General features: G+C 40.2%; 1 protein-coding gene across 1 annotated transcript; it reads right to left on the bottom strand.

The window, feature by feature from the left end:
- Positions 1 to 17,453: 17,453 nt before the first annotated feature.
- APOB (apolipoprotein B) lies at positions 17,454 to 65,589 on the bottom strand. Its single transcript, XM_045011811.1, has 29 exons — positions 65,466 to 65,589; positions 63,734 to 63,769; positions 57,962 to 58,077; positions 55,375 to 55,520; positions 52,951 to 53,104; positions 52,634 to 52,789; positions 51,288 to 51,412; positions 51,040 to 51,125; positions 48,913 to 49,132; positions 47,213 to 47,440; positions 46,910 to 47,027; positions 46,647 to 46,793; positions 44,973 to 45,184; positions 44,419 to 44,656; positions 43,666 to 43,842; positions 43,121 to 43,312; positions 41,915 to 42,082; positions 40,821 to 41,032; positions 39,994 to 40,176; positions 39,644 to 39,765; positions 38,748 to 38,958; positions 37,105 to 37,280; positions 36,750 to 36,934; positions 36,351 to 36,496; positions 33,678 to 34,051; positions 24,942 to 32,525; positions 23,823 to 23,937; positions 22,781 to 22,967; positions 17,454 to 19,456 (listed from the first exon to the last, which is right to left on the bottom strand). Exons 1-29 carry the CDS (start codon positions 65,530 to 65,532, stop codon positions 17,639 to 17,641), a joined length of 13,899 nt encoding a protein of 4,632 aa, XP_044867746.1. The 5' UTR covers positions 65,533 to 65,589; the 3' UTR covers positions 17,454 to 17,638.
- Between the last annotated feature and the right edge of the window lie 6,500 nt (positions 65,590 to 72,089).

The raw sequence follows: 72,089 nt of genomic DNA, 5'->3' as shown, positions 1-72,089 counted from the left end.
TGTAACATGGAATGGTGATTTTTTGACGTACACGTTGAAAAGATTTTTTTAGCTCTAAGAATAGTTGTGCTCCAATTTCCTTGAAAATAACTCACTGGGCCAAATCCTAGGCTTTTTGAAGTCATTGTCAAAACTCCCATTGACTTTGGCGGGGGGTGGTAGTGGAGGGGGAATGGTACCAGGATTTGGCCTGCTCAGTTCATTAGTGATGGTGTGAACCCCAAACAGCATTATGCTTCCTTTAAAGAAAGAGTTGCTCTCACTTACTGTTTATATACTAACATAATTTCTCACACGTTTATTGTGTTACTCTCCTTAATTTGGTGCCATGCTGTGTCTCTGTGGGATGCCACTCAAACACTATGTCAATGATCTCAAAATTGAACTCCAGTGCTTTATTTTACAAATGGCTCCTAGCAGATGTGTGGCACACTTTATTAACTTAAGTACCCATTAGTTGAAAATTTCATTAGTTTGGGGGAAAGGGATCAGTTTTGTCAATAGACCTGGTATGGGTGGATTCTTTGTGTCAACCTGACCCATATCAAAATGGATTATTGTTGTAAGTGAGACAAGTGACCTAATGTTCTGCCTATTATCCACACATGATCTATAACCTTTTAAAATACTAGTGTGGGAAAAGAGCACACTTCAGTGCATCCCCAAACCATGGATTCTTAACAGGTGGCAGTCCTTCTCTTAGCAACATTTGTTATAGGCTGTCTGTGTGAGTGTATGAATTATCAGGGGGTACAGTTTCCAACCAGGTAACCAGGGGAAAATCAGTACAGAGAATGAAACCAGAATAATGAACAGCATAACACACATTTTAATGAGTGTGGAGTGTTGCTGGTGGAACTTTGTCTATAGTGCCATCATCTGACTGAGTGGCAATGTTTCGGCTGAGGCTTTTTAAACTTTGCCAGGATCCTTCACACTAATAAAGTCATAGATGTTAAGATGGATATCATTATATCAATAACGTAGGGTACATTTTATTCCACTGTTTCAATGTTCTGATACCATGTGCTTCTTGAATGATGGCAGCAGCAGTATTTTCAATCACATTCAATTGACTGTGCTTTGCAAACTGTTTCAGGGCTAACTCGAAGGCTCTGTGCAAAGCTATTTGGTTGGGCCACCCATTTAAAGACCCAAGATGTAACATGCAATCTGGTTATTTTATACATGCTTACACACCTGTCCCAAACTCCTTTCTCTGTTTGGAGGGGGAACAGGGAATCTACCTAGAATTGGTAAGTGCAGGTGGAAGGAGTTAGTGGAATAATAGATGGATTCCTATTAAACACGAGTAGGGGGAACATGCAAGATACTACTCCCAGGGTTACTGTAAAGGCCCTAGGTGCTCAAGTTATTACACCAATCGTCCCAGTCAGCTTGTTCACCATAATATATGGGACTGGAACATAAGCAGTAAACACAGTAATATTAACTTGTTCCTGAGCAGGTGAAGCTTTCATAGCCCAGCAATTCACGGCAGTTTCAGGCTTTTTAGCATTTTATGAACTGGTCCTGATCTTTCCCAAAGGTTGCTATTTTCACGGGATTATATGCTGTCTTCTGCTATGCGCTGCATCTTGCGCTACAGCACTTTGATGCTACAGCAATAAGCACAAATCTAGGACAGACAGATAACTAGACAGGTACAGAACGATGCTGAAAAAGGTGGGAGAAGAGGAGACGCTCTACTGCATGCTCCCCTAGACAGCGCAATAGCCCGCCCCTGCATGCTGCCATGCATTTGACTGGAAACCTGTCTGCACATCAGTGCTGGCTGAACCAGTCATAACTCCTGCTGTATCCAGTACAACAAACCTACAAGGTTTGGTGGGGCTGCCAATGGGGACCACATATTTCCCCATGAAGCTGGGCTGCCATGAGGTAGTGAAGAACCTCCCCATGAAGGGGTTGACTCACCGCTAGTATTTCCTTGTGACCGAGCATGGTGTAGCAGTTCTCTTCCCATCAGGTACATTAATCCTGGCCTACAGTGGTCTGCCTCTTCCTGTGACTGGGCCCTTTGGCCAGGTCACTTTAATGTCTCTCTCCTTCCAGGGGAGTCAAGAAACAAAACCAAGGGGCATTAACACACACACACAAAACAGCCTGAGTTCACCGGTAGTAGAGGGGAATGGTTCCCCCTCAAGATGCATCTGTATCTGGACCTCCCTTTCCTCAGGGAGAGGTCATCAGGCAGCAGTTGGCTGGGGAGCTCCTGCCATCAGTCAGCCCTCTCCTAAGGAGCTGAGCACTGAAGGTCTGCTCTCTTCCCTGGCCTGCCATTAACGGAGCTGGGGCTCTCCCTCTTCATCTCTTCACTCTAATCCTGACATGTCTCACAAGTGCAACGTGGCCTAGACACCTGAGCCCACATTAGCTCATTAACTCCATGTGTCCAGTGTGGAATTTCTAAACCCCATCACAGGCTTAGTATGGAGACAATTGGCTTCAGCTCAGATGTCACTGACCTTTGTGGGGGTTCTGAGAGCTATGAACGTCTTGAGACAACCTCAAATTTAGGGGGTAAAACACATTTCCTGTTTACTGGAGGGTGGGGGGCAGAGGCAGAAGTTTCCCCTCTGCCCCAGAATGAATCAGAGGAAACTCAACAGGTTTCCAGAATTAGGTTTTTCCATGTAGAGGAAAATGTGGGCTATAGTTTGCACCTACTCCCTCTTATTTCCAGGTGCCATGTTTCATGACAGTGTAGTGGAGCCTGGTGGGTGCCTCACACAGTTAAGTCCTTGACATTAGACAGCATGTTGGTCTGATTGAGATGAAAAATATTGCAGCAATGGACAAACTGGTGAAAGGAATCATGAAAACATATTGGTTTCTCCAATTTTTTCTGTTTCCTCAGTTTGATGAAACACGGTTCCCCAATTTGGCAGGTGAAAATTGTACTCATATTCAATAAGAGAGGTGTACATTTGGGAAATGAACACACATTTCTCTTGGAATTATGGAAATTAAAGACAGTTCTTTATTGGACCAAATCAATGGAATTATAACAACCAAAATGTTGTGATGGACAAACTTTGGATTACCACACAGCTCTAGTCAATCAGCTTTCCTCCACTTCATCAGCCTCACAGTTCATACTCCTCCATTAGTCTAACTCATTCTTCTGCGCAGAGGCCTGAGAATAGGGAGAGTTTCATTGTTCTGGTATGAACCGATGGCTAAAAGCTGATGGAGACTGTCTGAGGGCTAGTCTACACTTACCGCGCGGGTCGACGCGGTGAGTTCGACTTTCCGGAGTTCGAACTATCGCGTCTGATCTAGACGCGATAGTTCGAACTCCGGAAGTGCTAGTTCGAACTCCGGTACTCCACCTCGGCAGCTGGAGTTAGCAGAGTCGACCTTGGAGCCGCGGAGTTCGGTTCCGCGGCGTCTGGACGGGTACGTAGTTCGAACTAGGGTAGTTCGAATTCAGCTACGCTATTCACGTAGCTGAATTTGCGTACCCTAGTTCGACCCCCATTCTTAGTGTAGACCTGCCCTGAGAGATTTATTTTGGACACTGAAAAATCAGGTCAACGTAAGTGTATTATGTGGTAATAACTAGTACTAACAGCGGAGCACCAGACAAGCTCTGATATCACTCTTACTCTACTGTCTTGCTCCTGATATCCAAACATTTTACTAAGATTTAATCCTAGTAATTACTTATGCCAACAAGTTGAGGTTCTCACTTCCAAATCATTGACTAAAGCATGCCATTCTGCTTAGTACTTCAATGTGGATTAACTCCTTCACTGCAACAGCTTCAATATCTTTTGCTGGGAGGTGCCTCCTCACAATCTGCTCTATCAGGGATGCCAAATGGCATCCTTTCTCTTTTCCATGCAAAGCCTAATATGGGCTTTGTAGCACTGCCAGCCCCAGATGACTGAAAGTCCTAAGGGTACTAGTAACATGAACCAGCGTACAATAGGTTATAGGGCCATCTCCTTATTAATGTTGAAGATGGTATGATGGAAGTCATGCTGTTTTCTGAAAGATATATTGGGAAAAAATTGTACTTGGATTTTCTCCCCTTTAATTTGAGTCAGCATAGCTTCATTCAGATTTGGAGCAATCTTAACCGCATTAACATTAAACCTAAACCAGGTTGCTGGTAAGCAAAAGTTTGAAGGTAGTGGACTCTTCCTGCCCTTGGCAGATTGGATGCAAACATGAACAGTAGGAAAACAGCCTGTGGCTTGTGGCTTTCCTTTGAAAGTTACAAGTTTTTGACACAGTTCAGTGCTGCTTGTGGAAATGTAATAAAAATGTAATAAAAATGAACTATACTGACTGTAAATTCAGAGGACAATTTGTCGTGTTTGGAAAGAAGAATATTTAAGGAAAAGAGAAAGCTGATGGTCAACTTTCACGTTGCTGTGCTGCTTTCATGTTTGTTTCATGGATTCTCAGATTGTTTTCACACCACTCCTCTAAAGAGAATGAGGGGAAAGGAACAGCAAGACATAATATCACTAGCGATATAGGAATGCACCTGTGCTCTGTCTATTCATGGCAAGAAGGGGCAGTGCTCCCGAGAGTAAGCCCTGGCTATTTGGACAAAATGATTCTTTTCTTCTGTTTAGATTCTTTACACCACACGAGGATCAGCCCTTTGCTCCGTGCTTCCCCAGACATAACTGTGGTAGTGTAATGCATTCAGGCCTCAATCCTTCCTCATGTTTCTACAAAGCAACACATCTGAGATCACAAATGGGGCAAATTCCAGACAGAGGGCCAAATCCTGGCCACAGACAGCAAATTGCAGTACATGGTAAGTATTGTATTTGAAAAGCTCATTTTATTGTTCTTCCAAGTATTCTGTCTATCCTAGGACCACCACCTATTCCACATGTGCAGTCCAGATCCCTGACAGTGGGCCTGGTTTGACCGAAAGTGGGAGTTTTCATTCCAGCTCAGACATTCCAGCAGTCATCTGAAAAATGTAGATCTAGACTTGTGGAAGAGATTTCGTGACTATCAGTTACTGCCAAGTACTGTACAGTGTTTGAATATGTTTTATATAAAAGTTTGTATATCTTTGTGGCCAATAGGAAACTGTCAAGCTACATGAGCTTTTACACACTTAAAATCAAAATACTAAACCTAATGGTTGAGCACTGGAGTGAAATTTTCAGACAAACAGTTTATTTGCTGAAAAATGCAGTTTCACTTGACCCAAGAATTTACCAAATAGTTTTGGCCAGTGTCACGGGGCACACTGCTCACCACCAGACTGGCACCTCCTTCTGGTACAGTGGTGATTAGCTCAAGGCTGACGCCTCCCTGTCTGCAGTTTGCATACTGTCTCTGCCTGCCCACAGCCTCAGGAACCACAGAATCCTCTTCGTGGCTCAGCCCTCTGACTGTGTCACTGACCGTGTATCCCCCTCAAGGGAAGGTTTAGCCCACAATAGTCCTAGGCAGTCCTCTCACTCACTGCCTTGAGGCCACTCACCCAGTGGCTGGTAGAGGAACCTGGGCCCACCCTCTACTCCGAGTTCCAGCCCAGGGACCCTCAGCTCAGCAGTCTGGGCCTTCTCTCTCTGGCCTCACTGTTCTGTCCCTGAATTGCTTCTACTACTGGTTTCTCTTTTCTTCCTAGGCCTACCAGTTCCCCAAAGCCTCCTTTCTCTTCCCAGTGAGTGACTGCAATCTCCACTCACTTCTCTCTTTCTCCTGGGAGTGTCTGCTTTTTCCAAGCAGCCTCTTCTCCTTTCAGCTCTTGGGCTTTTTAGGCCCCACTGATTCCTGACCAGCTGAACTTCGTTAATCAGCTGCCTAATGGCTTAATTGGACCAGGTGGCCTACATTAAATCCTGCAGGGTGAGTGTGGGGTAGATACCCAATCACAGCAAGAATGAAAAATGTCAGGTTAGGTTCACAAAATGGCTGGAGGAGGAAGTGGTCCCCACCTCTTAGTTTTGCCTACTGGTTAGGGCACTCACCTAAGATGTGGGTGAGCCAAGCCAAGTTCTGTTCCCCCATCTGCCTGATGTGGAGAAGGGGTTTGAATGTGGGTCTCCCACACTGCAGGAGAGTGCACTAGCTACTGGGAGATGAGATATCTGGAGGAGAATTTTCTCAGTCTCTCCCACTGCAGCTATTCCACTTTGCATAAAATACTTGAACATTCACTGGGCTAGAGAGAGAGTTAAGTTAGAAAGACTTTATAGCATGGTCATTCAGGCACTCACCTGACATGGGAGACCCAACGTTGTGTTCTTGCTCCAATTAGTATTTAACTTAATCCTTCTCCCTCCTACCTCCTCCTGATGCTAGGCCTGCATTTTGGACTGAACGAGATGTTTTGTTTAACCCAAACTGGACTTTTTGTTCCAGGTCAAAAATACTTTTTTTTGATGGTATGGAATTGCCAGTGAACTAAAAAAAAATATTTTTTTCTTCCTCCCCCCCCCGCTCTACAGGGGGTATCATGTGAATTTGTGAGACACACAGGAAGACATGGGTTCTATACAGTTATCCATTTAGATATCCATCCTTGCTATTCATAACTGAGTCCAAATGTTTCAAATTACTGAGGACTAAACCATGCCTTACACTGCCTAGGTATGGGGAGAAGATAGGGGAAGAAGACTCTTCTTCTCCCTGGTACACCCATACAGTAACAAGACCAGAGAACTTTGGTTGGAGTCCTGTCTATCACATCCCTCAGTGCACCATGCCCTTGAAGACATATAGCCTTCCAGAAAGATCCTTAGTTGTCTAGTGTGCAGACTGAAGTCTTTTCAAGTAAGAAGGTTCTCACAGTGGTAAGTTCCACCTTGACTTGCTATGAATCATATTGCTCTGCCTTAGTGACTATGATTTCATGATTCCTCTATGTTACCTAAGATGTTTGCCTTCTACAGTTTTAGGTGAAAACAGTGTAGGTTCCTCAGAAAATGGTGATCACATTTGCTATTAGAGACAGTCCAACTTCAAGTGATTCAGCATTTGGATTCAGTTATGTTAAGTGAGTCAAATTTTCAAAGATGCCTAAGACGTTCAATGGACTTCAAAGTCACTTATGAGTGTTAGAACATTTTTACTCAGCATCACTGGTTTTGGCTGCTTGTCCAAAGCTTATCTGGACTTATCCAAACCTCTTTGCTCTAGAAACCAACCTGGAAATTTCAAAATACTCTTATACTCTCATGATTTGCTTTTATGATTTTCCAGTTAAAATACCACAAGAATAGAGTCTCCTGCAATACTTCAAGACCTTCTCTCATAGCCCAACCAAGACCTGGAAGTGGAGAACTGCAGCAAGATTCAGATGCTAGGGCATAGGGGAGCCCATGGATTGGCTGTGCAAATTTGTGTACGTCATTTTACCCCTCTTTATTCCTGCCTTTTGTCTTGTCTATTTAAAACTTTGTGGCAACGACTGTCTCTCACTTTTTGTTTGATATGTAGCCTAATAAAGGCCCATCACAGATTGAGCTGGCCCTTTGGGTTCAGCTTCACTTGTGGCTGGTGTAGCTCATCTCGCTGGGTGAGGGGAATTAAAGGGTAGACACATGACAAGAATCAGGTGCTTAAACCAGGCCTGCTGGGAGATAAGAGAAAACCGAGTTCAGCAAGGGAGGGTAGATCTGAAAGCAATTTTAGTGAGAGTTAGGGAAGACTCTAAGTAGGGTGATCTGATGTCCTGATTTTATAGGGACTCTCCCAATATTCAGATCTTTTTCTTATATAGGCACCTATTACACCCCACCCCGTCCCAATTTTTCACATTTGCTATCTGGTCATCCTAAGTCTAAGGAAAGTAGACTTGGGAGTCATTATTTAATTGAGAGCAAAAGGATAGTTGAGAAAGGGCTGGTGAGGAGCCCTGGATGGACAGTGTATAGAAAAATGCCCTGGGAAGAAGAAGGCAGGGCAGTTTTGTATTTTGGGCAAACAGACCAGTTATTTATGGAACCCATAGTAGAGGGTGAGCATGGGCATGGGTTCCCCCATATGGACACCCTCTGAGGGAATAGAGTGACCCTTGCATATGAGGGGAAGAAGAGACTGATTAAAGCCCAGGAGAATGGCCAAAGACAAGGTGACAGAGGACAGACCTTCAGAGGAAGGGCTGTGCCCAGTGGAAGAGTCTAGGGGGTGAGATTTGTTTTTGGGCTTATGTTAGACTTTGAGTTAAACTCCAGAAGGCAAGGACTTTGGGATTTAGGCAGAGGGCTACATTGCTTCTGAGATCTGACAGTGCTGGAAGCCAATGAACGACTAGTACTAATAGGAAACTGAGGTAAGGGCAATTTCTGATACCAGATTCAGAGAGATCTTGCTATTGGACCTGATCTTGTTTGGAGCCTTTAGATGTCACTGGAATACATATAAAATAATAATAATATGGAGACTTCCACCCCATCCACATCCAAAAAAAAAAGTTAGCTAAGGGTTGGAATGATATTTTGCAAAACATATTTTGGGTTCAGTTCAAATGTTGGGAAAGGGTAAGGTCAATTCTTATTATATCAGTTCACCCTTCATTAGATATATGATATTACTCTCTGTTATACTGAGTAAAGAATTGATTAGCTTTGTGACAGCCAGAGCAAAGCACATGTTAAGCACAAAAATGTGCAAGGAGAAGCTAATTGATGGATGTAGAAATGGTCCGAAAGCCAGTTATGTTGAGAAGAAATATGCATCTGATATCTCCTATCGCAGCTGTATCAATGGCGTAGTCAAAGAGTAGAATTTTGGGAAACTCCCACTGCTGTTATGTCAGACAGACCGTTTGCTTTAAGGGCAGAATTTGAAGTGATGTTTGCAGCCAACCACCAATGTAAGAAAAGACACAGCTAGCTCAGAGCTCTTTGTGAGATAAGAGGAATAGAGCCCTTAGAATATATGTTCAACGATCAGATTAACTGGCAAATGCTGAGTGCTTTTGAAAATTTCCCTCAGTTTCCTTGCTTTCTTAATGTACCTGTTTGCATTTGTTGAGTTGCAAAATTCATTGCAGTAAAGGCAATTAAAAAGTCCACCTACTTAACACACCGTTAACACACATACCATACCACAGGTACCTGTTCTAAGTAGACAAGAAAACTGTGGTTGATTCTGCTAGCCCTTTGTGGTAACTGTAAGTAAATGATGACTTATAAATGGTGTCCATAATGGCTTTTAGACGTTAATGCATTTAGGTGAAGACCTACTCTAATTCTTCTAATAATGGAAATAAATTCTAACAACTCTCATTTGGAGCCAAGTTTATGTGTTTATTTTCAAAACAAAGGCACAATTTCATAAAGTAGAGATACTGCTTTAGCCAAATAATTGTAGACATTCACCCTCTCCTTCTTCCAAAGATGCCTTATCTGGTTGACTGCAAGAGCAACATTCTTAGGTTAATCATTCAAAAGCATCTAGTTGAAAGTAGGAATGTATAATGTCAAAACAAAAGATCACATTTATGAAGCATTCCTTTTCCAAAAGCAGTTTACGACATGTGTTGAAGATAAATTACAGTGATGTGGGAGCCAATCTGTACCCATAAAAATAATTTTACAGTGGTCACTTTTTCATGCTTTTTAATTAGAGTGGGGGTCTAGGATCTTTTGAAAACATGTCAAGCTGAAAAAAGAGATGCAGTTAGATGTGAACAATAATTAAATAGATCCAGTGATACATGGCATATATATGTCAAGGATCACCAATGATCATGCTTCAGGGCTGATTACCGGCATGCATCAGGAAGGAATGTATGAGAAACGTATCAGCTATAGGCCTCTCTCTGACACAGGGAGTTCAATCCTTAGCTGTGCTGAGATTGTCTTTGGCATAGTTGAGGAAGTGTTGGGGGCAAGGTGCATCTACACCACATTTCTACTTCCCTGATACTGGGCTAGCCAGAGCTAAAACTGCCCCTGGTATAACTTAGAGCAATCTTAGGGCTCCTCTAAATTATGCTACCTGCATCCAGGGACTGTGGTGGGTCAGAATCTGGCAGAACACAACAAACTCCTCCACCTCCCATATCAAAGAGCAGAGGTGCCTACACCAGCTTTGTGGCACCCAGTGATTACCCTATCACAGGGGATTCCTGGGATTTTTTTTAGATTGGCATACTGGCTGCTTTGTGCTCCTTCAAAACAACTAAAGCCAAGGTTTGAGCCCAGGCTCTTGAAGCAGGTGGGTGGTTTTTCTGTAGCAGAGTGGCAATTTATCACAAAGAGCTTAATAAAAGGAAGAGAAAAACTCTTCCAGCTACATAGGATTTTCCTGCCTGTATATGTATGAGGCAAGATTTAGCTCCGCCACCCCCAAACAAACAAAATCTGCATGCCAAATAGCCTTGTGAAACCATTAATTCCAAAACTCCAGCTAATTAACACCAGCAGCAAATACCTTCTTTCTTACTAAAATGCATTGAATTCTTTCAGCTTTGTCAATCCCCACACTATTCAACATGCCAGGCCCTGTTACATAATAACAACCCGGAAATGTTCCCGAACAATGCTGAGCATCCTCAGCTTGTAGGGTTGGGCCCCAAACTACTAACACTCCGTACTTGGAATCCCTTCAGTAGCTGAAAGATGGTGGCGGTTGTTGCTGCATAGGGTTAGGGAAAAGAGGATGGGGGGAAAAAAACCTGACCTCAGCCCGTGTGTGCAAAAATACTTCACGATCTATCTTTTTATAGCTACGTTCCAAGCCCTCATTGTCCCCTGTGAAAAACATTGTGGTCTGGATTAATAGAAATGCTGACATTAATTTAGCTACAGCATAACAAACTGTTCATCTCGTATATAATTATATTCCGTGGTGGACATCAGGGTTTGCTGTTTCTATATGGCTGTCCGAGATGGGAATTGTTCATTCCGAAGGCAGGGTGGCTGCAATGAACAATACTCCTAGAAGAGAGCTATGGAGAAGTGGGTCAAGACACAAAGTAATGGAGGAAAAGGAAGAGGAGGTGAAGCCGTTAAGCTTAGCATCAGGATTACCAATATATGCTGCAGGACTTTTTTGTGTCAATCATCGCAGGCTGTGCTTTTACATCGTACACAGCTTTTTTGCAATGACTTTGCTTTTTTTTTTAATGGAAAAAAACCTCTTCTTAAATAAATCATCTGCCCCCCTGTAATCTACTAGTTTGCATGCCATGCTAAACATTAAACCAGATGAAATGGGGCTTAGTTACACACAGTAAGTGGCCAGCATTTTGTGGAGGGTAAATGAGATAGCTGTTTGTTATTTCTAGGGGGGCAAAATCCCGGACTAAAAAGAAACATCTCTGTTAGACAGAATGGTGTCTTTACAAAGGTGCATTATGCTTCAGCCAAAAAGTGAAATGGGTGGCAGATTATTTGCAAAGTTAAAAGCGTATGGAGAAACTCCAATAGAAATTAACTCCTAGCAGCTGTTTAGGCCATTCCTTGGATCATTTGTCGGCATGAGTTTTTTATATGCTGTATGCTTGGTATGTGTGATGGGGGATGGGGTTAAATAGAGAGTTTCTGACTGATTTAGCACATGAAGTCCAATGCAAGTTTCTAGAACAACGAACATAATGATACTAGAGTTAAACCCAGTATAACTACTGATTTCTTGTTGTCATTGCATTGTCCTTACCTACTTATCTGGCCTTCAGCACGATCCTACCTGAGCATTTCATAGTTGTTATCCTCATGATAGCCCTTTGAGGAAGGGAAGCATTAGCTCCATTTTACAAGCAGAGTACTGAGTCACAGGCAAGGTTAAGTGACTTGTCCAAAGTTGTACAGAAAGTCTGTGGTTGAGCTAACGCTTGAGCCCACATCCCCTTGCACTTAGTCCAGAGCCTGATCTACTAGGCCGCCATTCCAGTTCCCACATATGTATTCTCCAACATTATCTACAGCGTAGATGTAAATAGGTACAAAGGGGAATAACACATGAGGAACAGGATTGGGATTAAGGTTTTTGGGAGAGGCAGAAAAATGGTTACGTTCTAAAAACTAGATTATGCAAAGTCAGACAGGAATACCACACAGGGCCAGACTATGCTCTATAGGTACATCCTTAGCACATCAGCTCGTGGAGCCATATGATGAAGGCAGAATCACAGCTTTCATTTAAAAAAAAAAAAGAAAAAAGATTCTAGCCTACACAGTTGTGATAAAAAGCTTGAAAATACATCCTGAGTCTGTCTGATGCAGGGACACCTGCCCAAAACAATAGCTCAGAGAAGTGGGAACTCTCTGTGCATCTCAATAGGATGTTGACTCCAAAACCCAATTCTCTTGGGCTCTGTCAACACTCCAGCAGCAACACTGTCTGTGGCAGATGAAGAACATAGCAGGCCTGGCTTATCCACCCCATCAGATAGTCCCTAGAAGCTGAGTTAAGTACTGAGGCACTCCCTGCTGCCACTCCTGCTTCCTGGGGCAGGAGGAAGTGGGTATGCCTGCCTCTCCAGGTCAGAGCAGGACATGGGGATGGAGCTGTGGGAGGCCCTATGTGGCATTCTAGGCATGCCACAAAACTGCTTTAATCCAGCCCTGTTTACATATGTGAGTAGTCCCGGTGAAAGGAATATTACTGTCATGAAGGAGTGCTTCTGCAGGAACTGGTCCCAGGTTAATATATAGCTTGACATGTGATGATTACAAACCCTGAGGAACACGGGGAATGGTGGGCCATGGGAGCCAAGAATAGTGTGTCATTTCTTTGTTTGGCAATGCATGCACCATGGAGGTTCTGAGAGTTGATTTTTCATGAGCGTGTACAGGGGTGATGTTTCTTTAAGGGATGGCTAGTATTTGTGTGCTTCACAGAAGTGTTTCTAACAGTATAATGCAATGTGGATGTTGCTAGGTGCCAGCATGGCATTTATCACACTGTTAAGAAATGTTCAGATCAACGGAATCAGGGCCTATATTGTCATAGGTTCAGCTAGAATGTCAGGGTATTTACTATGCAGTGATATGGTGTAAGTACTTTTTCATTATACAATGATAAATTGAGAAATGGGAGGGGGAGGGGATTGAATTCTCATAATTCCAGCATTCTTCACTCATTCGCCACAGGGTTCTGCCACATCATGTGCCTTTAATTACGTGAGCACATAGAGCACAGCGCCATTCAGTGTAGAGCCCTACAACCCAACCTGAACCCGATGGGTCCTGACTGCAAATGTCTGGTCCAGGGCAGGTTGGGAGGAAAAACAACCAGACCCTTTCAGGCTCGGGTTGGGTCAGCTTGCCTCCTCCCGCTCATGGGGTTGGAGGAGGCTGCATGCCCCACTCCTGCTGGCCCCAGGCACCTTGGTGCACTATGTGTGCTGTGGCTGTGGAGTGTGTGTGCCGAGGAGCAGCAGTGCCTCTCACTCTGCAGCACACACAGTGCCACCAGAGGGGACAGACAGCAGGAGCTGGGCATGCAGCTGCTGGTGTGCACAAACCTCACAGGTAGGGGGAGGATAGACTCCCACAGGCAGGAGGCAGCAGCGACTGTGGCGCTGACTCAGGTTCACAGGAAGGATTGAGGTCAGGTCAGAAAATGACTTAGCCTTCACAGGCTTGGGTCCGAGTCAGGTCTAAAAATTAGGCCCAAGCAGACTCTAATTCAGTGCACAAGGGGCAGAGAGTTGCAAGAAGAGTAAGGATATTTTCTTGCATTTAAGGCACTGGAGAAGAACCCAGGAGAGTTGGCTCTATTCCTGGATTTCCTATGTGATATTGGGCAAGACTGTACTGTGGCAGATACGGCAATTTCCTGCAATATCCTTGCAAGACCTTATAGTATTACGTTTCTGTGTTATTGTGCGCTGGGATTGTATGTAACTTCTCTATAGAAGAGAGGTGACAAATATTGCAACACCATGCAGGGGTCCATTGTTTGAAATGAATGGTTTATTGATGATGGTGTCCTACTCCACGGGAGGTGATGGCTGAGAAGCCTGAAGGCTAGAGTGAGTGCCATTGAAGTACTACTAGGGAATACAGGTACAGTTGCCCTGAACTGTGACATGTTTCATAATATGATTGCATAAGGGGGCCAAATTAACATTGCACAGGCAATCTTCATTCGTGCATTTCTCAACTTGTGAATGCATGACTTTTCAATCTGAATGTTCTTTCCTTAGATGTTTGTATGCAGTATAATAATATAACTTCTCTCAAACAGTGGGATTCCAAAGTGCTTCTCAAATTATACATGCACAACAGGCCAAATCCTACCTCCATTAAACTCAATAGAAGTTTTGCTATTGATTTTAAGTGAATCAGGATTTGGCTCGGTATCAGTGAAATGCAACCAACTCCGGGTGTCAGTAGGAGTCTCATGCCCAGAACAAACATAGAATTCCCCTTAATACATTGTATTTTCCTACCTGACTGATACAGTTTCAGGCAGCAGAGTAATATGGAGTTTGGTCTCTTTTACTGAGAAATTAAATGTCTCATCTTAAACCTTTTGTCTGCAGTCTAATAAAATATATTACCTCACCCACCTTCTCTCTCAACTTAAATCTTGTAAGGTGTTGATTAATCATAGTGATGAAACAAATTGCTGTATGCCAGCAACAGATACTATACTCTATGGGCTATTGGTCTATATAGCTGTATTCCTATATTCCTTATTTAAAGCTAGTTCTAGGTAACACTGCACAGCCTAAAGTTCTGGAGTACTTTTGCTGTCCTGCTTCTTGCAGTGATTTTTCATTTAGGCACACACACGTTTCCTGTCAATGTTATTTCTATGATGACTTGGTTGAGAGCGGGGCATATTGTTCTCTGAATTTCTTCATAAAATATTTTATTTAATTAAACTTTTACAACCAACTCTGCTCTATGTCTAATACTTGTTAATTATAAAGAAAAGCCCCTTCAGCATTTATGAGAATTCCGATAATAAAAAACTATAGGCAAAGAGAAACAATGTCGTCGAGTCCCAGATAGCTGATCATTCCTGATACGTATCTCCCACGTAATGTTATTTAATGAAATATCTAATTTCTCAGTGTAAAAACTAGGCTCAAAAAAAAAGGACAGGATGAGAGTACTGATATTTCAAGAGATTATATTGCTAAAGTTTCATAAATGGAGCAAATTGTACCATAATTTGAATAATTGTGGTTTAGTTCAAAATTCTGTAAAATATCACTCAGGAAATAAAAGTAAAGTTTGATACAATCTAAAACAAAACAAAACAAACAAACAAAAAAAAAGCCAGAGAATTTAAAGTTATCCTCAGCTGGTAACGTTATTGTATGGAAAAATTGGTTTGTTCTTCCTGTTGTGTGTACACACACACACACATAAAAAGTGTTTGAAATGATTTTTTTTTGGTGTGAAAATCTGATGCTCTTTATAGTTACAGTGAGAGCTCTTCTCCGAAAGCAGCATGCTGCTACCAGACACTCCCAAAACCAGCCATAGAATGACTGCAAAATGGCTACCACAGAGATTACATCATTGAGAATTTTAATCCATTGGCTGCAACGCTGTTATGAGACTTGGAAATCACCCTCTAATCTTTCAGCACAGTTTGGTGTGTAAACTATTGTCTTTGCTCTTGGGAAACTTTTGCCTTGCCAAATGCAGCCAGTATTTGTTAGTTGGCAAATGTATTGTTCGGTTTACCCATCCCTGACATACTGGGCCTTCTGTAGAATTGTTATCCCTCCCAAGAGCTATAGACGATAGACGGAAATAAATAGTCATGAGGAAGACAGAGGAAAGAAAACTAAAAGAAAAAGATACAAATGTTTACATCTCTCCCTCCCACCCCATGATGTTGATGGTGTTTTTCTATTGCCATTTGTCTTGTAGATCTTTGCTATGAGGGCGGCACAGTTCAGGATGTGTTTGGAAAATCTGGTTAGGCTCATACATTTTGGGAGTTGGTGTGATGAGTTAGGTAATCTGAAGTAAAATAAAGATCTGGTGACCCACAGGCTTGATATTCCTTATAAATGAATGTGGAAGGGCTTCTTGCAGCCAGGGTCATGAGACTGAATCAAAAGTCTGCTTGCACTCAGGCACTCAGTAGATGTCATGAAAAGGGCTTCTGATAGCAACGTTCTTCCCAACTCTCAGGAAGCGAGGGAGGCGAGAAGATGTCTAGATCCGATGTTAGACCTATCTGGAGCAAGAACTCCTTTTACAGTTCAAACCCAGCTCTTTCACTGAGCATTACTTGTCATGACTCAGATCCCTGGGAACACTGGACCTGTGGACACAGCTGTGGTAGTTTTACTTTCCAAGGGTCAGTCTTCCCTCCTAATGACTGGATAGATGTATGCATTTGATTGGATGTGGCTCACTCTTTGTTTCTCTGGGTTAGTCTTGCCCATCTGATTCCCATTATTAATGGTATAATTATTAATGGTATCTGATAATGGCATAGCTCACAATTACACCATGGAAGGAACCCTGCCTCCAAAAGCAGCCAGATCAGGGTGGTGTAGAGGCACACGAGAAACATGTGCTATACAAAACCTCATATAAAAGCACCCCTTTCCCATGAATAAACATAAAAAAAACCCAGGGTGAACCAACTACACCAAAATAAACATACTCACAAAATTTCTAGTGACATTTTTAAAGAGTTTATTTTGAATGAGGCAACAAAAGAGTAAAAAACCCATTATTTCAGCCTTTTCTGGGTCTTTTTGCAAGGAGTATCTACATAGAGTTCTAACTACTGTATATAAGCCTGAAAAAAATTATGTCCACACGTTTTCCTCTCAGAAATGGAAATATTTATATTTTGGCATTTCTTTCATATGACGCCTGACTCCAAGGCCATGGGAGACAGTAGTAAAATTCCCTTTGATTCCTGTGGTGATCAATGTTGGCAGTAAAACTTGTGAAGAATAAAATAATCACACAATTTGATGAAAAACCTAAAATTTTGCAGTGCAAAAAAATCAGAAAAATCCCTAAATTTCTGGGTCATAAAATTATCCCAGAACAATATTTTATTTTTTCCTGAAATTCATGGCCTATTTTTCTAAATAATACTGCTATATACAGGTATTGTTTATGATTTGTATTTAACAAAGCATTATTTATTTATTTATTATTTTTAATAATTTAATGGAGGAAACTATCTGACTTTTTTTTACAATGGGAGGAATTTTTCCTTCTTGATTTTATTCCCAGAATTTATTTACTTTCTTCTTTGGTTTGTTCACAGTGCATGTATTCATCTCCTTTTCTTTTTCTCCCAGAGATAACTATAAGAGTATTTTTGTGGTTAATTTCTATTCTTTGAAATAATTGCATTTGTATTTCCAAGTTGTTCTTTAACAGGATCACAAATCTGACCTTTATCTGAAACCCTAGCTTTTGAGACTATTTACAAAATTTACTGTACATTTACTTGGTCCAACACACAGTGAAGTCAATGTAAAGACTTCCATTGTTCCTAATGGATCAGGCTCATGGCCCAAGTAAAACTGGTTATAATGAATAACACAACAGTGTAATAAAGAATTCATTTATTGGCTTTTGAAGCACATTAAAATAACCCGCTGTAGATTATTCAGTTTCATTTACAAGTACAAACTCAGACAGTATCTTCCCGAAGTTCCAATATGTTGATTGCTGTCATCTTTTAAATACAGTGTGATACAAATTTGTGATTTTTAGCTCTTCTACATGTCCATTCAGGTTCTTATGCGCTGCTGTATATTTTCAATAATCTGCTGAATATTCAGTTGCTCATCAGCAAGCTGCTGGTCAATAAATGTTTGCAATTCTATCCATGTCTTGGAGTCTTGGTCCATGCCTTTCTGAATCAACATGCGTGTTATTTCCAATTTTTTTCTGAGTGCCTCCTCATATAATTGGGGCATTGATTGCCAGTCAAATGGTTTAGGCACATCTATTCTAAGCTCTCCTTGACGAACAGCTATGTACGGCCTTATGCTATCAGTTGTCATTTTCTCAAGATGATGGAGCAACTCCGTGATGTACTGGAGGAACGTAGAGTACTTTTCTATAGCCAGATCAATTAATTTTTGTGTTGCACTGATTAGCCTTTCATAGGCTTGGCTGAGTTGGTTATAGGCATCCTGTATTTTCACTTTGACTAGTTTGTTATATTCAGCAGAACTCTTTTTGGCAGTTTCAGACCAATATCGGATCTTTTCCTGCGCAGCAGAAGAGAGCTCAATGGCTTTCTGTCTTCCTTTTCCATCAGCATCAGTAACCAGATCATAATACCTCTGGCCATGGTTTTCCACAAATTCTTGTATTTGATCAGTCAGACGTGAAACCAAGTCAGCAGTATCTCCAATGTATTTGGCATGCCAGTCCACTAGAGCATCTATTAGACTCTTTAACCAATCTAGCACCTTGTCTTCTACTTCATAGTATTTGACTGACCACCCAACTAAACTTGGATCAAAATATTCCTCCCGCAGTGCTTTTACATATAGAAGAATCTGATGTAATTTCTCTGAAATCTCTTGAAATGTCTTCTGGCTAAAGTCTTTTAACTGAGAAAGTTGTGTTTTAATATTCTCTGTCGAGGATCTCAATTTTTCTGCATAGTCTGAGTTGATGGCATCACTGTACATCTGTTGTGCTTGAACTTTAATCTCTTCAAAGTTTTTCGATTGTAAGTTTCTAATAATTTCTTCTACATTTTGGAAAACTTGCTGCACTAATTGTTTCAGTTGCGTAAGCTTTTCTGCAAAGTCAGCCTCATGAAGAGTAGCAAATATCTGTCTGGCTTTGTTCTGCAAATGTTTTAGCATTTCTTTAATTTGATCAAGCACTTCACTGCCTTTGAGAATTCTGTCAGAAGCAGGAACTTTAACTTCCATCTCATTGACAAATGCAATCAAAACGTCGAAATACTCTTGCATTTTTGAAATGCATAGATCAGTAGCTTTTGCTGCCTCCTCTGTAGCCATTACATACAGTTCTTCACCAGTATACTTCTCAGCCAGCCCAGGGACCCGGAATTTTGTGATCTTCAGGAATTCGATGGTTGAGTCAATCAGGTGCTTTACCCTCTTGTGATATTCCCTTATTACATCCATTGTAGCATCAAAAATCTTTGTTCTTATTTGCTGGTAGTCAATCTGGACTGCTTGATCTGATGATCCTTGATATAACTGTTTAGCTTTGGCTGTCATCTCTTGGTATTTCCCAGTGGCATCGTAGGCAGCTGTGCGGAGGTCAAGATCCATTTCAGCTATTTTTCTTGTGGCTAAGTGGTATGCTTCGTCAGCCTTGTTTTGCATGATGTTCTTCAGCTTTAGGGTGGCTGCACTGATTTCCATCCCTGTATGCTCACGGTGGTACTTGTTAATACTGTTATAGAGTGCCTCCGTAATTGTAGGTACCTTTTCTTTTAGACCACTCAGCATGTCTGTAGCAGCAGCATCGTTCCAGTTAGTTTTGATCTGAATCAGGTCAGGCTTCTTGAATGATATCTCACTTTTTAATAAGTCAATTTCTTTCCGAGAGGCAGACTGAAAATCCAAAAAGGATAAGTGAAAAAACAAATTCCGATTCAAACAATTAAAATATTATTACATGCTACTTCTGTTCTAAAAACATGACCCTAAATTATAGAGGGATTTTAGATAGGCATTTTCTTATCTTGCATTCAATTTTAATATAAACTCAGTTTTGTCTATCATGTGTCTGCATATTTTTAATTGCTGTATTGGATTAAATTCTGTCCTTACGCCTAAAAATAGTGGAATAAGAAAGTAAATCAGGGCAGAATTTGGTCTCGTTATTTTTTATAACATCTTTCTGATTCCTTTGTATTACCTGTTAATTGTATCAAAGCAAGATGCAAGAATTACTTGGAAAGGTATCAGTTCTGCTCTTTCACTAAGCTACCGTCATACTATTGTTAAAATTCTATTTAATTATTTTATATGATGAATTGAAAGAGATCCATTACCTTAATACAAAAGCATTAGAAGTATGCAATCCTCCAGTGCTTTAAATCAACAAGACTACTAGCATAAATGTTGTTCTAGTTTTGGTCCCCCCACTACAGAAAGGATGTGGACAAATTGAAGAGAGTCCAACAAGGGCAATGAAAATGATTAGGAGGCTGGGGCACATAATTTATGAGGAGAGGCTGAGGGAAATGGGGTTATTTAATCTGCAGAAGAGAAGAGTGAGGGGGGATTTGATAGCAGCCTTCAACTACCTGAAGGAGGGTTCCAAAGAAGATGGAGCTAGGCTGTTCTCAGTGGTGGCAGATGACAGAACAAGGAGCAATGGTCTCAAGTTGCAGTGTGGGAGGTGTAGGTTGGATATTAGGAAACACTATTTCACTAGGAGGGTGGTGAAGCACTGGAATGGGTTACCTAGGGAGGTGGTGGAACCTCCATCCTTAGAGGTTTTTAAGGTCCGTTTTGGGAAAGCCTTGGCTGGGATGATTTAGTTGGTGTTGGTCCTGCTTTGAGCAAGGGATTGGACTAGATCACCTCCTGAGGTCTCTTCCAACCCTAATATTCTATGATTCTATGATACTCAGTATGATTAAGGGTTGTTAAATCAGACCCTAAGAAAGTAAATACATTTCCCTGATTTCAATTTTACACAAGTTAAATTGTTAATTTTATGTGATACCTAAATTAACATATCGCAATCTTGGAATATTAAGTCTGTAATTGTGAAGTTATTGTGGTAGATTCTCAGGAATGGAATTTTTTGTTGCCAAACCCAATAAGTGGCTTTTAGCTCTGTGCCTCACAATATACCTGAGGTGTGTTAATGATTCCACACAAAACCCTTGACAGGGACCTAGAACTTAGGCTCAGTATCTCATTACTATCACTTCTAGGTTGCTGGTTCTAGTTTGGGCCATTTCTACAGTAATTATAAGTACAGTAGAACATCAATTTTTATGAACACTTATCTTACATATGACCAGTTATACTCATAGACTCATAGACTTTAAGGTCAGAAGGGACCATTATGATCATCTAGTCTGACCTCCTGCACAAAGCAGGCCACAGAATCTTACCCATCCACTTCTATAACAAACCCCTAACCTATGTCTGAGTTATTGAAGTCTTCAAATTGTGGTTTGAAGACCTCAAGCTGCAGAGACTCCTCCAGCAAGTGACCCATGCTGCAGAGGAAGGCGAAAAACCTCCAGGGCCTCTGCCAATCTGCCCCGGAGGAAAATTCCTTCCCGACCCCAAATATGGCGATCAGTTAAACCCTGAGCATGTGGACAAGACTCACCCGCCAGCACCCAGGAAAGAATTCTTTGCAGTAACTCAGATCCCACCCCATCTAACATCCCATCACAGACCACTGGGCATACTTACCTGCTGATAATCAAAGATCAATTGCCAAATTAATTGCCAAAATTAGGCTATCCCATCATACCATCCCTTCCATAAACTTATCAAGCTTAGTCTTAAAGCCAGATATGTCTTTTGCCCCCACTACTCCCCTTGGAAGACTGTTCCAGAACTTCACTCCTCTAATGGTTAGAAACCTTCGTCTAATTTCAAGTCTAAACTTCCTAGTGTCCAGTTTATATCCATTTGTTCTTGTGTCCACATTGGTACTAAGCTTAAATAATTCCTCTCCCTCCCTAATATTAATCCCTCTGATACATTTATAAAGAGCAAGCATATCCCCCCTCAACCTTCTTTTGGTTAGGCTAAACAAGCCAAGCTCTTTGAGTCTCCTTTCATGAGACAGGTTTTCCATTCCTCGGATCATCCTAGTAGCCCGTCTCTGAACCTGTTCCAGTTTGAATTCATCCTTCTTAAACATGGGAGATCAGAACTGCACACAGTATTCCAGATGAGGTCTCACCAGTGCCTTATATAATGGTACTAACACCTCCTTATCTTTGCTGGAAATACCTCGCCTGATGCATCCTAAAACTGCATTAGCTTTTTTAACGGCCATATCACATTGGCGGCTCATAGTCATCCTTTGATCAACCAATACTCCGAGGTCCTTCTCCTCCTCTGTTACTTCCATACAATCCATTTTCCCCAACAGAAGAAAAATCACATAACAAGAGATAACGAGGAGCCCGGTGGCACCTTAAAGACTAAGAGATTTATTTGGGCATAAGCTTTTGTGGGTGAAAAACCGAAGAAGTGGAGTCTTAGTCTTTAAGGTGGCAGAGGTGTTGTTTTTTTTTACCCACGAAAGCTTATGCTCAAATAAATCTGTTAGGCTTTACGGTGCCACTGGACTCCTTGTTTTTTTTGTGGATACAGTCTCACATGGCTATTGCTCTGATACATAACAAGAGATGTCATGAAGAACAAATCAACATCCCTTCACATTCCCATGCCTTCAATGCATTGTAAATTGCTTTGCAGTGATTTGAAGGACAAAGAGAAAGTAGTGCAGTGCATCATAGAGCAACTTTTGCACCATACCTACTGTAATTGCTCAGTCCTCAATTAGTTCATAAAATAGGGCTTCTACTGTAATCTGATGGCTGTAAGGCGGTTTATATGCAATTAGTTTGATGCCCTTTGTCCACTTCCTAATGGATGCATATTTTTGATCTCAAAGCTCTGCCAAGACTAAATAGGTAGGGAGCTTGAACTATTTTCTTACCTCTAAAAGTGTTTACAGAGATATTACTTCCAGACTGGGGTTAAGTCATATTGCTGAGATTGGATGGCGTAAAAGAAGGTCACATTGCAGGATTTATGTATGTTTTCCTTGGACAGAAGTCAGTTTTCAAAACTATCACTCTAGCCCCTTTAGTAAGCATTACAGTCACTTTAAAAGGTAAAACCCCAAGCCCCATGGTGTCTTTTTGCTTCATTTCAAGCCTTGCCTACCTGTTGAGTTTGGTAGTAAATTTTCCCCCGGAGAATATCTCTGTCCATCTCAACACGAAAACCCAGGGTGCCCGCAGAAGGTGAAGATACCGATGAGGAGATCCTGTGCCTATCTCCCCAATAACGCATCTGAACATCAGTAAAGGTTGGGCTGGTGATCTTTAGTAATGCAGTGTGAGCCAAGACTCTGATATAACCAAGAACAAACAGTGTTTAAGAAACAAATGAATGCTAAGCTACAGGGCAGCTCCTACAGAAATACATATTGCAGTATGATTTCTTACAGTATCTCTCGTGATTAATAAAAGTATAAAGAAAGCCAAAGCAAGCAAAAGAAAACTAAGAGTTTTACTATCCACATTTTATCTTGGGACTCTGACTAACACATATGCAAATGCAGGGTAATATCCGACACTGTTTTCTCAGGCAAAACTCCATACTGATATTGGTTAGGAGTTCTGGTTGAATTAGGACTGCAAAATAGGCCCTGAATGTTGTTAGCTGATTCTTACAGTCAGATTTTTACAAACGAGACTCCTCCTTTTTCCATCTGTGTACTGCAGGCACAAAGAAGTGTAGATAGAAAGTTTGTGCCCACAGTTATTGTTGCTTGCCGTCACTGTTACTAAGCCCCTGATCTGCAGATGAAATCAGGTAGTTGGACATCCAAGTCTCTGTAAATCTGAGCATAAATAATTGCAGGTGAAAATTAGGCTTCCAATGAATGGTGCTTGCAGAAAGAGAGCCTCGGTGGAGGCTGTGTTGGAAATCAGGATCTTTGATTATATGAAAACCTTAGTTACATCTCACCAGTTATGTGAAATGGCAGGCTCTTCAGAACAGTCATATTCGAGAAGAGTTATTTCCAGCTTCCCGGTTATCTAATGGGAGTGGAGTGGTGAGGGATAGCCCAGGGAGCAAAGAGAGCACATTTATTCTTTATAATTACCACGAACGCTTTGTAGGAGTTAGGTTTCTAAGTCATAGTCTGTTTCTTGTCATTTTGCCTATTCTAAACCATGTCACCTAAGCAAATCTTTACCTAAATCCTTGCATAGTCAGATCTTCCTTATAGTCCACACTCATGTCACGATGTGAAAAGCTGCCTGTTATCTTTCCCACAGACACATCACCTTCATGTCTGCTGGTTGATACAGCTGCAAAAGAGAGATTTTTGCATTGTGTGAATTTCTGGAATCACTGCAGAAAACAGATCACATGGTATCCTGTATTTCAGCTGGATACATCACTGTGGTTCCACAGTCACACACCACTGTGTGGTAAGAAGTTAGATGCCCACAATGCAAAATACAAAAGGACATGCATATATCTGTTTTGTCCCAGACATTTTAAAATGCAAGAAATGTACTGTAGCTAGAAAAGTAGGGGAAAATAGGGAAATAAAAATTGGGAATTTTACAATTCCTTCTTCATGTCTTTTATTGTAATTTGGATATAAAAGGCCCTTTTGCTTTGCTTTTTGCCCTTGATGCAGAATATAAATGGAGCTTTCTCTTCTACAGCATGTCATTTTACATTTACCTCATGTTTTTACTATAACTTTGAAGTTTGGTGGTGCTCATAAAAGTGGCTCTAAAAATGTTTTTGTGGTATTCTGAGTGTGTGTTTCAATAATTTTTAAATCAGATGTGCTCAGTTTCCAAGCAAAAAGATGGATATTTGTTTAACTGACAGCCTTACAAACTGATCCTGAGATCAGTCAAGCTGGCTTCTGCATTACCACCAGTGATAGAGCCTAACTAATCCAGATCCCATTCAAGTCAATGAAAAAATTGCTACAGAAGAAATTATTCCCTTAGTTAATCTGTGCAACCCTCTGAGCTTTCGGTTGATTTTTACAGGTGTAAAAGATTGAGCCTTTAATTGATACTTACTAAAAATAAATGGGTTGATGATGTGCAAAAAGAAATAGAAACTAGCTCTTTCTTTTAGCTGTACTGGCTATGCAGGGCTAACAGGAGTGAGAAGAAATAAAGTTATTTTGTCACTAAAATGAACACAGAGAAGGAAAAGGGATCCTCTTTTACATTCCTCTTTCACAGTACAACTGCACTTCAAACACAAAATAATTGTTGAGAAAAAATAATGTTAACATTTTCAACCCAAATTTTGGAGTATGAAATTCTAAAGTTCATCTTACCTTCCAGGTCATATTCCAGGAACTGTAGTGTTGAACTGGAGGTAGAATCAATGGAATATGTAAAAGAGTCCTTGTTGTTTTTTACGTCTGTTTTCCAGGTGACATTATACAATGGTGAAGCAACTCTGAAAGATCCAGTCAAAGCACCGAATGCAGGGAAATAAATTCCAGCAGGCAAGGATATTTTGAGAGGTGGGATCTCTATTTTCTGCTCAGGAATTGTAATTGTTGGCAAGTCAAAGTCTGCAATCTTATTAGCCACTTCACTCAGATCCACATACATATTACCAAGGGAAATGCTTTTTGGAAGAGTGAACTGAGATAGAGTTATTTGGTACTGAGGTACTGTCACCTCAAAGTATGGAATTTTATATTCTTCCAGTGTAATGTACTTGTTTCCTACATCTACTTTGGGGAATCTCATTCTTGGCAGAGAGGGTAAATTGATGTCAAAAGGCATTATGCTTAGCTTGTGTGGAACTTTTATATTGCGCAAGTCAATGGTATACGATGGAACTTGCAGGGTTGTAAAAGGAACTTGAAATTCTGGAGTTGTGAGAACTGGATCTGGAGCTTCTAGATGCATCTCAGGAACAGTGATTGTGAAGCCGTCAGCCAGTCTGTTCACATATATAGGTAAAAAGTAACCATCTTCACTTTTTGTATAAATTATGGATGCAGAAGTATTTAAGTACTGCTTTGTGTCAGCACTGGTAGTGAGGTCCAGTTTCAATATATCCCATAAACTCTTTTCATAAACTGGAAACACAATGTTCCTGAGGAAATCGACATGTCCTTCCAAAGACCCAGAAATGTCAAATTGTGCCTTTGATTTTTCATTTGATAACTGCATATTATGACTGAGAGATAATGACTGAATTTGGCCTTCACCCTTCCAGCCAAGTTTCTGGTTTTCAGTGTTGATGTTCATTAAAACTTCCTGATTAACTGAAGCTATGTCCAGGAAGGAATTTGGTTGAGTAGCTTGTAGCTGAAGAGATGCTGACATACTCCAAGGAACCAGTTCTAAGGTTACTCTGCAGCTCTGAGTCCCTTTAGTTCTCAGAAGAGGGGTACATTGTGCATAGTTTTCCCCATTGTGCTCCCAGACTGCATAAACACGACGTGTAGATGCTTCAATAGCAACTTTTTCTGTCATTTCCACATTCCAGATTCCATCTGCTTTAGAGTTAGCCTCCAGCTTGACCGAGGAGCGAGCTCCATTAGAGTTCAGGTAGGTATTTGCCTCATGGATTAGCATCCCAGAAAATGGATTTAAGGTGTATAACATTCCATTGATGTTTCCTTTTGTTGCTGTCTCTACAGAAATGTAAGATGTAAGACTTTCCAGAGTAAGTTTGTGATCAACTGCACCTTTAGCACTGGCACCATATCTAAGAGTATCAAAATCATAATTAAAATTAATGGCTGAGGAAACAGTAGGCTTGGACTTAGTGTTTCCTGTAAGCTCTTGCTTGAAATTCATTTTAAAAACTGGAATGTTGATCTTTGCATTTGTTGTCACTGAAGCTTCCATGTTCCTCTTTGTGAGGCTAACAGTGCTGTCATGCTTTCCTTCCACAAATTTATTATTACTCAGGGACAATGCTGTGGCCAGTTTCAAACCCCTTTTCCTCGTCAGGCTTGTTGTAGCATCTAAATTAAACTGCAGTGCATCAATGACGGAAGAAGATGAGGAACTGAAGCGAGCAACAACATCAGACTGGTTGAAAAGCCCAACATTTGTATTCAAGGTAATCACACTGGATTTAAATGAAAAGTCATAGGTAATGTTTCCCAAAGCAGGAATCAAGATATGGTTTGAAGGGCTGTGCACTGTGAATTTAGGAAGCTTAAGTGTGCGCAGATCTTTGGGAACATGAAGGACCGGCATCTCCAGTGACGGTAGGACTAATGTGTAAGACGGCACTGAAAACCCAATAAGTGGGATGGTGAAGCCTGTTGTGCTTATTTCTTTGGGGATCACATAACCAAATGCTGGCAGCTCTGCTGTAAAGGGAGACACCTCAATGTTCACAATGGGAATGGTATATCCAGGAATCCTGAAAGTCCGTGGTAGTTTGTTGAATGAAGTTTCTACTTTATATTTGTCAAACTCTATCTTGGCTTTGTTGTATGAACTGGTGAGAAAATCTAATGCATTGTCCCTTCCTTTCTCAAAATGTCTATTGAAGAAAATGATGTACTGATTAATTGCTTCATGCACTGCTTTTAAGGGAAGTGGGAGAGAATGCATGTCTTTATTCTTCTTATATTGGGCATTCAGATTTAAATCAAATGATTGCTTTGTAGTCTTCAATAAATCCTTCAGGCCTGTCTGTTCCCACAGTGAATACCCTTTCATCATCTGAGAAGTTTTGATTCCAACATAAGGAATGTGAAATTCAGGAATTGATAGAGGAATATTTAGGAAGTCCAGGTTGGCTTCACCATTCATCCCCACATGAGCTTCAATCTTGTCTTCAGTGTTCCCAGCAGACATGCTGTGGGAATATTTGTACTGATTGAATCTGCCACTAGCTTGCCAATGGACTTGTTGAGCAGAGGAACTGAGCACCAGACCATAGTTATTCAGAAATTCAATTTTGCCAGTCAGCTTCAATGGAAAACTAACTTTCACATTCCCATCATTGTTTGTTGATATGCTAACTTCAAAGGGCTTCACCAAAAAGGCAACATTATTATTTATGGTTCCAGCAACTCTCCCATTGAGCTTAGCCACATGATTTCCTTTTATTTCTACTTTCATTGTTGCAAGCTGCCCTGTGCCTTGTACACTTAAAGTGCTACGACCCACATATTGTGACTCAACTTCAGACTGAAGCTGAAGTGTTGCATAATTTAGGAGACCACATTCATAATTCACATTCTGGTTGATTTTCAAGTATTTGTCGTTTATCCTGTTTTCAGCAGCAAATGCAATAATGGGCCCCTCCATCGTAAAAGTGACACGGGAGTCATGGGTGCCTTCATCGGAGAAATCAGGAGAAGCCCATTTCCAGTTTCCTTTACCACTGGAAGTAAATGATATGTGTCCTGCTTCTAACTCTGTTAGCATGTCATTCATCAGATCAGCCTGGCTGGAGAGATCAGCTTGTGGGATGTTCAGTCTGTGAGAATATGTTGTCCTGCTCTGCATCAAAATTTTCCTCTCTAGCTTGACCAGTAAGTTGTTGTGTACTTCCATCAAATTCTTTGTAGTACGTAAGCTTGTAGTAGTTTCAGCTTTCCCCTGTACAGAAGTCCCCAAAAATATCACTTCACTGTTGTGATCAACTTTAAGAAGCGTATGGGTGACCTTCATGGTTTCTTTAAGGATCAGCTGCTGCATCTCAGGGGCTGAGAGGCGAGCATCCGCGTTCACAGTGAAAGCAAGGAAATCTAATCTGGATGTTGCTTGAGCTGAAACAGTGGCTACAAATTCTGGGCTGTTTACAGAAGCTGTAGTGTTCTGAATGCCAGCAAAAGTGGACAGTGTGAAGAATGGAGAAGCTATTCTGAAAGCACCAGACAGTTTGCCGAATGTAGGGACAGTGACTGTGTGTGGAATACGTGGCAGTTGGTACTCTGGTATCTGAATGTTAGGAAACTGGAACTCATTTAGATTTAGTTTAGGGATCAAGAATTCAGGTATTTGTGGCTCAGGTATATGAATTTCTGGGAAAGAAATGTCAGAAAAAAGCATATCTTTCATCTTTAGTTCTCTAAAATACATGTCAGGTACTGGCAATTGAAATTCACTGGACATCATTTGGTCTATTGTTTTCACAATCTTCAGTTTGATTTCATTCAGGTCAATTGTATAAGAAGGAACCTTATAGGTATTTAGAATAGTAAATTCTGGGGTAGTAAACCTGACTGGAATTTGTATGTCTTTAAGTTTTTTTATGTGGATTTGATAAGAAGGGATATGCAAGTCAGTTAATGGAACTACGAAATCTGGTGTTTGAAATGTCGCTTCCCGGAGAGCTCGGAGACTGACTTCAAAGGCAGGTATGTTGACTAGGCCAGTTCTGATTTCAGGAACACTGAAACCTGTTTCAACAAACACATTCACTTTTTCAGCCCATTTTTTTACATCATACTGCTCAGCTAAAAGAGCAATCTTCTTAGAAGCAATGTCCCATTGGTCAGAAATATATGCGACAATGGTATTGTAGAACTGGCTTGCCTTCTCAAGATATCTCTGGCATTCTTTTGGAATGTCCATTTGATAAATCCTGTCTCGTAGATCTTCCAGGTTTTCATTTAGCTTGACTTTCAGATCAGCAAATGCTGTTGAACTTAGGAGGTCCCTGAACCAATCAATGACTGCTATAAGCTTGGTGTCTTTTAATTGTTCCATGAATTTTGAAACTGCAACATTGACATCCTTCATATACTGTTTTAATGCTTCTGCTTTCTGTGAGAGTTCTAGGGTTCTGATTTCATCATTGATTTTCTGGGTAATTTCCCGGATTTTGTTGTTTGTTTGATCTACAAACTGGTTATAATCAAAATTCTTTAGCTGTTTTATAACCATGTCAAGGAATTTGTTGACTTCATCCATCAATTTTTGATAATCAAATGCTTGCACTTGCTTGACAGCATCATCAATAACACTTACAATTTTATCAAAGAATGATCTTATGTCAATTTTTTTCAGGGAAACGGTTAGCTTTTGGACAGTTTCTTTCACTTTATATTGGTCAGACAATTGTATCATCCTGTCCATTAGAAAATGAGCCTGCTTGTCAATCTCATACTTCATGATCATGTCATGCATTTTGCCTCGGAAAGCACTGATCTTCTCAGCAACTTCATAATCCTCCATCAAATTGAGGAGAATATCTTTAATTTGTTCAATAATTTCATTCATTTTTTGAACTGGTAACGAACTCCTGATTTTTTCTAGAAGCTTTTTAATGTCAACAGCCTGTACCTGTTGTTTCAAATTTTCTGCAACACGTTTGGCATCAATATTGTGAATCTGACTCTTGAGCTGTTCTAGTTTTCCTTGTACCTGAGCTAAGATTTTGTACTCAGCATCCATATTTTGAATCCAGGCTTTGGCACTGCTTTCTATTTTGCTTGGGTCATACTGAGCAATAATGGACTGTAAGTCTTGAATAGTGTTAATCATCGTTGCACTGATTTTATACTGTTGATCCAGAACTTTCATTTTTTCAACTATTTGGTCAATCAGTTTTTCAATAACTATTCTAATGTCATACTGATCATAATTATCTCTGATATGCTGCTCAAGTTGTATCAGGTAAATCTGCAGCTGAGACAGTGCTTCCTGCAAACTGATTCTGGCATTTTCCAGTGCACTTTGGATGTCATCAGTTGTTATTCTATAGTCCTTTGTGAAAGCAACCAATTTCTCTTTCATGCCGTTAACCTTGCTTTTGAAATCTAATTTGTTCATGTAGTCATTCACCTGCCGTGGGAGCTTATCCATAGTTGTCCTGTACTTCCTCATATATTGATCTATATTTATGCTTTTAAAGTACCTTTGTATAGACTGCAGTGTGGATAGAATCACACCCCTGATTTGTTCAAAGTAAGCAGGCAGGTATTCTAGGAATGGCAGGTTGATAACATGCTCGTTCTTGTTCTTATCATATTTCACAGAACCAGAGATGCTGAATTCTTGAGGCTGTTCCATGGCATCCCTCATACCTAGAACATCAATTAAATTAATTGGTTCGGACATTAATGGTACTTGAATTGGTGAGTCCATTATAGTGAGGTCTGCTAAAGCTTGTCCGCTAAGTTCCACACCAGTTTTTTCTGCATCATTGTAAGCACCAAGATCCTGTGTGTATACATTATTGTTCACTTGACTCTTCAATTTCCAGGCACTTGACTGCTCTGATGGAGTGAAAAGCATATGGATTTTGTTATCAAGTAATGTAGTGTATTTTTTTCCACTAGTTAGGCTGTGGCTGGTAGATCCTTTGTAATCATGGGAGAATGTGAAAGCTAAGGGCTCTGCTTTAAACAGGAATTTGCTGTACAGTTGTCCAGTATGTTCCCCCATAGCAAATAGTCTCCCATCACCAGTGGTGTGTACATCAGCAGTGACAGTAAATGGGGCCATAGCAGAACGTACTACATTGGTGAAATGCAGGGATTTTGCATCATAGTTTGTATTGATAGTAATTGAGGAAGCAAGCCCTGCAACATCCAGGTTCATTTTGTGGATGAGTGCTGTGCCTTGAAGTTTTGCAGCTGTGTCTGTTTTAAAATTTGCAGCCAGATCAGCATAAGTGATGGCATATGTATGCTTCACTTCATCTGTTCTGTATGCTCCTCTCACATTACCAGTCAGCGTCAGCTTCAGTGGCTCCAGTCGTAACTGTGCTTTGTTGGTTACATCAGTTTCACTGTATTTTAAGTCATTGTTCAATTTAGCTGTGAGTGAATAGGGCTGTAGCTGTAGCTCAAAATAATGCTTGTGGGACTTGTCAGAGCTGATGGTATTGTCTAATTTTGAAGTAAATGTTAAGGATAAGCCAGGAATGTTCAGCTCATTCACGTGCTCAAGATTCATTTCCTTGTATGATCCTATCAAGTTATTCGAAAACTTGAGTCCTTCTCTATTAACTCTAAAGTTTAAGACATTTTTGCTGTCCATGCCCAGAATTGTGCTCTGATATACACTTCCTAGCGCTATTTCCGTTAGGGCCATTCTTCCATCTACGCTGAATTGGGCATTGTGTTTACCATAGCGCCCCTTAGCAGTAACTGCCAAGGTGCCTCCAGAAGCATCAATTCTAGCATTCATTTCTTTCTGCAACATTAGTGGATTAAACTGCAGATTTGTGGTTGCGCTGCTAGCCAAACCATCCTGGTTAATCCTTAATGTAGACTTATGTGCTGCTCGGTTTCGTTGAGCATTCACAGCAACATCACAATTTAGTTCAAGACCCTGGGAATTAAGGGAACCTGAAAGGATGGTGTAATACCGGTTTTCTTCATAAGTTGCTTGGTATTCAGAGTGAACTGCAGCCATCTGCTTTGCCAAAATTAATTCAAACTTGTTGAGACCTGCGAAGTTTTGGTATCTTCCATTTGTTTCTGACTTCACATTCAGTCGGCTCTTTTCATACTTCAGTGAAGCTGTGTTTGTTATGATACCACTCTGAATATTAGAGACTGAAGTGACTGACAGTACATCATCAGTTCTCTTGCCAGTTATCTGGTTGGTAGCGTGAAGGTAAGATGAGTCAAATGTCAGATTGGATTTCCCAGTTAAGTCGTGGCTGTTTTTGTTATAGGTGCTTGAGAGAGTGTAAATTCCTTTAGCAAAGGCTGAAGCAACTCTCAACTCCCCTTCCATTTGTACTTTGTTGATATTCAAATTATTTTTCTGGCTGAAATCCGTATCTGTAGAAAAGGAGAGCTGAGTGCCCAGAGTGCTAGATGCCGTAAGTGAAATGGTCTGTTTTACAGTGAGGGTAGGTTCATATTTGTTTGTCCTGATAAATTTAAAATTTGAATCTAGGAGTCTGTGATGTAGGGAACTCTCATATGTGCAATCGAATGTATTCTGATCATAAAATGCTTCTCCAGAACCTGGATTGGAGATAGGGAAGGGGGAAAACAAAAGATATAAAGGTATAATAAATATCTTAAATTTCCAAGACAAAATAATATACTATGTATGATACCATTAAACTTTCAGAACTGCATATTATTTTGTTCAAAAAGCCAACACTGTTTTGGTAAAGTAAATACTAAACATTTCTATAATATTGGATATTTGCTGTCTGCGGCTAAATTTTCAAAAACAGCCTTTAAATTAACTCTTATTGCGATAATACATATAAATCTATAAGATGAAACATTGTTTAAACTTGAAATGAACAAACTATGTGCCAAACAAATCATCCAGATCACAGTGTTCATGATACATCTCTTTCATCATCTTCATTTTTATTGTGCATCATGCTGGGATTTTCAAAAAAGTCTAAAGGTGATAGGCAGGTAACTCCCATTGAAATTTAGGTTTAGGTGCCCAGCTCCCTTTGAAAATCCCAGTTTCATGACCTAATCCTTAGAGTGGCTAACTGTCTAGAGCACCCATTGACCTCTCAATAGGAGTTTGAGTTAATTCAATAGGAATTTGTGGCACCAAGCTCCTTTCAAGATCAGATCCTTAGGCTGTGATTTCCTCCGAGCAAGGTCTTTGTTTACATACATATATGGTTTTGTATATATACGTATAGGCACACATACACACACACTATGGTGCTGGATAAATAATTAACAATAATAATAGCAATACAACGGCACCTGCATATTTGCATGGAAAACTGTTTGTGCACAGACATTAGTGGTTGTGATCTAACTACCTGAATTGCATACACAGATAACTGCAAATACTAATATAGGCCCTGATTCTGCAAGCACTTAGGATTCCTATTGAGCTTAATGGGACTAGTCATATGCTTAAGTGTTTTCAGGATCAGGGCTTCAGAGGCTGGGTTGGGGCCCCTTGGAAAATTTGAATCTGAATTTTTTATTAAACTATCTGGATTTATTTTTATCACCTAATTAAATAAAGTTCATATTACATATTTTAAAAAGAAGAAAAGATTTGCGTTTACAAAACCATTTTTTTAAATAAACAGTTTGCAAACGAATCTCCTTTTCATGGTACATATAAAAATAGAGACATTTTAAAAGCAGATTTAAAAGTGTAACACTATTAACAAAAATTCTTACCTTGCACACTGTATGAAAGTAGGTCGAAAACAGAATCAGCTTTCATCAGGTAACTAGTTCTCATACTGGAAACATTCTTTGTGGTGTTAGCCACTGTATAAGATGCAGACCAGTTGTAATAATTGCTGTATACGTTTGTGGAGACCTCTAAAGTGCCCAGTAAAGGCACACGAAGTTGGTAGGACTCTGGAACAGTAAATAGTGGAAGTTGATACTCCTGAGATGGCACATTTATTCCAATTGATTTCATTACCAATGGAGGTGTTTTTACAGTCTTTGGCAGGCTTATATCATGCGATGATCTTCCGCCAAATGGCAATGGGATGTTAATTATAACATTGTCCTTGTTCCAAATATATTTGATCCGTCCATCACTGTAACACAAAAATTACCCACTGTTATCATTATGTAAAACTCTATGAAACACACAAAGTAGTAGTTATTAATAATAATGATAATGAGGTAATTCATAAATACATTAATTTTAAGGGAAGAAAGAACCATTATGATCATCCAGTCTGACCTCAGCACTGCACATACATCCACTAATTAAAACTCTATGCAGGTAGGTATGTAAATGTTGTTATCCCCATTTTACAGACAAGAAGACTTAGAGATTAAGTGGGACAACTCCACACAAAATGTCACTGGCAGGGATTAGATCTTTCCCCACAAAATAAATTGACTAGACCATGCTGGTTACTTCTCTAGTTATTTTTTCCAAGGAAGTTAAACACAAGACTCTTATTTTGCTCCTGATTTTCTACTCTAATTAATACTTTGCATCTGCCATTTGAAGATCTTAATCTGCTTTATGAACAGTAATGAACAGAAATGTTGGTATGGGAATGGGTGTCAGAGACAGAGATATAATATGCATTTTATAAATGAGGAAACTGAGGCACAGACAGAAAAAGTCTTTTGACCAAGGTCACATTCTAATAGAGTTACAAAATGGACTCCAGTTTCCTAATTCCCAGAATAATGCTCTAAGTGCTCTAAATGGCATCTCTTGATTTGAAGCCCTTCCTTTCTGATGTCATTGCCACACTTATGCAATATGCTATGTGAAATAGTAGAAAAAGGGATCTGTTCATATTCTTGTGAATAAAAGTGATATGTTTGTAGAGTGTTACATGAAGGGCTTCATTATTATTAATTATTATTATTATAGTCTATGATAGCTGCTGGTTATTTGCATATCTCAACATTTAAGTAATTTTAGAAGACATTATTTATTTGTCCAAAAATTCATACTGGAAAGTGTGTTTATCATTATACACTACTTGTTACTCATCTTTCAGTACTTATTATTATTTTTCTTTAAAAGTTCCAGCCATCCCATCGGGTAGCAGAAATAATACCACGTGACTGTGAAAAACTCTGACTGGTGGCTGTAAACAGGTTTGGTGGGGCTGGTGGATATTGTTATGCACAGAGAAAAATGAGAAGAAATTGCATTGTAATATATAAGATCTGTACTTTTGGCAAGTTCTTTTTGTTGTTGTTTGCCTGTATCTGTTTCTCTTTAGATTATATGATGTTTGGAACAGAGACTGTCTGCTATTTTACGTGTGCTCTGTGGCTAGAGCAACCAGGGTTGGAATCTTTATGTGCTACCAGAATATTAATACTCGTAATTTAATGATCCACTGCACAGCTCAATGAATACCAAATAGTTAAACTGAACAGTTTCCAACACCATAGGCTGAAATTATTTGCATAAACTATTCTGTGAATATTAACAAATAATAGATACATTTGCTGTAATCAAGACTGATTCATAAATAATTTGCAAACAGTAAAACAGCATTATTTGTAATGAATTATTCTATCAGCTATACTCCAAAATTAGAGAAAATATTGACAAAGTCCATTGGCACATATGACTGTCTACAAAACAGTTTTACTGAAGCATAAGATTTGGAAATGTATTAGTACCTTTGGGGCATCAGAAAATGTTATATAAAATATGGTCCTAAATGACAGTCAGATACCACACGGGTGAGTATGGTGTACACTCCAAGACAAATAGCTTAGCTAGGCAGAATGTGTGCTGCTGAATGGAAGTGAATGGCACCAAGGAGCAATCTGAAAGTCATGGAACTCCAAATACAAAGTTGTGATTTTTAAGAAATGGCCGATAAACCAGAGGCACTGAATCGGAAATGGTTAACAAAAATGTAGTGTAGGGCAGCAGAATTAGCCACTATTATAATAATGGGCATAGCTGGTAAGACTGTAGGAGAAAAATCACTTGGTTCCTAACCCATATTCAGCCCATGTACAGACCGAAAGCAATGAAGATGCTTGTGCCTAATATGAGCTTCATGTTACCACAGTGAAAGAAAGCAGAAGGAAAAACAATTTGTTTTCTGCTAAGGGATATGGAGTGCATGATATAGTTATATGTGATGGGCAGGATCTTCAGCTGGTGTCAATTGGCTTCAATGGAGCTATGGCAAATGTCACTAGCTGAGGATTGGCCCGTACACATTAATTATGTATGCCATTTAGTAAACATAATTATATATCTCTGCTCTTACAATTCTTTGTTATGGTCATTATGTGCTATTGTCTAAAACAAAGTCCAATCATATTTTAAATAAGAAATACATGAGAAAGTTTCCAGTTTCAGTCCCCTATGGTGATTGTTCTCATTTCTCCGTATACCTTTTCAGGAAGAGTTCCTCTGGAATGGTGATAACAGGCAGCCCCATTGTCTGAATGTTCAGTTCCTGCAGTCCATTTAGCTTATCTTGTAAAGTCTGGGCATAAGGAACATCCTTGGATGCCTTCTGCAGCCAGGTACGGGTTGCCTGCAATGACACAGTGGATGTGTTTTCCAGAGTAGTGTGAAATAAGTGTTAGCTTTAAGCCAGTGGGACTACCCATGTGCTTAATGTGAAGCACAAGATTGAGTGCTTTTCTGGAGAGGAGCAGCTGGACCTGATAATGCAACCCTTACACACCCTAGTGATTACACAAGTAGTCCTAGTAAAATGTGTTGGACCGCTCCTCAGGGTTGCATGATCAAGCTGTAATATTTTTAGAATAAGTATTCACACTTACCATAATGAATTGTGAGACAATGTGCCGCAATGTCATATCTGTATTAGCCACTTTACGATCCAGCAGCTCATTGGCATGCTTCTGTAAAGCCTTCGGGTAGTCTGCAAAGTCAGGGAAGTTGGCAGACATCTTTTTCACTGCCGTGCTGGTGCCTGAATTCCACTCTAGTTCAATCTTCTCATTATCTGAAAATCATGAGTTCAAGGGAGGGGGGGGATTAAAAATTAACAAAATCACGTTACTCTTGTATGGCTCATGGTGTATACAGATGTACTAGATAACGGATGTAACAGGAGATTACATGTATCATTTTCACAAATGGGTGAAGTTTCTACACCATGATAAATGCCCATACCATATCTGAAAACAACTCTCTCTGAAATCGAGTTCCCATAAACCGTTGCAGATGAGTCCATCTGAAGAGAAACCCTGTTCAGTGAATGATGAAGCAACGCTTCAGTTATGAGTTCAGTCCGTAGGCGAGGGATAGAAATGACACCTCCCAGCATTGCATCTTTCTTCCCATCATATCTGTGAAAGCAAAATAGTAGAAAACATGAGCAGTCACCAGTTTGGCTATATTATGGCTGGCACTTTTTCAGGAACAATTATAATTAAAACTGGAAAAAGGAATTCTAGGTCTTACAAGGAATGGGTTTATTTGGACCTAGGAACTTGACCCCTGAGCTGATTAGTGCTCTGAAATCCCGTTGATTTCCTTGGGACTTCACTGATGTAGGAAAATTATTATAATACTATTATGGAGCTCTTTCTGTCCAGGTATATATGGGCCAAATACAAAAATCCTTACTCAGGATAAACTTCCCATTCATATCAATAGTAGTTTTATCTAACAACTGAGTAAACACTAAAGCATTTGGCCATCTATGGGCAATAGTCTACTACTGAGTCCGATCCTCATCTAACTTAAGCATTGTACCCCTTTATAACTTGCTGGCTTGAGTAGACTTAATCCTGATTTTACATTGGTGTAAATGAAAGGGAATCAAGGTCCTTGAACTTTGTTAATGCCACTGGTGTTAAAGGCAGCTCTGCATGAGGAACATCCATGGGGCAGCATTAAAATAAGAGAATTCTGTTGAAGAATGAAGGGTATTAAAGAGTGTGAACAATTCACTTCACTGTGGGTCTGTGAGGCAGATAATTTTAGGATCAAGGGAAAACTGCCATTAATTATAAACTCTTCCATAGATGCTACAGGAAATATTCTTATCATGAAGAGGGGAATTCTTATCGATAGCTCTTTGATGTTTTAATTCTTATTATTTATTGAGTGCCAATGGCACACTTGACACTCTACCAGTATAACAGAAGATACAGGAATTACCTCAATGAATTTGTAACTGAAATTATATTTGTCATATATAGTGTGAAGAATCCATTCTGAAGCTAAATTGTACTTATTTTCTTTTTATTTATCTGTGGTGGATTATAGATGAATGGCTTTATGGTAGAAGTGTGTTTTAAACAGGGATTTGAGTGAAGGGAGAGAGAAGTCACATGGTGCACGTAGATGACGGACAATCTCTGTGTATCTAGAACAGAGGTCAGCAACCTTCAGCATGTGGCCCATCAGGGTAATCCTCTGGCGGGTTGTGAGACATTTTGTTTATGTTGCCTGTCTGCAGGAACAGCCCCCCACAGCTCCCAGTGGCTGCAGTTCGCCATTCGCAGCCAATGGGAGCTGCGGGAAGTGGTAGCCAGCATGTTCCTGTGGCCTGCACCACTTCCCTCAGCTCCCCTTGTCCGGGAACGGCAAACCGCGTCCACTGGGAGCTGCAGGGGGCCATGCCTGTAGACAGTCAACATAAACAAAATGTCTCGCAGCCCACCAGCGGATTACTCTGATGGGCCACATGCCAAAGGTTGCCGACCCCTGATCTAGAAGAACATACTCTTGAAAACCCTACTGTTAATAAAATATTCAGTTACCTAGTTTCAAAATATTCGGAAAGTCTAACAGGATGTCGGGATTACCTTATGCGACCAGTAAGAGTAACTTCGGGAATCTTCTTGTTGCTGATGTCTAAGATAAAGGTATATGCCCTCCTTTCCAGAGTGGATTCATCATTGACTCTGAAGTTGGTACCAAAGTCAATATCAAAATTTGGAATTTGGACATCACTGGTCAAAATCTTCTTGTCTCTATTGTATCTGAAGGTCAGCGTGGCCTCACTTTGTCTTACACCTGAAAAATGCACCATTAATTATGTCTTTTTAGGCTTTTATAGAAGGAAGAATGAAAAAAAATGAGCATCTGAAAATAGCATTACCCCAAATATCTAAAGCAGACAGTGAAGAGAACAATTTGAGTACACAAGTTGAAATTTGCTCTCCTTGTTCTTTCAGATTTCTAGAGATTCCATCCAACCTACTGGAGATGCTATATTGTCTCTAATTACCTCTCTGCTTGCTCTCTCTCTTTATCTATCACTGATCTTCTTCAGTTTGTCTCTCCATACAATTTGATGTTGGTTCAACTCTTTTTTTCTGTAACAGATTTTCAGTATTTCTGTGCATTATTGACTAACCATTTATTTTCATATTTCACCTAACAATGTATCTTTCCTCTTGCTTATATGGTGCCTCATAATTTCCCTTCTTTATTGCTTTCATGTATCAAGGTAATTTTATTATTTAACATAGCAAAACATTTTGAGATACAAAACATAGCTATGGTCCTTTATAACACCTGTGCACTGGAACTACTCATGTACATAAAACTGAGGACACACGTTTGCAAGTTTGGGTACAAAGATTGTTTTGTATTGTAGGTTGTAAATAGCAATCCTAATTTTGTTAATCTGATTTTTTTTCATGGCATTGTCACAATTCAAAGATGAGCTAAGTCTGATTGTTCTTTAGATTCTTACCTTTTGCCTCAGTGGTAAATTTCAAAGTGTCTACCAGGCCATTTTCCTCTCTCTGTAGCTCATAGTTAGCACTTGCAGAGTATTCCTGTACTGATCCTGTAGGCTGTATTTCAATTTCAATCCTAAAGAATGGGGAAAAGGTCACCTATATTAGTAACTAACAAATCCAATTAGTATAGCAAATGGTAAAAATCACGTCAGTTCCCAACCATCTTGTTTCTGAGCTGATCCTGCCTGTCTTTTATTAAAGTACATGAAAAAAAAGCAGTATGTACTGCAGCCATAATAGGGATGGTTGACTTTTGTGGGGTAGACAAAAAATAGATACAGTCAAGGATGACACGACTGACCTGCTTTCTCCAGTCAGTGGGTAGTATGGTGCTGCATCTGTGTAGCTGGCATTAGAGTAAGCTACTTTAGTACAGTAATTTAGACCAACGAAGAAAGGTTTGCAAGACGTCCACGACTCTCTGTTCTCAATCAGAGGTGGAATCACTTCAGTTTTGGTTGGAGAGACCAAATATAATGTGTTACTGGAAAAGAAAAATAAGTCTAGTTACTCTCAAGACATGTATCTAAATATTACTGTTATTTGATAAATCCTATTTATGAGATTACTTTTCAAGTGAAAACCTTCTGAAAAAATATACCTATTACAAGCTTAAGTAACAGAAAGCGTTGGAAGTAGCAAGTAGTGAGAAAATGATAAAATTATGCATTAATAATTATTATATAATAAATAACCTGCATGCATACAGATCCTTTCATCTTAGAATCTCAAAGTGATTATGATAATTAAGTATCACCCTATCACATAGATTTGCATTGTTATTGCCAACATTTTATAAAAGGGGAAATTGAAGCATAAACAGGCAAATATTATGAAAGTGAGTAACAAATTCAGGAATCTTTCAGGCCTTACTCCCAGGCCCTAGTCTGCTCTGACTACTACGTTACACCGAGAAGGAAGTTATCCTAGCTTTACAGTAGCAGTCATTTTCCAGAATAGCAAAAAACAAACAAACAAATAAAGAAAGAAATCCAAAACAAAAACAAAAAAGCCAACCACCATCAAAATAAAATCCAGTACAATATTTATCATTCAGAAGCAAAAAAGCAAGAGAGAAAGGAGGATGCAATCTTGAAAGAGCAAATATTCTTATCCAGGTTCAAACACCTGAAGCTGAAGAGCTTGGTAGGGGTCTTTGGAGCAGGGATGCTGAGTTTTAATTGTCCGGCTCTCAAACCAACTCGGGCTTCTATTCCAGACTCATGGTATATTTTGGAGATCATCTGCACGCCGCTTCTAGCAAATGCTGGGATGTTTGCTCCCACATGAGTTATAAACTCAATTGCCATTGAGGGTTTAATGACCAGGTCTGCTTGCATCTATGGGAAAAAGACAAAATGATATATTTCATTCCCCAAAGAACATCATTTAGTTCTGATAATATCAATGTAAGAGTAGTGTTCTCATTCTTATTGATGGACTAGATCTAGATATTGGTAGGTTAATTTATCAAATTAATCTTGTTATTCAGTAAAGTTTGGTCACTAAGACACACTATAGAATCTGAAGGAAAAAGGAAGTGATATTTGTGGGGCAGGAAATATGGGGGGGAGATAACTCAGGGACAATGAACTTGCTTTATAGTTGAAGCTGTTCCACCTGCAGAGATACTTGGAATAAAAATTGGCTGTTTGGAGAGCCTCATGCAATTTAAATCCTGTCAGAAGAGACTTTTCCACAGTGGGAGGATTATACTAAGCTCCAGTGAGTAAGAGGTTTGACAAATAGGAATGGGTCCAAAGATCTAGCTAAACTTTCCCAATGTATAAGAGCACTCAGGCTCAAGGTTTTAATTTGGTTGATTACCAAAATAGAGGCCAGATGCAAAATCTGGATGCAGATTCAAAAATTTACAGCCCCAAATTTCAGAGGTGTTTGGACTGGAGATTTTGTTCCAAACCTATTCCTGGTGACTCAGGATTTCAGGAAAGTTAGTATGCTAACTTGGGTTAATTTGGATGAATAATCTTAGATAGCTATATAAAACTCAGGTATATTTTAATATTTGTTTTGTTCAATTTGTTAGTTTAATATTGCCCTCACCCAATGACAACCTGGAAGCATTGTAATTAATAATTTAATCTTTGTTTCTGGAATATTCTGTATTGTCTTTGACAAATTGCGATATCTCTGCTTTATTCCCAAAGGAGATGGCACACTTGTTAGGGGGATATAATATCATGACAGGAATTAAGACTCACATTCTTTGGTTGAATCTTCACCCCAGCCTTGGCTCCAGGAGTTGCAATTCCAGAGAAAGCAACTTGGAGCTGCAATCCTGCTCCGGTTGGGAGCTCAAATTCATTGTCCATAAAGATGTAGTGAACAAATAAGTCACCCTCTGTACCTTTAGAAAAGGCCTGCACAATCTGTGAATCAAATAAGGAAACATTAAACACTTTAATGTAGGCTTTGTAACATTAAAATGAATCCTAAGATGAGGTATAAAGGACCTTTTAAAATATCCTTTAATCATAATCACATAATCTAAGACTATAATTCTTATACAGTATAGAGACCAAGATGGCACAAAAATATTAATTTATGAGGCACAAGTAAAAATATTCACAAAGAACATTTGTCAAAATCCGACTTTTAAGAAAAATAAATATAATTTCTTCACCTAAATCTGAGGAAACAATAGTGGCCATCTGATTACATGGTGATAGGTGTAATATAATTACCTAGGTGGGTCAGATTAGGTAGAAGGGTGAAATCCTGGCATCACTGAAGTCAACGGTAAAACTCCCACTGACTTCAATGGGGGCAGGATTTCACCCAATATCCCTAAAGTGCAATACATTTCCTTTCCTTTTCAATATTATAAAACATTTTAAAATATTCCTGTACATTCTACCTTCATTAACACTTTAGCAATATAGCACATGGACAAACATTAAAATTTTAGGGATTACTCCCATGTTGGTCTCAATCCTGCAATGGGATCCTTTTGGAGTCAATAGGTGCATCCTTGTGTCTCAGCAGACCCCCACTGGCTTCTCTGGGACTCTGCGTGAATCTCATTGGTGGATTAGATCCACAGCATGTGAAATCAAATGGAATAAAGATACGGAGATAATCATGTATTGAAGACATTATCATGAATCTCACATTCTTCTGTTGTCGAGATGCACAATTATTTTAGGTCCAGATTCTCAAAGGTATCTAGATACCTAATTCCCATTAGATGGATTTGTTTCAATGGAAGTTAGGCACCTAAATAACTTTGGGGATAGGGCCTTTGTCTTTTTTTTGGCTAAATTTTGACACTACATTTTAAGTAATTTTCTTTTTAAGTGACTAGTACTCCATTCAAATATCTGTGCTTTATTTGGAAGATAAATATAAAAATATCCGATAGAAAAACCTAATGTGAAATATTTTCATTCTGCACTTCAGAAACATACCTTCTCTGGAATGGCCTGCAGAGTTTTAATGCTCTTTATAATCAGATTTCCCAGTATGTTGAGATCGTTGAGTTTCATGTACCCAAGTTCTTCTCCCAGGATTCGGAGGTAGGCCCTACCTTCAGGAGCTTCATTGTTTCCCATTTCTTTTATCAGTTTTTCAAAGTTCAGCATTATTCCTTTCATCACATCCTGAGAATTCAATCAAAAAGTACCACAAAATAAAATCCCCTTGTAACAAGTCTGAGAATTTGATACACCCAGTACAATTACATAATGGCTACCAGCTGATCTGCACAGATACCCTTATTGGAGACAGAACTCTGGAACTTTGGTTCCTAAAAGAAAGGATTCTACGGAATTCAATAAAGGAAAATCACCTTTAGTTAGGTGTAACTAGGGATTTTATCTTCTGTAAATTAACCACGAGAGGGCAATGCTCCAGATATACAATACGTTACACATGCCGGAAAGTACTGAACACAGATGAATGCGTGTGCAAAATATTTATAAAACACTGTCTAAAGAAAAGTCTGAAAGTATACCTGTTCCTGTCTGTCATCCTTGGAGTAACCAAAATAGTCAAAGAGCGCCTTGGAGACATGCTCTGGAACTCTGCCGTCAACCCAGTACAAAGCCTTACTGGCACTGTCGGGAAAGAACCCTTTCTGCCCAAACAATGCTTCTAGCATTGGCTCGAAACTCTTCCCATCCATGCCAATCTGAAACACAACAAGACAATGTAATGACTGAGACAGATTCCCTGCTTCTAGGGAGTTTTACAGCAAAGAGACTCTCTGGTGGAAAAAAATGGTACATTTTAAAATGTAAACTGCAATGACAGAAAGCTTTAGAGAAGGCACATGCCTGCAGCTGGGGAGCAGAGCGTTTGATCTCTCTTTGGGTGAAATTCACCCCCTTGCAGAGCATCAGCATAAGACCTATGAATTGCTTACATCCCTTCTAAACCCTAATATGAGTGCTCAAGTGTGACATTAGGGTGCATGCACTTCAAGTGGGGCTTTTGCATAGGGGTGAATTTTATGCTTAATGAGATCTTGAATGACTCAACCTAAGCCTGAAATGCTCACAGTGGTAATGAGTGCCAAGAAAGGGCCAGTCTGCTCCAAAGCCCATTGATGTCAATGGCAGGGCTCCTTTTAACATCAGTGGGGTTTAGATTTGGATCTTGGTGCTTGTAAAACTAATATATTTAGTCACTGCAAGTCAGTATGAGCAAACAGAAAGAAAATATGTAAATACTGAATAATAATGTAATGATTTGACATCTGTTGTACCTCAAAGATATCCATTGGGCTAAGTCCATACAACTGCAGAGTAGTTTTTAGCATGGTTTCTTTAGGAATGTAGGTGTTTGGATCGAATATCAGATTTCCTTCTATTTTGGCTGAGACAGGATCATTCCCGGGCAGGGAAATACGTTTGGAAATCTGATAATTTTGTGAAAACTTTCTGAAGTCATTGGCTGCTGGAATCTGAGATCCTTTAAGAGCTTCTTCTACTTTGTTTTTAAGACTAAGAAAAAGGAAATTAATTGGAATACAGTTAGTAAACATTCCAGAAATCAGCTAGTCTTCAAACAATAATGATTTCTTCTGCCACTTGTCTTGATTGTATTTAGTGAATGCTCTGCACTTGTTCATGTAGAAAAAGCAAGGGTAAGAGCCAGAACCTCAGTGGGCATATCTGTATTGAAGCCACCAATTTATACCAGCTGATTATCTGGCTCTCTGACTTTAAATTGTTTAACTGAGGCTATTTCAGTTCACCATTCCAATTAGGCTTAGAACTTCGTTCCTATGTCAACAACGTACAATTTAATTGTACTTACTCTTCGATGCCTACTTCCTCAGAGTCCAAGATGTTGGCAATGTGGGTAGCAACAAAGCTTTTCACTTGTTCACTTTTGTCCCTTAGGAGCGCTCTAGTGATCTTGTTGAGATCGGATGCAGAAGGACCTTTCATCAGCATGAGATAGGCTGCCAGACGTTTATCAACTGGAGCATCGGCATTTTGGAAAGCTTTCAGAAGCACAGTACGGTCCTGTACCAACAATGAAAGGTACATTAGTGCACTGATAATCTGGCTAGCAGATGATATTGCCAGTGTCTGATTGGAACATGTTGGGTCAAATGATTCCCTTAATCACACCTGTGTAATCTTGTTGCAACTTTACTGGAGTTATAGAGCAGGGAAGCTACTTATTTCTAGGACTGGTAAAAAAATATCATTAAAACTTTTTTGATGGAAATTTTCATTAACAAAATCTGCTTTTGTCAAAACTGAAATTCATTTTGGTTTCTGGCAACTGAAAATGAAAACTGTTGTTTGTTGGTTGTTGAAAACCAAAACATTTTCAGTTTTTATTTTGTCAACAAAAGGCCAAACACTTCTGAAGAAAACTTTAGATGAAAAATGAAAAGGTTTTTTGCTTGACATTTTTCTTAGGGAAAAATAAATCATTTCCCAACCAGCTCTACTTATTTCATATATATCGCATAGTAATTCTGATTACTTCACCTTCATAGTACACAAAAAAAAACATTCCCTGAAATGTATCAGAGGGGTAGCCGTGTTAGTCTGGATCTGTAAAAAGTGACAAAGAGTCCTGTGGCACCTTATAGACTAACAGAAGTACTGGAGCATAAGCTTTCATGGGTGAATACAAGTTGCCACAGGACTCTTTGTTGTATTCCCTGAAATGTTTGGGGTGATGTACAACATCTTAACAACTATTTAAAATGTGAAAAAAGGTCCTGTAAGCTCTTTGGAGATGGAACTGGCTTTTTCTACATTTCTGTCTAGCGTGATGCAACCCGTGTAGGTTAAACAAATCTGATGCTGCTGTAGTGCAAATACAAATAATATCTAGCTCTTATACAGTGCTTTTCATCTATAGATCTCAAAGCACTTTACAAAGGAGGTCAGTACCATTATCCCCATTGTAGAGATAGAGAAAATGAGGCACAGAGAGGCTGACTTGCCCAAGGTCACCCAGAAGGCCAGTGGTAGAACCAGAAATAGAACCTAGGTGTTTGTCTAGTGAATTACCCACTAGGCAACACTACCAGAACAAATATCCACCCAGTAAAAGCAATGAGCCTGATTCTTCTCCTCTGACTGTAATTAAACCTGTGTAAATCAGAGGTAATGCTCTTGAAGTCACTGGGCCACATCCTCATTGTAATTACTTCATTGAAGACACCATCCAATAGCAATGGACATATCCAATTCTCCTTTCACATAATTAAACCTGTGTAAAGCAGGTGCAAAACAATGGAGCTATGCAAATTCACACATGCTAAAGATCTGGCCCATTGAGAATGCTGCTGTGAGAGGAGTATCAGCCCCGGTAAAATCAAGGAAGGAGTTCTAAAGAAAGGCTGGGGAATAGATAATGGGGAAATAGCATAAAATATTCATGGATGGAGAAAGCCTGCTTTATTTAACCATTAACTAGAAGCATACAACTGAGATGAGCTAGAACTATACAAGATTGATTTACCTCATCAGTAATAGTCATTCTTCTCAGTGCCTGGATGGCTGCTTTCTGAACAGAAATTGATGGAACTTCACTTTTGATACATGTCTTCAGAGCAGATTTCAGGTTTGGATTAGCAACCTCCATTGCCTTGCCCATGTTTCCAATAGCCTGTGAATTATGAAAACAAGGCAATACATATATTTCCCCAATCAATAAGAATGTTATACTGCATGCTGTGATTTTAAAATAATAGATCATATAAAGAGAGAGGCAAATTAAAATACCCTAAGTGTGAGGTAGGTTAACTCGTCATTCCCAGAGCACTCATTGCCAATCATTGACTCCATAAAGTTTGCAACATCCATTATTTCCTGTGTCACAGTTTTCTTGTCCTCGTAGAAACTAAGGGAAGACAGAAATGAACCAAAAACCATTAGAAACACCTTACTTAGGTGTGTGTAGGGAATCCTTTTCTAAGTCAATTTGCACAAACATAATCATCTGAATGATTAAATCTCCAAATAATGATTGTTTCAGAGTTTGTCCTAACATTTTTTTTCTGTACACGTATATGTACATATACTCACTTGGTAACAGCATGGCTTAAAGCATAAAAAGTAGCTCGACTTTGCTGATACTGGGCCATGTTAAGAATTTCCCGTATTCTTTTGGTACATGGAAAAGGCAGGAGTCCAAGGCTGTATGTGACTGCGTCCGCCACCAGAGGATCAACATTTCCAGTTCTTATTATTTGAAGTATAGAACCCATGCAATCTGGGGTACCGCACTGAATCAGACCCTGCACTGTGATGGAACTGAAAGAGAAAGATTATTGACATTAGTCCAATGTTCTTGAGTATATGTCCATGTTGCATATTAGAAAGAAATGTGCAGCCAGTGTGTTAAAACTATAGTCAAATAAAGATAGATATTTTCTACGACAGAAATGTTTTTAGGTCTCTATGGAGTCATGAAATTCAGATTTGAGATTCAAATCACAAATCAGAACTTTGTGAAATCTGGAGTGGCTCAGAGTCAGAGTTTTCCAGTCAGGTCCTCTGTAGAGACTAGTCCAAAACCTGAAGTTCAAATCTAGATCCAAACTTCCACAAAGTCCAGAGGAGGGTTTGGAACTGGGGTTTTGGTTCAGGCGTATCCTTCTCCATCTCATCAATATCTTTTATACCTATGTATTCTGTGACTGTATCCAGATTTGTATGTGTTCTAGTGCGAGTGATATATCCATTTATCTCTGTGTGTCTCAAAATATATCACACGATTGGCCATTAAAATCAGTTAAAATTGTATTATTTTTACAAATTATGCTAATATCATAACCAGCTATGAACTGTTATTACTATTCATTGTTTGTATTATTGTAGCACTTAGGAGCCCAAATCGTGTCCCAGGAACTCATTGTGCTAGGCACAGAACAACCAAGACATGTAGTCACATGTTTCTCTCTTGAACCATCTCGCCCTCCGCACATCCACAAACCAATCACAATCCTCAGACAGTGTAACATGAGTTAAACGGAAGCTGCTTTTTTTCTGCCTATGTGTAATGGAATAAAATGCAGCCAGGAGGGAAATGGTGGAGCAGTAGATTTGTGCCCCACTCCTGGACCTCCAAAAATTTGCTCTCCACAACTGGAGATTTGGTAGTGGTAGCACCTGGTGCCAGGGCTTGCAATCAGTGCATGTTAACACATCCATTCCCTGAATAGCCTACCCAAGGTCTAATCCAGATTTATCTCATAGTAGTAACCTATTCGTGGGGGAGCGGAGGGGAGGAGTCACAGGGCGACCGCTGACATCTGTGATAAAGGCTTATTATGCTGTTGTGCAGCATTTATTACATGACCATTTAAGGGAGAATTAGTACAAGTTCTGGATTTGATCCCATATAATACTGAGCAGTGCGATTTACACTTAGGAGTCCCCTCCCCTCAAAATATACTAGCATTTATATATATCAAAGTAACAGTTAATGAGCAAATGAAAAATATTACTATCTTGTGGAAGGTAAGAATAAACCTGTTGAAGTAAATTATTACCACACTGGACTTGTTTGTTTGTGGGATAACATTTAAATAGCTTTCTGTCTCTCCCTCAAACATACTTTTAGCGGTCTTTCTCAATGTCCAGCTATTACAGCATTTAAGATATTACTTTAGGCTATGATTAAAACTGTTTACAGGAGAACATCACCTCTGGAATTAAATTTGATTCAACATTGCCAGGCTTTGTGTTTACACAATGTGAGAGCTACACTTTTTATACATTACCTTGAGGTCTCCATCATCTTCAGTACAAGAGACCTTAGAGTGTCATTGTGTAAGCCTCTAAGTCCAGTTACAAATTTGTAAAAAAGACTTGCTCTCTGCTGGTTCTGCTGGGAGGCTGACAACTTCTGCAGTTCCTGGAGGACCTTCAGCACAGCATCTCCGTGCCGGAGGGATTTGGTATCAGCACTTTCCAAGGAAAGTCTTTTCTTTTCCAGTTTATCTAACAAACAGGAAAAGCATTATTTCTTTCGGTAAGGACTGTGATCTACAAACCCCACACCAGGCAGCCAGGAGCCCAAAGCAGCTCAGCGAGCCCCGGCCTGCCACACTTGCAAGACACGAACAGACTGGAGGAGGAGTTAAAAGGGAGCAGAACTGCTCACTGGTGGCAGATCAGGGAAGACAATCAACCTGAAACTTGCAGCTTCTGAGGAAAGGGCTGAGGGAAGGCAGGAACTCTCCCAACAACAACTTCCTGAGGGAAGGGAAGACTGTTAGAGGGCTTTCCCTTCACCTTCTCCCCTGGTTCTTGTCATGCAGACAGAAAGCAGAAGACCAGAAGTCTGAAGTGCAGGCAATGCAGTGTTTATTGGGGTTCGTTCCAAGCAAGCATATTCATAGCTCTACACACTGGCAGAGTCTGTTTCCTAATGTTCCCTTCCCGGCTCCGACGCCGCAGAGCCTTTACCCCGCGTCCCCCTTCCCGGCTCCGACGCCGCAGAGCCTTTACCCCGCGTCCCCCTTCCCGGCTCCGACGCCGCAGAGCCTTTACCCCGCGTCCCCCTTCCCGGCTCCGACGCCGCAGAGCCTTTACCCCGCGTCCCCCCTTCCCGGCTCCGACGCCGCAGAGCCTTTACCCCGCGTCCCCCCTTCCCGGCTCTGACGCCGCAGAGCCTTTATCCCGCGTCCCCCCTTCCTGGCTCTGACGCCACAGAGCCTTTACCCCGCGTCCCCCCTTCCTGGCTCTGACGATGCAGAGCCTTTACCCCGCGTCCCCCTTCCCGGCTCCGACGCCGCAGAGCCTTTACCCCATGTCCCCCGTCCCGGCTCCGACGCCGCAGAGCCTTTACCCCGCGTCCCCCTTCCCGGCTCCGACGCCGCAGAGCCTTTACCCCGCGTCCCCCCTTCCCGGCTCCGACGCTGCAGAGCCTTTACCCCGCGTCCCCCCTTCCCGGCTCTGACGCCGCAGAGCCTTTACCCCGCGTCCCCCCTTCCCGGCTCTGACGCCGCAGAGCCTTGCCTGTGTCCCTGTTCTCCATTCCCCCATTCCCACCTCCTCCTCCTTAGCAGGCCCAAATATACCTGCAGTGCACACCCCTAGTCACACCCCTTAGAACTTTATGGTCCTCTTCCATTTTCGAGGGTCATGAGTTGGGGTCTTTGTTCCACCCCTTTTGTACCCCACGGGTACAGACTACCCTGACTGGCGAGGGACTGGGGACTGACCTGGCGAGGGAGCCAAGTCACAGGCGGAGGCAGCTGCTGCCCTGAGAGAGAGAGAGAGCACTGCTGTGCAAAGCACGGCCATGAGGCAGTGCCCAGTGGTGAGCTGACCCCCTTCACACCTTCTTGTCACAGACTTCAAACTTTCAACCACAGTGGGGTGGTAGGAAGTTGCCTAGGGAGGGCAGCCTTAAGGATTTCCTGGATGTCAGACCTTTGATAGCCCTCACAGGGCCCTGAGCTGGAGCCTGGTGGAGTGGGAGGTCCCAGGCTCCCCTACACCCCGCCCCACACCCTGCATATCTAAGGGCCTAAACCCTGACCACTAGGCAACACTGCCCACAAGGGCAGGCCATCGCAGAGACATTTCAGTTTCTGACTCCTTGAAGCATCCTTCCTGTTTAAATAACAGGATCTTTATGAAGTTTTATATAGGCACTGATGTAGCTGAACAGTGCATTTGTCTCCCAATATCTAGAATTATTTCACATATAGGTGAATACACACCATTGCTATTTCCTGAAGGTGATATGCTGCTTTTTTTATTGTAGGTGGTTAGGCATTTCTTAACAAAGCTAATCTAATTTGGTCAGTGGACATGTTTTATGAGGAGTGCATGCCGAGATGGGAAGCCAGAAATGTGCCACGATGAAATGGAAACATGTTTCAGTACTGCAGACCTACCTTCATCAAAGTTTCTGCTGTTGATTTTGGGGGTTTCAAGAAGTTTCAGAGTCTGTGTGACTTGTGCCATCATACCATACTGATTTCTAGTAAATAACAGAAAAATGCAGTCCTTTAGTTGTGGCTGAATTAGTTGTGCTTCAGTTGTACTGAATCCATGGGCAGTAAATCAGGGCAGAATTTGACCTATTAGCATTCTTTATGACTATTTACAAAGGAAGGGTAACGATATATAACATGCCACCTACTTGTATGAGGAAGGCAGAAAGAGGTGGTTTTCTCTGCAGTCTACTTCAGCCACATGCTTTCTCCTTAAATCTATAGTGTACTGACAGGATTGACTGCTGCTGAGCAGGGTGGCTAGTGGACTGTTCTGTAAAACAAAGTTTGAGGAACATTTAGCATATTTTGTTTTAGTGAAGCAAGCACATTTCTGAGGGCTATTTTTACTGAGCTGCAACATTAAAAGTGACAGCACATTGGGAGTGGTGCTGCGGTTTAGTTAATAATTAAATCACAGCCTTGTCTAAAAAAAAACGGTGCCAATATATCAGTCCATATCCTGCAGTCTCTTCACAGCCAACACTACTGAAGATATCTTGTCCTAAGTATCAGTGAAGTCATTATGGTGTTTGCTTGAGAATGTACTGCAGGACTGAGCCCTTACAGCCAACAGGAAAGGACATGGCCAAATTAGTTTTTAATTTGTAATGAAAGAAGTTGTCCGGGCTCAAACAATTAGGTGCTAGGGCTCAAGTATTTTTTTTTACATTCATAATGGATGCAGCAAACCCTGAGGTGCCAGAGCTATGAACTGTCAAGCCTAGAGGTGCCCGGGCTCAGCTCTGGCACAAATTAAGCACTGGCCCTTATCATTATGAAGTAATTTGCAATGGTTAGAATAATTTAGACACTTTAACAGTGTATGTACTTCACTGTCCTCCTATGGACTACGTAGTTACAAATGGTTTAAAGATTTCCATCAGCAACGAACATTAAAAGAATAAGCACAGGAGCATTCGGTACCAGGACCAAATCTTCCAGTGTGTGTGTTTGCATGTGTGTTTGTGTTTGCACCCAGCCTACTTGCACACACAAATACCCTGAGTGCCTCTGAGGATGGGGCTTGTCAAAGGATTTATCTTGGTGCATGCAGAAACTTCAGCACGCACATGCACATCAAGCTACTTGCATACATATGCTGGTTACATGCAATGGGCATATGCATGTTGGAAGATTTGGCCAATAAAGTTTAATGGGCTATCTAGAAAACCGTGGGCCTGATCTTATAAGGTGTCTCACTCCTGACCGTATTAAGCCCATGGGAAAGTATGATTACATATATATATAAAATCAGTTATTCTGAACTATTCTCTTAAAAAACAAACAAAAACAAACCAAAAAACACATCGCATTGCAGTATTTGTGAGAACAATGTGAAAGAAGTTGAGATGATATGCATTTCCCAAAGTTCAGATTTTTCCATTGACTACCACTAATGGCAGGAAGCAAAGGCAGAGGGTCAGATTCTGAAGAACTAAAATAACTATAATGAAGCACTTTCTTAAATCACATTATGCCCTGATGTACTTACCAGTCCCTTTATGAGGGCAATTGGGCTGACATAGTCTCTGATGGGATTGAAGTTATCGCAGGTTTTCAGGTTTCTATTAATTGAAATAACTGATGCTGTGTTCCCTTTCCTATCCTTGACTTCAACTTCACTGTCGCACTTCCCATATATGGTATCCTGGAGAGCAGGAAAAATTAACATCATTGTTCATGTTACCAAAAGAGTTCAAGTCTAGTCTGAAATCCCATTGTCTGAGTAAGAACTTCAGGACAGGGCCCACTTAGTGGGTTTTGCTGCATTTGTTAAAGAAGTAAATTAACTGTTGCTCAGCTTCCTACCATGGAGATTGTTTTTAGATTGTCTTCTGTTTCCATTGGCACCATAAGTGCTGAGATGATCCCTCTCTTGATGTTCAGAATGTTCACTGGTTCATCCTTCTCTGAATACAGCTGGACCTTCTTCCCATCCTGAGTGCTAAATTTCAGTTCATACCTGCCCCCCAAAAAAAACAGTAAATGTGAGACAAAAATAAAAACAAGCAAGCCAAGAGCTTACCATCTTGATTATTGCCAAATGCTCCATGTATATTTAGATGTAGAATTATTTATTATTATTCATTTGTATTAATGTGACTCCCCAAAACCCCAATCAAGATTGGGCTCCATTGTGCCAAGGACTGTACAAACACACACATTTCAAATAATTTAAAACAGCATTTAAAATATTCCCTAATGAACCAGTTTCTGCATCTCTCCCTTCCCCTTTTTCATGAGAAATAGTGATCTTGGGTTCACTGCATATTATTTTATATTGCTTTGTTCTTTCCCCCAATTCTGTATAGACTATCCCCAACCATGACTCTACTTAGTATTATTTCTCTTTGAATACTGAGTAGGAGACTACTGACCATTAATACCACCTCCATTCTGGTGTATACACTTAAAGAATAAGATGTTGTAAACTTTGAGAACATTCAGTGAAGAGCAACAAGAATGATTTGTGGTCTGGTAAACCTAATTTATAGTGACAGGATTAAGGAGCTGAGTCTATTGAGTTTATTGTAGAGAAGGCTAAAGGTAAAATTGATGGATCTGTAAGTATCTATACAGGGAGAAGATTTCTGACATTAGAGCACTCTTTAATGTATCAGAGGGGTAGCCATGTTAGTCTGGATCTGTAAAAGCAGCAAAGAGTCCTGTGGCACCTTATAGACTAACAGACGTTTTGGAGCATGAGCTTTCGTGGGTGAATACCCACTTCGTCGGCCACTACATGCATCCGACAAAGTGGGTATTCACCCACGAAAGCTCATGCTCCAAAACGTCTGTTAGTCTATAAGGTGCCACAGGACTCTTTGCTGTAGTGGCCACTACATGCATCCGACAAAGTGGGTATTCACCCACGAAAGCTCATGCTCCAAAACATCTGTTAGTCTATAAGGTGCCACATGACTCTTTGCTGCTCTTTAATGTAGTGTGCAGATGCATAACAAAATCCAATGGTTGGTAGCTGAATTTAGACAAATTCAGATAGGAAATAAGATGTGATGTTTTCAAAGTAAGGGTAATTAACTATTGGAACAGACTACCAAGCAATGCAGTTGATTCTCCATCACTGGACAACCAAGCAATGGAAGCTGGTTTCACTGGTGGACCAGAAGGGACAGACACAATAAATTACCAGTGTAGGAAGGAGCTAAGTTGTGAAGGACATTAAAGGTCAGTAGCAGAAGCCTGGGCTGTATGCTTAGGTGGGCTAATGTTACTTTGTGCTGTGTAAGCCAAGCAAAGTAGTCTGAAAGTGGCTGGACACAGCCATTTGACAATTCCTCATGTTCAGGGGAACTTTCCTCCGGCAGAAAACTCAGAGTGGACTACACTAACTCCTACACCAGCACTCCCTACACTCCTGATATGAAGGAGAGAAGGAAGCAGGCAGTGTCAGAGGGCTTGTCTCCACTTACTGGTGGATCAATGCTGCAGCAATTGATCCACCGGGGCTCAATTTAGCAGGCCTAGTGAAGAGCTAAATCGACCTTAGTTGCTAACGTAAGTCAAATTGTGTAGCTTAGATTGACTTTCCCCCGTAGTGTAGACCTGCCCATAGTGTGGATGAGACAGGGAGCTGAGCTCTGCTACACTCGGGCTTTCAGTGACACAATTCAGGACTGTCCCCATGAAGCCCTAAATTGTTCCACAGACAGGTGGCTCTGAATCAAGGAATTGCAACTAGCTCCCTCCAGCCTCCTGCTCTCTCAGCATCACAGTTCATACCCAAGTCTGGGACAGCACCAGGGTCGGCTCCAGACCCCAGCGCGCCAATCAGGCGCGTGGGGCGGCATTGTTCTGGCAGGGCGGCATTTGGCTCCGGTGGACCTTCCGCAGTCATGCCTGCGGGAGGTCCACCGGAGCCCCGGGACGAGCGGACCTGCCGCAGGCATGACTGCGGAGGGTCCCCTCTTCCCGCGGCTCCGCTTGAGCTCCCACGGCATGACTGCGGATGCTCCACTGGAGCCGCGGGACCACGGGACCATCCGCAGCCACTTCTGCCCCGGCCGCAGGACCGGGGAAGGGTGGCGCGAGCGGCACGAGCGGCGCAGCGCGCCGCCCTGCTTGGGGCGGTGGAATTTCTAGAGCCGCCCCTGGACAGCACTGCCATACACCACCCCTTCTAAAGGACAGGGCAGGTTGTGAAGTTATAGTCTATCCCAAATTAAATAAGGACGGGTTTGTTAGCAAAGGCTCTAGTAAGTTTTTGCTCACTGGGCCATGGCTCTGGCAAAGTCATCTGAGTTCTTTGACTGTTTCAGGAGCGTCTTTCCCTCAGCGTCCACACCAGACATCTCTCGCAGAGTACATTCGCTTGTCTTCAGGATGAAGCTACACAGCTGTGGGACCTCCAGCTCAACCTGAAAACATACACAGCACATGTTTGCTCCTTCTCTTACTATCACTCCTGAAGAACTATGTGGTTCATATTTTTAAAGATACAGGAGATTTTTTAAAATTTATTTTTAAAGTAACACTGTGTGCAGGGCCAGCTCCAGCTTTTTTGCCACCCCAAGCGGCGAAAAAGAAACAAACAAAAAAAACTCACCCGATTGAGCTGCCGCCAAAGTGCCGAAGCGGAAGACAGGGAGTGAAGGACCCGCCACCAAATTGCTGCCGGAGACCTGGACGTGCAGCCCCAACAACACACGGACTGCTGTCCCTTTCTAGTGGCTGCCCCAGGCACCTGCTTCCTTCACTGGTGCCTGGAGCCGGCCCTGACTGTATGCACCGTGCACTTGTATAGCAGTTTTTGTGTGAAGATCGAAGAGTGCTTTAAGTAATCTTACAATGTCCAGGTGGAGTAGAGGTCATATAGATTTGTAGAGTACCTAGGATGTAGGGGTCCTGGTCTATGACTAGGGTCCCTAAGAGCTATGGACATACGAATAATTAATAATATATTCCTCATATTAACGATGGGTAAACTGAGAGACAGACACATTGTGACTTTCCCATGATCACATAGTAAGTCAATAGCAAAGCCTGGAACAAGTACCCAGGTCTCCTGCTCCATCGATTTTACCAAACTAGATCTGAACCAGTTCCTCACTTTCTGCTAGTAGAGAATTTTTAGTTAAAACTATTTTTCAACAGAATATTGGGTTTTCAACTGAATTACTTTTTTATTGAAAAAGTGTCTGCTTTCCATGGAAAACTTTGATTTTTCATTGAAAAAATGAATGCTCCAAACCCAAAATATTTCTTTCTCATGAGAATGGTAGTTTGGTTGCCTCACATCTCTATTTTCCTCTAAGGACTGGGTTCCCCAGCCAGGTTTTGTCTCCTCAGATACATTATGGCCATTTAAGTCCCATGATACACTGCCTCTCCTCACCAATAGGGGAGAGTATTCCAACCAGGGAGTCCAACTTGTAGAAGAAAATGGGAGCACAAGGCACCCAAACTACAACTCCTAGGCACTACAGTGACATTCTGGAATAGAAATATTTTGGCTAAAATAGTTTGGATAGTTCAGATTTAGATTTTTTTTACAAAAAATTAAAAATTTGCCACAGGGTGGGAGGACCATATATCCAACCAGCTCTTTCTCCAGTTCTGTTTACACAAGCTGAAGATACAGACCTTAGAAGAGAGACTGCATATTATCTCCTGAAAATATGCACAATGGACCATGTCCTCTTGGCTCTATTCTGGTCTTACTGATATCAATAGAACTACTTACCTAAGGAAAGTGAGTGTGACATGGTCCAACATTATTATAAAGTTCAGAATTATTATTAATCAAATAATATTATAACTACAGATGGTCAAAAAGTGGGAATTTTTTTGCAAAAACTTTTGGCAGAAAATGTTGAAATTTGAAATGTTATGACCAGAGTATTTATAGGTATTCTTACAGTAATGATAATAACATGTGATCTTACTCCCATTGACTTTAATTGGAGCAGAATCAGGTCACTAATTTATAAGATTTCTTACATATGGAATGTGCCAAAAGTGAGTACATTTCAAGCAGAACAAGCATGAGGATGATTAATGAAAAACACTGAACATTTGCTCCACACCATACTGCATGCTAGATGCAAAGACCAGCAATATTCACTGTAAACAAGCAATCTGCAGTGTGGGTCTTGACATTGGCTTCAGAACTTGTGAAGAAATTTGAACATTATACAGAGGAGTATTTAGTTGCTGGGCAGAACACTGTAATACCCAAAAGCTATTTGCCCAGTTACCCAGTTAATGAAGTAATATTGTGAAATGTGATATTTTGAGGAAGTTGGAAGGAGAATAGGATAGGTTATCAGGCTAATGGCCTATGGAGCCTTTCACCCCTAGGATACCAGATCCTGACCCAGGAAGATGATAACTGACAGTTTTCATCACTGGGTAAGTATTCAGTGTTCTGCATGAAATCAATTGAGCAATTAGCAACCTCAGTTTAGGCTCTAGTGGATAAGCGTTGAGTGGCTCTATTGGCAGACTCAGAGGATAAGCCAAATGTTGAATGAGCCATGCACTGAGTTACCAACTCTGCTATCTCTTCTCTAGAAGTAGAAAAGCCAGGTCAGGTTCGAGGTACATTGGCAGAGTGGAGTGAAGAAACTCTGCCAATCTTGCCACTGCCTTTTCTGTCGGAAAATAAAGGGCTTCAGACTTCAGAGCGGTCAAATGTGTGCACTTCACAAGCACTACGTTCACTAAATAAAAAATGGAGCGGGAAGGGAGATGGAGAGCGTAGGAAAATATGGGGGAGGAGTTTCCAATTGTTAATCCCCATGTTGCCCATTATCTTTTATTTCTGATTGTAGTCAGTTCTTTCTTCCTCTTTCCTTACCTTGCAGTTAATTTTTGAGCCACTTCGTGAATCTGCTGTTCCTTTTACTCCACTTGCTATTTCTGCTTCATAGTTGTAAACGTATTTTCTGAGATGTTTAAATCTGGTTGCATCTTCTGCAATTAGAAAAACAAATACATTTTTATGAATAGCACAGACCGATGCCTATTTATATCATCACAATACAAACCAAGATAGCATTGTGCAAACTGGAAATAATGCCAGAAAGGAGGGAAATATTAGCATATCCCTATGGCTGATTTCTTCTTTGGTTTTGTACATACATTTTTTTTTAAGATAAATCTGTAAAAGGGATATGGTGAGTTGTCATTACTTGAAGCCTTTAAATCAAGATAGGATGTTTTTCCAAATTATGTGCTATAATTCAAACAGAAATTGTGGCCTTGATGCACAAGTTATTGGATCCTTTGTCTTGTATTATGCAATATGTCAGCTTAGATGATCATAATGATCCCTTCCGGCTTTAAAGTCTATGCATCTCAGATTTTTTTCCCCATTAAACTCAATGGTAAGCACAGTTGGGAACGTAGGCCCCATCAGAAGAAAATGTAAGGGATAAATGAAGCTATGCAAAGGAAAGAAAGCAAGAATAGTAAAAGGCCAATATGGCTCCATCAGGAGCTCTTTAATGTCATGGAAATAAAAAAAGAAATTCTACAAAAAGTGGAAATGTGGATGAATTGCTAAGGAGGAGTAAAAAGAATAGCATAAGCATGTAGGGACAAAATCAGAAAGGCTAAGGCACAAAATAAGTTACACCTACCAAGGGACATAAAAGGCAATAAACAGAGGTTCTTTAAATATATTAGGAGAAAGAGAAAGATGAAGGAAAGTGTAGGTCTTCCACTTAGTGAGGAAGGAGAGATAAAACTCATGACATCAAGAAGGTTGAGGTGTTTAATGCCTATTTTGTTTCAGTGTTCATTAAAAAGGGTAATGGTGATGAGATACTCATCACAGTTAATATTAACACAGGGGAATGAATGCAAGCCAAAATACGGAAAGAACAGATTAAAGAATATTTAGATAAATTAGATGTATCCAAGCTTGAGGAAAACTTGGAACTGTTATCAATTATGTTTGAGAATTCATGGAGGATGGATGAGGTCCCAGAGGACTGGAGAAGGGCTAACATAGTACCCATCTTTAAAAAGATGAACAAAAAGGACTTGGGGAATTATAGACCAGTGAGCCTAACTAATACCTGGAAAGATACTTAATTATGTTTTTTTTGAGCAATATAGTTATAAGCACATGGAAAATAATAGGGTTATAAGGAATAGCCAGCATGGATTTGTCAACAATAAATCATACCAAACCAACCTAACTTCCTTCTTTGACAGGGTTACTGGTCTAGAGGATAGGGGAGAAGCAGTAGATGTGATATATCTTGATTTTAGTAAGGCTTTTGATAAAGTCCCAGATAACATTCTCTTAAGCAAATGAGGGAAATGTGGTCTAGATTAAATTATTATAAGGTAGGTGCAAAACTAGTTGAAAGACTATACTTAAAGAATCGTTATCAATGCTTCACTGTCAAACTGGGAGGTCATATCTAGTGGGTCCCATAGGGTTGACCCTATTCAATATTTTTATGTTTGACAGAATCAATTTTTGTTATAATTTTGATGGATAATATACATACTTATTTTAAGCATTTTAAAAAATATATTTAAATCTTCAGTTTTGCAAAATTATGGATTTTAAGCCATTTTAAAAAAAAAATTTAAATTTTCACAGTTGTTACAGGAAATTAATGGGGGAAGTTTAGACAATAATTATTTAATGACATTAGATATTGATATTTAAAAAGTTAAAGCTTTATAGCCATTAAAACACAAATTGTCAACATCACATGTCAGAATATACAAAGTAAATATCCTTAAATTAAACTCTAATAAATTCTCAAGCAGCTCTTTTCTTACTTTGCCTATTGGTAAATTTAGAATAGTATGGATGGGAATATTTTTTTCATTGGTTTCTGTGTGTATGGTCAAATTGAAAAAAATCTAAATCTAAATCCTTCCAAACTTAAATACGTTCGTTAATGACTTGGATGATGGAGTGGAGAGTATGCTTATAAAATGTGCAGATGACACCAAGACTGGAGGGGTGGCAAGCATTTTGAAAAACAGGATTAGAATTCAAAATGACCTTGAGGAATTAGAGAATTGGTCTGAAGTCAGTAAGAGGAAATTCAATAAAGACAAGTGCAAAGTACTACAGGTACAAAATGGGGAATAACAGGCTAGCCAGTAATACTACTGGAAATGATCAGGGGGTTACTATAGATCACAAATTGAATGAATCAACTATGTGATGCAGTTTCAAAAATCCCAACATCGCTCCAGGGTGTTGTATGTAAGTCACGGGAAGTAACTGTCCTGCTCTACTCAGCACTGGTTAAGCCTCAGCTGGAGTACTGTATCCAGTTCTGGGCACCATACTGTAAGAATGATGTGGACAAACTGGAGAGAGTCCAGGGGAGAGCAATAAAAATAAGAAAAGGTTTTAAAAACCTGACCTATACGAAAAGGTTAAGAAAACTGGGCATGTTTAGTCTTGAGAAAAGAAAACTGAGGGAGGTCCTGATAACAGTCTTCAAATATGCTAACAGCTGTTGTAAAGAGGACTGTGATCAATTGTTTTCCATGTCCACTGAAGATAGGAAAAGAAAAAAAGGGGCTTAATCTGTAGCAAAGAAGATTTAAGCTAGATATTAGGAAAATCTTTCTAACTATATCTGTAGATAAGTTTTGGAGTAGGTTTCCAAGGGAGGTTGTGCAATCCCCAAGATTGGAAGCTTTTAAGAACATATTGGACAAACACATGTCAGGGATGATCTAGGTTTACTTGGTCCTGCCTCAGCACAGGGGGCTGGACTTAATGGCCTCTCAATATCCCTCCCAGCCCCACCTTTTTATGATTCTATGCAGATTAGATTGTTTTTTAAAAGCCTGTATTGGGTTTCTTTAAAAGTGGTGTTTGCTTCCTTGCTAACAACAGAGTTCAACTCAAATTTGTTCAGTCACAATTCAAAGAAAACTATAAGAGCCAATTTGTCCAGGAACTTCACACGATTGACGTTTACAAAAATAAATGTGGAAATGGAGTAGAAAAACGAACCCCCAAACCAGAACCCCTAATTGTAATTGTGCAAGAATCTAAAGAACCGTCCTCCTGTCCAAAAGTTTCTGGGAACATGAGATACTTTTCTGAGTCAAACTCACACCTGAGTTCATGGACTCCCTGGAGTTCTTCCTTTTTATATTAGTGGATTTAAAAAAAATTTTTTTTTGACGTGTACAGGATCCAGATCAGGCCTGTGCACTATTTAAGTCCTTGAGACAATATCAGGCAGGAGGAAATGTGTTTAGAAGCCTCTCCTAGAGCTCAGAGGACTTAAGTGGCACACAGGCCTTGTGCTGGGCCTAGGGTGACCAGACGTCCCGATTTTATAGGGACAGTCCTGACTTTTGGGTCTTTTTCTTATATAGGCTCCTATTACCCCCCACCCTCTGTCCCGATTTTTCACATTTGCTGTCTGGTCACCCTAGCTGGGCCTCTTCACACAGGGGGATTTCACCTATCTGTCTCTACTACCTGCAAAGGAGATTCAGCTTTAATATTATTATTATTAATTATCTGTATTGTGGTAGCACCTAGGAGCCCTAGTCATGGACCAGGACCACACTATGCTAAGTGCTGTATAACACAGAACAAAAAAGTTGGTCCCTGCCACGAACAGCACACTGAATATGCTTGCAGATCAAATGAAAAATCAGTGAGGTTACATAGATGTAAATGAAAGCAGAATTTTGTTCACTGTCTCACAGGGATATGAGATCTTCCAGTGGCAGGCCTGGAAATAGTGGGCCAAATTCTGTTGACAGATTGCCATTGTGTCTGCTGGCAGAATTGGAAACTAACCCTGATCCTCCTTGGGAGGAAGGAAAGTCAACTTCCTCTTGGAGTCAGCATACACAACTCCAGTGAAATCAATAGTTTTGCCTCTTTATGCCAGCACTGTGTTTGGCTCAGTGAAGTGTATTATAGTCTCAGCCACGCTCCTGTTGCACATTTTATCATGTCAGCAGGGAATGTCTCAGTAGAATCTGGTAGGAGTTTATCTGCTTTTTTTATATTTTGGTACAAGAATTATGCTTTAGAGGAAAAAAGAGAGAGATCTTAAAAGGAAGCTATACATCTAAAAAGAGGAATATATGAGACAGACTAAGCTATGGAAGTGGGACTGAATAATTTCAAATCAGAGAGCCAAATCCTCAGATGGTATAAATTAGCATAGATCTGTTCAAGTTGATCTGTGCCAGTTTACACCAGCTAAGTATCTGGACGAGAGTTTACTCTGACATCACTGGGGTTGTAAATGAGAGTAGAATTTTGCTGCAAGAATCCTGTTTTTTTCCTTAAGAAAAGAACTAGGGATACTTGTGGCACCTTAGAGACTAACACATTTATTTGGGCATAAGCTTTCGTGGGCTAAAACCCACTTCATTGGATGCATGCAGTAGAAAATACAGTAGGACTATATATATACACACACACACACACACAGAACATGAAAAAATTGGTGTTTCTTGGATTTCCAGAGTCTGTAAGCCTTATCTATTTCCCCCTTGAGTCAAGTATTTTATTTCAGACACCACTGATTTATTTATTAATAAATATGAATATGATAGCAATAAATACTTAATATGGTATAGTTCTCTTCATCCTCAATGATTTAACTAGTCTGATCGGCCAATTATATTAATTACAGTCATACAAACAGTTTGAAGGTTATCCATGTAAACTTCAGCTACCTTACACTCTACCATATTATAATTGTTTGTATACTTTTATCAATTCTCACAAGACTGATATCTGTTGTACTAATTCTAGGAGACATAATTTCTCTCCAACTACTCCTTCATTTCCAGTGTTTAACATGAAGCTTATCTGTTATAAAAGGAATAAATAATGATGAAAATAGTAAATAAAAAGAAAGTTGAGAAATAGACAGCGAAACCCAGAAAAAAAATCTCTGAATTGGTTCAGATGGATGAATTAATCCTGATCACCTGTAGATGGTGCTACAGTGTCAAATAAGAAAAAGCAAAAGCTCATCAAGGACAAAGATCAAAACAACTCATTGGACACTGACCCTCCAGCGGAACATTCTGTATCCAAGCAAGCAGTCAGGGCCAACCAGGGTTCATTACAAAGGTTGTGCATAAAGTCAGCATTTCCTGTTTCTTGACTAGGTTGGTTTAATAAATTATTATCCCAGCTGATAGAGTTATTGACATATTCTGTATTTGAGCCAAATCCCTGGGTGTAGCAATAACTGAAAGGAGTAAATCAGGAGTGAGATTACCAGTGTACATTGAAATGAAATGCATACGATTTCCTTGTTAAATCTTCAAAGCTAGAGAAAGGGGACTTCCAAAATAAGGGGCCTTGAAAATCAACCAAGCAAATAAATGTGATATTTATTTGTGGAAAGTTTTTTAAAATTCAGAGCCACGATCACTGCTATTCAGGCTGATGAAAAGTCTTAAAATTCATAGGGCTAAGTCCCTGATACCTTCTAGTTCCTGAAGTCAACAGGAGTTTTGTCTGAGTAAATATCTGTTTTAAAGGAAAGGATATATGGAAGTGGAAGACAAAAAACCCAAACCCTCAACTTTGGGAGGTATAGTCAGTTAAAACAATAGTAGAGCAAAAGGAATGCAAAGGGAGAACCCTTACTTGAGCAAGCTGAATTTCCACTTTCAGGCCCATCTTCTGTAAAAAAGCAAAGCATAAAATAAAGCTTTTACAAATTATTAATATCAAACAAATAAAATAGAAATACATATGTACATTCTGCATCACAGTCCAGAGATGGATATGCAGCCACAGTGGGGCCTCACTAATTTGTACTATTAACTAAGGGCTTCATTCTGCAAACACTGAGGTAAAAGACAAAATTCCAATCTACTTAAGTGGTGAAGTTGAGCATTAAAAACACATTACAAATGACTGAATTTTGTGAATTAGCAAGCAAGGGCCCAATCCTCAGATCACTGAACTCAGTGGCAAAATGCTCCTTGATATTAATGGTGTATGATCAGGCACTAAATGTACAATATGATAATAAAAAAGCATTGTGATAGGGGAAGTAGTACAGCTGATAGATGACAAACAGACCAAATGCATCACAGAATATACTTTCTATACAACACTGAAAACTATAGGTTAGTTTTAAATTATGAAATAATGAAAATATTGAATAGTAGACTAATAACTGTACTGCGGTAATATTTCTTTGTAAAAATAACGATAGCTTTGCTATATGAGACCTCTGTACAGCTCTCTGCTATTAAATCTTGACTAAGAAGCAGGGGGAGACCTCCATTTTTGTGTCTGAATTATAAAATTTGTGGACTGGTGAAAAGTAGATAAGTAAGAGTCACCTGTATTGATGACAGAGGTAAACATATTTGTTGAAAAATGTGTTTAATTTAATCAGTATTTGGATTACATAAAGTTATGCATTCACTTAAGGTTAGTTTGAATACTGAACCTTTATTCTTTCATGAGCCCTGATTCAAAGCCCACGGTCTTTTCTTTGACTTAACTGATCAGATTCATATTGTTTTGTATTAGGAAAAAAGTAACTTGTTTCAAGTAATCTAATAACAATAACAATACTAGTAACAATGTATAGGACCAAATACATCCTTAGTGTAACTCTGGTGAAGTCAATAAAGGCACATTGGTGGCGAATATTATCATTACCTGCATATAGGACCAGATCCTGCTAAACACCCATTTATTTCAATGGTGAAGGATTGGACCCATAGTTCTATCCTCCTAAAGGATCCCGAAACATTTTACAAACTACGGTTCCATTGAACAGTCTGAACAGACACTCCTAGGCCAGGAGGGAATTATCTTACAATTCCACCACACCACATTCATTTTTTCCCCAAATTATACCAAGTGTATCTTTACTGAACTGAATCAAAATTACTACTGTCATCTTTTAATACAAATCGCTATTCCACATACTGTGCCTCCTACCAGACACATCATGTTTTATCACTCACATCCCATCACACTTGCAGTAAAAAGTATTAGCAACACCCACACTAAATCTGCAGAATACTATACAACATCTCCTTGCAGGTGAGCAATGACCATGGTAAAGAAAAGCAGCTAGCCAAAAATAAAGGATGATGATACCACTACACTTGTAAAACAAATTAAAAATAAACCAGAGAAATGGTAAAATTTCCAACTTTTCCTTGTAAGGATTCAATATGGGTCCTGCTATTAGGACACACTCACATCACAAAAAGGGAATAGATTACATATTTCCCATCCTTTGCTTCTCTGATTCTGTGATTCATTGTCCCATAGATTTTCCCCTTCCTGATATTTTAATAGATTTGCACATAAACCAGCAAAAAGCCCTGGCATATAAATTGCTACTTACGAGTGAGAACATCACTACTGAGCAGCAACAGCAGCAGCAGCAGCTGGCAGTGCTGCGGAGGGCCCATGGTGAGCACCGGACCCTATTGCTGCTGTCCCCTCAGTTCTTCTCCTTTCTCCCTTCACCTCCTCTACCCAAGTTTCAGGGAGAGAATGAGCCTCTCACTTGGACCTGCATTTATATAGTCTGTTGCAAGCAGCTGAGCCAAATGGTTTAGAAAGTTCAGAGCAAATTGCAAAAGGTCCAAAGGTGAGAGTCCTGGATCCTCTTTGCAATTCTGCAGATGGCTCAGCCTGGGCTGCGGAGGCCCCAGAATGCAGAAGACTGAACATTTATCTGTAGTAAATGATTGTGCCACTTCAATTGTATTTTTCTTTCTTTAACTGAGTTTTAACAGCAGAAGATAATATTCCAACAAAAAGGGATTTCCTCCTTTTAGCAAGAAATAAAGTCAATCATGTAAATTCCTGCTGAGAAAAGTTAGCACTACAGACCTTTGAATTAGTACGGAGGCTGAGAGGCTTGAATGGTACTTACACATGAGAGTAATTAGATTGTTGTATAATTTAGGCATCTTCTCTTTACTTAATGTGAACATGCTGTCATGTGGCCAGAAGAGGCAGAACAATCAATATTACAGATGCCCTTTATAGGGCCAAAAATTTGCTTCATATCTTGCTCAAAAGCAGATGCATTTCAGACAGGCTGGTAATATCCACGCACAACAAGCCATATCAAATGTTGGGATTAGAAAATTCAGTATTCTTGCTGGTTTCAGTTAGCCCAGATTTTTAGAGTTCAGCTCCTTGTTTGGTAACAACAACAAAGAAATGAGAGGTAAGGATAAGAAATGATCATTATTATTCAGAGAACTAAATGAAGGAAATTCAAAACTGTACAGTATTCGTGAACATTTAAGTGCATATTAGAGCTGGTCAAAAATCAGGATTTCCATCCCATGGGGAATTCCAATATTTGGGAAAAAATTCCCAAATCAATATGAAAAGCAATTTTTTTCCAGAATGGAAAATTCCCCAAAATTCAATTCAGTAATGTCAAAATATTTGATTTTGACATTTCTGACCACAATGAAAAGTTTTGACATTCCCAAATCAAAATATTTCTTTTTGTTTTGTTGAACCAAATCAAAAATTTTTTTTTAGCTTGGATCAACAGTAATTTGGGTTCCCCTAAACTGCCAGGGTGCCTCATGGGAACTGTAATTCAGGTACCTCATGACTTGACTCTTCTCTGTGGGGTAGGCTCTGTTGCTAGATTAATATCCCATGCAGGGCCGGCTTTATGACCCACGGGGCCCGACTGAAATACTCGGCGGTGGTCCGGGGCTTCGGCAGCACTTCGGCAGCGGGGGGTCCACTCCGGGTTTTCCACGGCACCGAAGGACCTCCCGCTGCCAAAATGCTGCCAAAGACCCCCGGAGCGGACCCCCCGCTGCCAAAATGCTGACGAAGACCCCTGGAGCAGGGCCCCCTTGGGTGTGGGGCCCTCTTTGGCGCAGGGCCCAATTCCCAGGAATCGGGTGAATTGGCTTAAAGCCGGCCCTGCTCCCATGATACACCATGTTCACATAACTCACATAATGTACAGTGTCAGTTCAACCAGAAGGTAGGTAGTGCATCATGGCAGATATAGTTCAGCCAGGGAGCCCAGCCCTTCCTTGACATCTCTGGGGTTAGGATTTCATCTAAAGGCACTTGGACGGCCAAGCCATTTTGGTCAGACCAGAAATCTCATAAGAACAGACTTTCTGTGATTTGGGCTGAAAACACCTCAAGAACAGCATTTCTTACATACTTCTGTTTCCATTGCTGACCTTGTCTAGTACCCATCAGATCCACCAAAGTATTGGAGAAAAGCATTTTTGTTTTCCAAAGAGCCCATTGTGACCATTGCTGCCCCAAAACACAGAATGGCCTGTTGCACTCTTTTTACTTTGAAATGTGACTGTACCGGAAAAGCAACTATGTGTGTTCTGTGTATTCAGTCATGTCTGACTTTAATGACACATATAGATATTTATTACTTAGCACTATAGGTGAGCACAGCTCTGGAAAAGTGAGAACTCTCTGGATTGCCGACCATTAACAGGATTGTTAATAAATTCTACTGTATAACCTCATTTTCTTCAGCGAGGATTCCAGTTGTAAATCAGGGCAGATTGTTTAGACAATGGGTTGGATTAGTATAAATGAGGGCCAAATTTGCCCTCAATATCCCGCCTCAAACCAGAAGCATGTATGTGACACACTTGCATTATTATTAATAGTGGTAGTAGAATTACCAGAGCACCTAGGATTCCTAGTTATGGGCCAGGATCCCATTGTAACCTCACAACAATATATGCTACAAAATGCTACAATACTATATTGAATCTCTGTCTCCCAAGACCTAGACTAGTGCCCTAATGACTGGCCCATCCTCCCTCGCCGTCATGCTCATATAACGTTCCTGGGGCATATAGCTTACAGGGAACAGTAATATCAGGAAAGGATTGATGGTTTTAGATACCTTTTAATGTAATTTAACCATTAGAAACAAGAAGGAGGATCTAGCATGATGTAACCAGCCAGAGATCACAGACCACAGTTGGGGAACATCTGCATTAAAATATTTTACACTCTTGGTTCAGCTGTTGTTGTTTTTTATCTTAGATAAGAGGCAGAGAGACTTTTTTTTGCTAAGTTATTGATGAAATATATGGTCGAGAAGAAGAAAAATTATTATCTTCTACGTGGCATTACCAGAAATGATAGTCATAATGAATGAAACATTAAGAGATAGACAGCAGATTTCAGTGCTAGGTGGAGTCTGAACTTTAAACAAAATATAGAACAGATCATAAATTCCTGTAGCTTTTGTCATTACTGGATGAAGTGCTACCTACTATGCTACAATACAGGAATCAGGGAGGAATCAGGGAGCAGGTAGTTATATAATGCCTGCATCTGTAATTTTCACTCCATGCATCTGAAGAAGTGGTTTTTTACCCATGAAAGCTTATGCCCAAATAAATCTGTTAGTCTTTAAGGTGCCACTGGACTCCTTGTTGTTTTTGTGAATACAGACTAACACAGCTATCCCCTGATACTTGACACCAGGGAATTAAGGTTAGTAGTAATGATATCAATAACCTTTCACTTATAGGTTGTCTTTTTACAAGAAACCTTAGTGAGTACTAGTCTCAATTCAGTTCCTAGAGGACAGAAATTGACAGCATAAAAACACATTACTGTAACTAGCACTACTTTGCATTCCCACCAGAGGCCAAGGATCAAAGGGCCATGGGAAGCGAACTGTCCTTTCACCCCCTTGTGAGGTCCCTAGCTAAACTGAGGACTTAGGCCCTGATTCAACAAGGCTGTTGACTTTAGGCATGTGAATAGTCTTACTGAATTATGGGGCTTGCTCCTGGGCTTAAAGTTACTCATGTGCTTAAGTATTTTGCTGATTCAGTAATCCAGTTTATTTAAGTAGAATTACAAATCATATGACATTTAAAAAATATATTTAAAGAAAGACAAGTATCCTAGAAATTAGTGTCAATCAAAAGTTCTTGAAAAAGAGTAGGGGTGTCATAGATTACCTGTCTAAAACAGGCTGCATACAGCCAAGCAGTGTTTTTACTATCGGGTCATTAGAATGTAATTAATCATTAAATTATATTAATTATATCCAGCCTTTATATACAGCGTAACACTACACATCAGGAAACTGCAGCATTTTATAGCATGTAATATGCATGTGAATAAAGTGAGAGACACCAATAACATACATTCTCATTGTGGTAACTCATCTAAAATGTGCTACAACCTTATTAGCGATTCCTTGATATTTGTTTACTGCAGGAGATGTCTTTTCATATGGCCTCATTATTAATGCTTCATTGATAAACAATAGAAGGTGACTGAAGAACTCACCATGTCGAAGTGACTTTATTTGTAAGGCCAGTACCCTCTCTTCCTTCAAATCCTTCCTAAAGACCCCTTTCTGTTGTGATGCCTACAAAAGATTATCCAACCAATGATGGCTATGTTGAGAGAGAGATTTTTCTTTGCATGTATTTTTTAAAATAATGTTCAGTTGATTTTGAACCATCAAGTTGTAAAATAGACCCGCTTGATCTAGTTTTTGTTACCATTGTCTTCCCTTCTCTTTTGAGCCTGATCCAACACTGTTTTAAAGTCAATGGAAGAACTTCCACTGATTCACAGATTTTAAGGGCAGAAGAAACCATTTTGCTCATCTAGCCTGACCTGCTGCTTGAGGCAGGCCATAGAATCTCACCCAGTAATTCCCACATCAAGCCCCCCTCTTGTAGTTTAGCTATAAAACATCTTTTAGAAAGACATTGGCTTGATTTAAAGATTTCAAGCGAGGGAGAGTCCATCACATCCCTTGATAATTTGTTCCAATGTGGCTTACTGCTCTCACAGTCAAAAATTTGCATTCTATGTCTAGTCTGACTTTGTCTAGATTCACCTTTCAACCTCTGGATCTAGCTATGTCTTTTTCTACTAAGGAATCATCTGCTATCAGAACTCTTTGTCCTATGTATATGCTTATAGACCAGAAACAAATAATCTCTTAACCTTATATTTGATAAGCTAAAAACATTGAACTGCTGAAATCTCTCACTAGAAGGCATGTTTTCCAGACCTCAAATACTTCTTGTACCTCTTTTCTGAACCATTTCTAATTTTTCAACCTCCTTTCTGAAGTGTGGACACAACATTCCTGTAATAGTCTCACTAATACTATATACAGAGGTAATAGCACTTCCCTACTTTGATTCAGTATTCCCCTGCTTATACATCTGAGCAGCAGTATTAACCCTCTTAGCCACAACCTCACAATGGGAGCTCATGTTCAGTTGGTTATCCACCATAACCCCTAAATCCTTTTTCAGGGTCAGTGCTTTTCCGAATGCTGTCTCCCATCCTGAAAGTGTGGTCTTCATTCTTTGCTCCTAGATGTATGACTTTGCTTTTGGCTGTATTAAAATACATATTATTCAGCTGAACTTAGCTTATCTGGCAGTGCTGCCAAATGGACAGGACACAGGACTCAGGAAACTGGTTTTATTGCTGACTTGGTCACTAGTCTGCTGGGTGACCTTGGGTAAGTAACTTCACTACTCTGTCCTCAGTTTCCCCATCTGTAAAATGGAGTTATTGGTACTGACCTTCTTGGTAAAGTGCTTTGAGATCTACTGAGGAAAAGTGATAATAATTTTTATGATTTATTATCATTATTATTTTATTTTATTATATTTTTATTAACATGTAATTCAGATTGCTTTGTATAACTGACCTATCCTTAGCATTATTTACTAGTCTACCAATTGACTTCACTGAGCGTTAGCTCAAGTGCCTATTGCTTGCTAAACACTTTTGGTGTGTCTTGTTTTGAATTAGACTCTAACCTCCTGGGGGTTGGGGCTGGCCTTTTTTGACTGCCAAAGTAACACGGTAACAAGGTGGCCTGTCCCTTTAAGGGCTAGGAGGCCTGGAGCTAATCAGCTCTGTCCCATCAGCCCCAGCTGCACTATAATTAAGTAGCTGCTTCCCAGCCTGGGGCGGGGGGGTAGCTGATGCCTAATGGGCCTTATAAAAGGGCTGAGAGAGCTCAATGTGGGGGAAGCACTCATAGGAAGCAAGTGGCGGTGATGGGTGTCTTATGGATCTCTGAAGCAGAGTCTGTAAGTACTTCAAGGAAGTAGCCTGGGAGTCAGAGCTCAGTCCCAGAATACAGAAGATGGAAAGGTAACCCAGAGGGGCTGAGTTGGTGGGAGGGACTCCCAGGGAGTAAGTGTGGGAGTTAAGGCTGTAGGGATTTAAAGGTAGCCAAAGATGTTAGGGCATGGAGCTGCAGCAAAGTACTTGAGGATGAGGGGGAATTATTCATAAACCCAAATGTGTAAAAATTGAATTGTATCAGAGTTTTATAAGGTACTTCATGGAAAGTGAAGAATTTCATTGCACCCAGCATCTCATTATAGAACTGTATTTCATCATTAAAATAATTTTCTGGTAATTAATTGCCAAAAAACCTCAATAGTTATATTGTGAACCACCAATATAATTTGCATATTCTGCTTTTGACTTTACAAGATACTATATGCTATAAAAGAATAAAAAAGTCATGCATCTATGCAACTATCAATACTGTCTTATGAGAGGCTGTTTTGGGCTAGATAGTAAATAGTGAATCTAAGGTAGAGTGTTGTTGCATATATTTCTTATGCACAGCCTCCTGGAAATAAAATATGTGATTACATGAGTAGCAAGGTGCAGTTATTTGTTTTGTTAGTGAAGTCTATACATCAAGTGTAGTAAAGTGGTCTTGCTAGGGATAACTGGGTTACTCAGAGTATTATGGGATGGAGCCATGCCCACCTATCCCTTATCTGCTGCATAGTTAGTAGCAATTCCCTGCCCCCCACTCTATTGTGGTGCAGCTAAACAAAACGGCAAGTTCCCAGCCTGAAATCCTATAAGTAAATTTATTTCTGTTGCAGTGAGCAATCCCTTACATACTGGATAGTTCCTCAGCTTCACAAACTTGGGGTTCATCTTTGATTCCTCCCTCTTCTTCCTTTGATTC

Source organism: Mauremys mutica, chromosome 3, assembly GCF_020497125.1.
Source record: "Mauremys mutica isolate MM-2020 ecotype Southern chromosome 3, ASM2049712v1, whole genome shotgun sequence".
NCBI classification, from domain to species: Eukaryota; Metazoa; Chordata; order Testudines; family Geoemydidae; genus Mauremys; species Mauremys mutica.
The sequence above is the reverse complement of the archived record's forward strand: the minus strand, read 5'-3'. Positions and strand labels throughout refer to the sequence as shown.

What these genes read in the sequence shown, in the direction of transcription:
- APOB (XM_045011811.1), bottom strand. Translation starts at nt 65,532, where the DNA reads ATGGGCCCTCCGCAGCACTGCCAGCTGCTGCTGCTGCTGTTGCTGCTC. An exon ending in TTTCTGCCTTCCTCATACAA is followed by an intron (nt 51,126 to 51,287) that starts GTAGGTGGCATG and finishes GTTATTTACTAG; the next exon opens with AAATCAGTATGGTATGATGG. An exon ending in AGGATGACAGACAGGAACAG is followed by an intron (nt 43,313 to 43,665) that starts GTATACTTTCAG and finishes TTGAATTCTCAG; the next exon opens with GATGTGATGAAAGGAATAAT.